This window comes from Rhamphochromis sp. 'chilingali' (genome assembly GCF_963969265.1).
Source record: "Rhamphochromis sp. 'chilingali' genome assembly, chromosome: 16".
In the NCBI taxonomy this organism is placed as follows: domain Eukaryota; kingdom Metazoa; phylum Chordata; class Actinopteri; order Cichliformes; family Cichlidae; genus Rhamphochromis; species Rhamphochromis sp. 'chilingali'.
The window spans coordinates 19,246,706-19,318,794 of record NC_137943.1 but is presented as its reverse complement, the minus strand read 5'-3'; the positions used below and the strand labels follow the sequence as shown (position 1 = coordinate 19,318,794).

Genomic DNA, 72,089 nt, shown 5'->3' with positions numbered 1-72,089 from the left:
GTAATCTGATCCACAGAGTTAATATGGATAAGTAAAGACATGTTTACACCACAAATGAGGTCTGAATATTCTCAAGTGGACTTTGGTGAATTAGAGTTTCAGTGGTATAATGAGATGTATATACTTTTAAAATTTACACAAATCTCAAGCATGTGAAGCATGTGCCTAAATAGAAATATGATCTTAGTAATACTGAGACCAACAAACCGACTATAGCCTGTTGCCAAACTTTGGACCAGATACAATGAGTGGACAACAGTGATGACAGTGGGCATAGTTACAGGGGTGGTAGGGGTGATGTTGGTGATGACAACAGCAATGTAGATGATGAAGATGGTGATGACAATGATAATAATGTAGTGGTGTATGTCAGGGATTTTAAATTTTTTTTCTCATCAGTCATTTTGTCAGTGATCGATCAGATTTTGACGTTTCTTCACATTCCAGTTAGTGACTGTTTACAAATGTAAAATCATAAACTCCCATTTAGTTAGCTTGCTGATCTTAGGTCTGCCAGCTTTCTATGTTCACACAATAGACAGTGTAAAAGACATAACTACTGTGATTTCATCCATTGGTTAGTGAAGTCCCATTTTAGAGAAGGCATTGAGCATTTTGTCATCATGAACATGGTCGGTGGCTAACGAGCATACGCCAGCTAATCCTTCTTTATATAGTATGACGATGTATGATGAAGATTTACAAAATGGACCAAATATTTTATTCAACATGGACCAAAAAAGCGAGTGACCGAGACCATATACTCAGCAGGAAAGTGTTTGTGAGGTCAAATCTTCTATACTCTGTAAGTCAAAACTATCGCCCCCAGGTGGCGATTACAAATAATGCAGGTTTAAGGCATTTCTACATTGGCTTTACTTTTCAGACCCGAAAGCTACTGTATGTTCATGTTTTATACTGTCAGGGATTCACAGTAATTGTGAAGTCATACAAGTCTTTGATTTTACACACTGCAATAAAAAGCAGACTTCTTATATAATTTTGCTGTTTAAAAAACATGTTCTGAAGGTAATTTATCCGCAGCTAGCATATACTGAGCGCAAAGGAAAAGACTCAACCTCTGAGTTCTTTATGTTGTATAAAATAGGAGTGCTTTGCATGCTATGCAATGTTATGATCTTAAATGTGTAGAAGATGGTTACATATATGACATAATGCTAACAGACATTCTAAACAGTGTAAGCAATGGGTCAGATTATAATTAGTAGGAGCGGAAATAAATAATGCAGTATGACTTCCTGGGTGATGTACTGACCATGGTATATGATGGTGTATAATGTACACACAAACATTTTTAGTCACTAGAAGGACACACAGGGTGTTTCAATCGCAAAGCTAATGCTAGCTAACAGCATCAGACCAGGTAGTGAAATTGAAGAGCTCGTGTGTTGTGTGGTGCTCATGGATGTTGACTTTTCTCTTCATTGGAGAAAAAATTTAAACAAACTTAACTTTTTCTGTATTAAGAGGGTGAACAGATAGAAAATATTTGCAAAGCTAGCTAGAAGGATGTTTTTGGTCACATTTGATTATCCTTTCTAGTGAGTACACAACTTGGAGTGTGAATTTGAAACAACACAAGCAGAAGATTTCAGTTATTTAATTTCTGCTCATGCTTATTATAATATGATTTGTCCCTTCCACTGTTAGCATCGTGTCATTTGATTCATTCTGTACACTTTGTGTATTATAGCTTTTACTTATGTTCTGCAATAAAACGGCACCACCATACAAACCTAGTGTTTCGCAGGAATTCCTCATATTACAGAAACACAAATACATCCCTTAAATATGCAGAGAAATTCAAAGGCCCGCTATGACCGGATAGTCACAGGGGTTTACTGAACATTCGGTTTTATAAATAATGGACTAATGGTTTTTCAGAGCAAGTAGTCTCACAAAAATTAAAAACAGATAAGGTGTCAAGCTACATTTTAATGAGTGTCTTTAAAATAGATCCCTAAAAAAGGCCCCCAAAGTATCAGTGTGCTGCCCACTTCCATTGTACCCCAACGTTAACAGTGCAAACCACCACAATCCAAACAATACTTAAGAAACAGAATAAACAGAAAAAAACAAATAATTAAAAAAAAAGTTTTCTATTTTAAAAGCACATTTCTTGTAATATTAGCAATTATATGGCTATGAAAAAAGATCTTGCTTAAAATATGTTCTTAGGGGTTGCCAAGCTGAATTCCTCATTCCCCATGGGTGCACTGAAAGTGGCCGTCTCTGGCCTCTGTGAAGGAAAGGATAGGGAGGCAGATATGAGTCTGCGGTACTCAAACGCCCCAGCCTCGACCTCACAAACAGACCAGCCTCATTGGAGTCTTGGCAAAAGCTTAAAACTATTTTTTTCTGGCTACTGGGAAGTGTTTAAAGACTTATGACAGCATGAATACTTCTGGCTACTACACAAAGTTTATCACGAAACAATTCAGGTTGTGGTCACTGAGTCATACTTCATCTTTTAATTGTGATCTCCTTAGATTCTCGGGTTGTATTCTCAACCAGTCAAGCATTATCACTTTATCTTAGCAATGCTGCAGAAGCTGAAAGATGTAAGCAGTGACATGCTTGTTCTCTCTAGTGAGGGTATTTCCTGTTTCCCATAAATCCTTAGTTCATTCACCAACTAATGTCTGGCCAGCATGAAAGAAAAAGGGATTAAATTTGACATTTCTTTTCTTGCAAAAATAGGTCAGTTTTAAGTTTACAAAAAACCCAACAACTTTTGAATAAAAATAAAATACAGAACTTACCCCAAAGTACCCCAAAAGTAAAATACTTACAGTACTATTTTCTTTATTGTTGATTATTTTTTCTTTCTTTTAAAGCTGCCAGTTGCTCTGACTACTACTATTAATTTTTATCTACTAAAAACTTACATCATAAATTAATAAATATATTATAAATGAGTGTGTAATAACTAATAATCAAAGTAATAATAGCTGTTATCTTGAATCTCATTAACCAACTGAACAGCCACTATCAGCTATGATCAGTCACACATTTGTCATTGTAATCAGTTATAATCAGAACAACATGGATTATGTAGACGGCATTTAGCAGTCCTGTAGTTGATCACTTAAAAGTGCAGATCAACTCTTTAAGCAAATATCACAGTAAATTAGCAAATGTAAAGGACACATTTTAGCTAAAGTCATGATCATTTCCCAATCATTAGCTTCTAGTTTGTTTGTTTAATAATATAATAAATAACATATGATAGTATTAATACCATGAACATTAACTCAAAAACATGAGTCTTTCCCTCATTTGTCAGACTTTAGATGTGTGGTGTAATGAGGATGATAACATTCGATTACTGGCCTAAAAAGTGATGCCGACAATTGAATCACCGAGTTTCAATGCAAGTCGTGCTATAAAAAACACCACCTCTTCAGTTCCAACTAACTCTTCAGATACAGTGAATAAGCTTTCCTCTTTAGTCAAAGAAGGGCAAATGCAAATGTTAGAATGAGCAGGCATGCGTGTGGGGGTGGAGCCCTGTACAAACAATGATGTGTCGAGGTATTTTAAGAATTGATGTCTAGACGATATTGCTAAAAAGGCCTATTAACTACAGCCGACTGCAGAACTCCAAAGCCATTTACTGGTAGTAGTCAGGAGATGGTCAGTGGCAGTAACTGATTCAAGAAAATAATCTTTTACGATGGAAGATTCAGGTTTTTTTTTTTCAAAGCCAGCGTCACAATGAACGAGCATTTAATACCACACTGATGAAAATTTTAATTTTCATTTGTTTTTACATGACAAAAGGTTCAGTGGGATTTTTAATTTAATGCTTTAAAATCCAATAATCTTTACAAATAAACAACAGGAATATACGCACATGCACGCACTCACATGCACGCATGCACACACACATCTAAGCAAGAACTTCCAAGTTCTCAACAGTCTGATGGTGTAAAGGTTGACTGTAATAAAGTTCTTATCAGAAGGAAGCATGTTGATGCACACAGCAACAGGGGCTCATAAAAACCCAGCCACACTAAGGTATCTTCCCCACATGTCATGAGAGCGGCTCAGTCCATGCTATAAGCTCAGTCACACAGGCAAACACAAACACACAGCGATCAAATTCCACAACACTGCTGCTCACTTGTGGCTAATTGATGCATGTGTTAGATAATAAAAAGAACATCCTTTTTACATACTCCTAATGCTGTCCAGCAAAGAGGCCAGGGGGAAGAGAGCAAGGGGGGAGGGATGTGCTTTCCTGTGTTTTGCTGAGTTCAGATGACTGTCATGATTAAGTCAGATGAGCAGGGGAAGATTTACAGTCCCCCTCTGTGAGGAGATAAGGCAAGAGGAGTCACTCTGACTGACAGCACATGCCTGGGAGGGAACATAACCCACCTGATGGAGAGAGGTTTTCAACTTTCTTAATCTCTCCCTCTTCCTTCATTACATTCATCATCCCTCTCTCTCTCTCTCTCTCTCTCCTTTTTGAGTGCTTGACAGCTCACTAACGGTAAAAACGCCCAAAGGCAACCCTCGAGTCGAAAACGCATCACACTGCCTCTGCCTAACCAGTCTTTACTCACCTTTGCACACCTTTTTTGCTCAATTTCAAAGTCAGTGTCTCTCCCTTCTCAGTGTAACAGTGCTGTTTCTGTGTCCGCCCCCACCAGTCCCCTTAAACACATCCCCTCAGCTCTCCCCTTTCCTCAGTCTGAAATAAATCAATGCTGGTTGGAGCTCAGTTGTAATAAATCAGGTCTTGTCCTGGACTGGAGCCTGCCCAGTCAGCCTGTCACTGCCTGGCCTTCACTCAGGATTAATTAAAGGCCTGATATAAAGCCCAGATGTGCTGGAGCAAGAGAGCCCTGAACCCCTTAGACCAGTTAAGGGCTCGTTCTCTGCCTGCACACACACATGCCTACAAGCATGCAGTGTATATCAACATCTGTACACACATGGCAACACGCATGCATCTTTTTAGACACACTGCTATTTGCAAATTCATAGAGGCATGAACAAAGGTCTGCACATGTCTGTGGCCTTCTTGTAATTGTGATATAATGACAGTGAGCTCATCATTACTTTCTGTCCCTCCCATGTTCCCAGTAATACTCCAAGTAGAGGCAGGAATAGAGGTGGAGCCACAGTGATGTATTTGTAGTGTGTTTCGGTCCACTTACAGTAGGTATATCTGTGCAAAGCATTTTTACTGACAGATGTTGAGGCAGTAAAAGTCCTCTGCAGGGGGCTCCATGTGCTCATGGTTCAATTGAAAATAAAACAAAGCACAAGAGTAGGTACAGTAGTAATATAGGATGGTTATTTTTCAGCATCTTGTCTGTTTAGTCTGTATAAACAATGTGAAATGATGAGCAGCTGGAGCCATTTTGTGGTTTTATTGGGCAAAAAAAAAAATCCTCCAAGTAGAAATAAATTTGTGTCAATACACAATTGCTAACGATAAGTATAAAGATGTTAAATATGCACTTAGTAAAAAATATCTTCATTAAACTAAATTTCTTGAAGAATATGCTGTGTCGCTGTGGAAATCTGCATCCTGGTAATACACACAGGAGTTTAGACCAGCTGACTGTCAGCAGTTTTTTGTTCCTACTACAGTAAACTGACAAAAAACCAATAGAGCATAAAACATAGCATAACTATAGAACTACAGAACGTAGAAAGTACAGTAGTCTAGTATTTTTCCAATATGTTTAAATGACTGAACTAAACTTTCCTTAACTGAGAGAAAACCCTGAAATGGTAACTTTGTTTACTTCATTTTTTTTTGTCGAATTTTAAACTTATTCTATCTTGGCAATGACAACACATCTATATATCTGACTTTTTATCTTTACTACATGTCTCATGGTGGTTGACAGGGTGGTGTTGCTAGCGGGTGGGGTTATTCTGCCTTGTAAGGTCAAGGGTTGCAAGGCATACTTTATTGCATGATGACTGAGAGGGGGATTAGATGAGTAAGATATCACTCTGTTTTCTGGTCACGGCTGAGCAAGGTTAACTCACAGTGGCCCTGGGGCTTGCGCTGAGAGGAAAGGAGGGGGGTGAGCGAGGGTATCGTGAGGGCAAGGGTGGCTTGAGGGACTATTGGGCTGATTCCCGATAGCCGCAGTGCGGTTTGGCCTTCCCGCTCCATGGCAAATGCTCACACAGGAAATTAGAAGTCTGTGCTTCCCTTTTTCACACGAGCTCTTCTTGCACACAGCCGCTTTCTTTTATTTTTGCAGATTATTTTGACACGGACAATGCTCAAAAGGTCATTTTGACAAAATTAGCATATGCTGTTTCATTTTAACCCCCCCCCCCCCCCAAAAAAAAAAAAAAAATTATATATATATATATATATATCCATGGTGTTTTATTGAAAGTCCCCACTGTGGAGTTATTTTCCAGCATTTATTTATTTATGCAGTCACATGAATGCCAGCAAAATCTTTGTCCTGCTCGACAGTTCAAACAACAGCACAGCTAATTTATTTGTCTCGGCTGTGGGATGTCTGCACCCGTAACACATTTACAGTTTAAAGTTCAGAACATATAAATGACGATCCTCTTCATATCACTGCTTTCAGAGGCCAGTCTGAAGATGTGGGGCCCACGCAGTCAGAGATCATGGCTTAAACAGATTGAGGCCATTTTCGTGTGTCAGATATGATATAGCCGCTTGGTGCCTAATGGGGCTGGAAAAAGAGGTAAACATGTCCTCGACCCTGTGAATTCCATTACATAAAGACGTTGATTTGCACCGCTGGGTACACCAACTGCAACGATGGAACTAAACTTCCCAGATAATCTCTAAAACTTGAAACACAGAGGCCACAGAACTCAATGAAAAAAAACTCAGCTTTGACAAATAAACAAACTACACAGTCTTTAAATGGGTGCTATAACACAACATTAACATGTTGCAGTGTATTATCAGACAATCAACAAATGATTCTCCAAAGTGCTCTCACTTAGACCTCAAGATACAATCAACACCCAGGATGAATGCAACTTAGTATTCAGGCGTTAAAGCAGGAAGAAAAATAAACCCAGAGAGTAATTGCTGATATGTTCCTAATGTGCCCCCTCACCCTTGCCTCCCCCTTTCTCTGTACCTCCTGCTGATAGGCCACCCCTGATGGCTGTCACACCTGGTGTTGAAGACAGTAGGGTGTATTTTATCTGCTCAGGGCCCTTTGGGGGGCTATTCGTCTTCCTCCAGACTGGTGTTGGGAGGTCAGGGACAATCCCTCTGTTTATCCCGCTGTCCGTCAAGGCAGCTCGCATCCCTGGGGTTTCTTTTGCATCTCCCCCATGAAAGTGAGGCACACTCGCACCGCTGAGCTGGAATGTTCAAGTAGGGCAATCAAGCCGCTTGACACTAAATTCGCCCATACAGGAATGATGTTTTGAAATCTACTAAATATCTAGACATGCAGCGCACTGCAATTTCCATCAATGTGTTTTATGACTCAAGCAAAACCTTTAAGAAATATACAACCTGACACAGTGTCCGGGTGAGCGCCATTTTTTTTCTTCAAAAATCATTTTCTTGAGGTACACTAACATGACTATATTTGTGTTTGCCTTTTCTATACACTCCTGCAAAATAGTTAACTTGGCATTGTTTAGATGTGGAGTGTGCCCAGTGGCCAGCAAAAGCACTGTTTATCTACTCTGCGTTGCACTACTGCTTCTGCCTGCACACGTGTGTCTGGGATTCTGGGATAGGTCCCCTGGGCAGATGGACCACACATGTGGAGAATGTGAACACGGCACTCAAACTAGTTTCTCCAAAAGGGGGGGGGGGAAGTAGAAATTGTAGTGACTGGTATAAGGTGACAAAAATGCTTGAAATGAGTGAGTGTGACACAAAATGCAATTAGAAATATGCTAATATTTATGTGCACAGACTTACATTTGTGGTGGTACAATAAGTAATTCTTCTGCATTTCAAATTACATCACACACAGATGAGGTAATGTCTTGCTTTGGCAGTTTTCAGCTGCATATCGGGCTATCTCGAGCCACATATTTCTCTCCCAGTGAACCATTTTCAGCCGCACAAAATAAATCTAGCAACTACAGGCTTAACTACACATTAATTAAACAATGTTTTATCTTCTATTGCTTTTGCTATCAAGTTGAACGACACACATTTTGAAATGTTCAAAGTTAGAAAGAGGGTGAGAAAAAAAAGAAGCAGGAGGGAGGGAAGGAGAAAATGAGTGAAATAGTGAGGGGAGCGGTGTGTGAATGTGGAAGGTGAAATTTGACTCACAAGCTTGCACTCTTGCCTCTCTCTCTGGGACTTCTCTACTTGGCTTTGACTTAATTGCGTCCCCGATATAAACAAGGGGGTTAGTGTGAGAGCAGACCAGCAGCTGAGGGGCTCTCACAGAGGGCCAGACTGGGGATTGAGTTCAGAAGGAAGGAAGGACTTAACGCAGAAACTGATATAAAATATGCAAGGGAGTGAAAAGGAGAGAGACATGGACAGAGGATTAAAGATGCGGGGAAGAAATGATAGCTCCTTAACGCAGCAGAGATGACAAAATTAGAACGTGACAGAAATGTGCCAGCTTTCATATCTCACCATATTTTGCATCAAAGCTTGACTGGCGTATCAAGTGGTAATGCTGCCCTGTAATGCCAGAACCGGAGCATCAGACAGTAGCCCTTCTGGCTCCAGCACAGTTAAGGCTGCCCTTCTGAACATCTCTTTCACAGATACTCTCTACTGATCGATTAGTTCCAGCCCTTTCAAGCAGACAGCTAAGGATTGTATTCCATTTTAAGTGATCCCTACTCAGAGTCTTAAGCCCACCAGACCCAGGCAGATGCTGCTGAGGTGCACCTCTGGATTAAGCCCCTAAACTAACAAAATAACTGAGGTAACAACCACATACAGTATACTTTACAGTAGTAGCTCCAAATACATTAGGTCCATATAAATGGTGGCTCTGGATGGATAAATCCCATTAGAACTCGGCTATAGGAGAATATTGTCTTTTGGAAAATATGCTTTAATAGCAAAATCGTTGCCTTGCACACTTGAATTTGGAACAGTAGTTAAACATTTTGGGAAGCATGCTTAATTGCTTGCTTTCCAGAATTCTGCTGAGAATATCACTACAGCTTGAATATATTTATTATAAATACAATGAAGATGGGTAAGAGGTAGAACAGATTTGAACAAATCTATTCAAATGCATCAACGCTGGGGCACCAGGAAATCTAAAACCTATATTCCATATATTGGTAGTTAGAGAAAGAAAAGAATAGGTCCTCAGTGTGTATCTGCTACTTATGGACATTTGGGCAAGAACCTTGAGTTAAAACACTGAATAAAGCCTGCTAAAGTAGCTGTGAAGTTAGTGCAGGATCCACACTGTAGTTCTGGTGGCTTAACAGCAAGTTGATAACATAATTAATAAAAGCCAAATTAAACAAACTAAATGAGAAAAGAAGGGAGAGTTCCTAGACAAGGCATGAACCACAATACCTTGGCTGTTTTGTGTTTTACACCACTGCAATATGTGAACTTTGTCAGTCTTTTAAACAGTAGAGGGGTTTTATTAGGGTTAAGCTTAGCCAACAAAAGTGCCATGGTGTTGTACAGCCAGTGTTGGGAAGGTTACTTTTAAAATGTATTCCATTACAGAATACAGAATACATGCCCCAAAATGTATTCTGTAATGTATTCCGTTACGTTACTCAATGACAGTAACGTATTCTGAATACTTTGGATTACTTAATATATTGTAACGTTCACAAGAACCAGACGGTTGGGGTCTCAGTTTGTCCGTTTATTCGGCACATAAGCCAGCGGGTTGTTAACTCAGGGGGAAGCGCTCTCGAACTACACCTCTCTTCAGCCTGGCACACACACAGAACAACCAGGTCCCCCCACCCCTTCCTGTACACCACCCTCACTACTTCCTGCAGCCCAACCAAACATGAATCTTAAAGGAACAACAACAGTGTGCAGAGAAAACCAACATGTCACTGTCCAGTAACACTTAACCATCGTTACACTGCCCCCCCAGCAATAAGTTCCTCGTCCCCGAGGGAACGACACAGTCTCTGAGGCGGGGCGGTAGCCTACGTTCCCTCCTTGACCTCCTGAGCCCCTGAGGAGGACGCGGAGCTTCGGGGCTTTGGGGTGAAGAGTCCGAGGGGGGGGAACGCAGCCCCGGTCGGGGGCCCCTCTGAGCAGGGTCATGGACGCTCTGTACACGTCCCTCTGGAAAGGAGGGGAGGGACTGTCCTCTGTAGGGGGCCATCCGGTCTCTGTGCAGCGCTACTATCCTCCCCCTAGGAGGCAACTGCACCCTGTAAACAACCTCCCCCACTCGCTCTAGGACGCTGCAAGGCCCCACCCAGCTGCTATCCAGTTTAGGACACCGTCCCTTCTTTCTCTTTGGGCTGTAGACCCACACCAGCTCCCCAGCACGGAAGTGCCTCCCTTTAGTGGTGATGTCGTAATTCCTCTTTTGGCGCAGGCCTGCCTTCGCCAGCTGCTCTCGGGCGTAGGAATGTGCAGAATCCAGCCGGTCCTGCAGCTTCCTTGCGTAGTCCCGGCCCGGTGGTGCCTCTGGCGCGTCCGGGGGTTTCCCAAAAGCCAACTCTGCAGGAGTTCTCAGCTCTCTCCCTAACATGAGCAGGGCAGGCGTACATTGGGTGGAGTCCTGCACTGCCGACCTGTAGGCCATGAGGGTAAGGGGAAGATGGTAATCCCAGTCCCGTTGGTGTTCTGAGGTAAGGATGGCTAGCTGCTGGGCCAGCGTCCTGTTAAACCTTTCCACCAGCCCATCGCTTTGGGGGTGAAGTGGGGTGGTGCGGGTTTTCTTAGTCCCAAGGCGTTCACACATGGCAGCAAATACCTTGGACTCAAAGTTACGCCCCTGGTCACTGTGGAGGGTCTCTGCTGTTCCAAAGCGGCTGAACATCCCCTCCACTAATACATCAGCGACCGTCTCAGCCTCCTGATCTGGGATGGCGTATGCTTCCGGCCACTTGGTAAAATAGTCCATGGCCACAAGAACATAGCGGTTTCCTCTGTCTGTGCGAGGAAATGGGCCCATGACGTCCACAGCTACTCGCTCCATTGGGGCTCCTGCTGGTTGCTGCTGAAGCTGAGCCCGGGACTGGTCTTGTGGCCCTTTGTGTGAGGAACATGCATCACAGCTGCGGCAAAAGTCCTCCACATCCCTCCGCTGTTGACCCCAGTAATAGCCCTGGCGGAGGCGGCGAAGAGTCTTGGAGACCCCAAAGTGGCCAGAGCCAGTGCTCCCATGGCAGGCTCCCAGCACAGCTGACCTCAGCGACCTTGGCACCACAACCTGCCACCTCTCCTCCCCCGTGGCAGGATCCTTCCAGGCACGCTCCAACACCCCCTCCTTCAGCCTGAGAGCTGCAAACTTGGCCCACAGCCCCCTGGTACAGATGGAAAACCCAGTGACCTCATCCCAAAGGGGTTGCTCCCCCTTCTCCAGCCACTGCAGGACCGGCAGCAGGTCTGTGTCTTGTTCCTGCCGTGCCCTCCACTCCGCTGCATCCACCACCAGAAGAACCCTGCAGGCGAGCTGTGCTGCTCCGTCTATTGTCGTGAGTTCCCGCTCTATTTCCTCTCGCTTCTCACAGTAACGGCAGCCAGCTGCAGCACATGGGCGGCGAGAGAGGGCGTCTGCGTTAGAATGGTGCGTCCCTGCTCTGTGCTCCACGGTGAAATTGAAGGCTTGGAGCTCCTCCAGCCAGCGAGCCACCTGTCCCTCTGGCTCCCTGAAAGACATCAGCCACTGAAGGGCAGCATGATCAGTTCTGACAACAAATGCTGTGCCGCACAGGTAGTATTTAAAGTGTCTCACCCCCGCCACCACAGCCAACAGCTCTCGTCGTGTGACACAGTAGCGCCGCTCGCTCCTGTTCAGGACCCGGCTGAAGTACGCCACCACCTTCTCCCCTTCCGGTCCAACCTGCGACAACACCGCTCCCAGCCCCACATTACTTGCGTCAGTGTCCAGGACAAAAGGCAGGGCGGGGTCAGGGGGGGCAAGGACTGGGGACTCTGTCAGCGATCTGCGGAGGGTGTCGAACGCCTGCTGACAGTCCTGGGTCCAGATGAAGTCACGGTCCTTCTGCAGCAGGTGGAAGAGTGGTGCGGCTATGGAGGAAAAGCCCTTCACAAACCTCCTGTAATAAGACGCCAGTCCTAGGAAGCTTTTGAGCTGTTTCTGGTCTGCTGGTGTGGGCCACTCGGTAATGGTGTGAATTTTTTCCTCCAAAGTGCTGATGCCCTCACGACCCAGCTTGTGGCCCAGAAACTCCACCTCCCTCCTCATGAAGTGGCACTTGTCGGGATGCAGCTTCAGGCCTGCAGCCGCCACCCTCTCCAACACTTGTCTCAGGGCATCCAGGGCAGCATCAAAGGAGCTCCCGTGCACTAGAAGATCATCCAGGTAAACCAGACACCGTTGCCGTGGGACGCCAGCCAGCACACTGTCCATGAGCCTCTCGAAGGTCGCAGGAGCGTTGCAAAGGCCAAAACTCAGGACTTTGAACTGCCATAGTCCCCTGTTAGTGCAGAAGGCTGTCTTCGGTCTGGATTCCGGGGACAGTGGCACCTGCCAGTAGCCACTCCGCAGGTCCAGGGTGGAAAACCAGGAGGACCCGGCTACTAAGTCGAGGGACTCATCAATCCTGGGAAGGGGGTAAGAGTCTTTCTTCGTCACTTTGTTGAGTGGTCTGTAGTCCACACAGAAACGCATCCTAGGACTTTTTTTCTTAGGCACCATCACCACCGCGGAGGCCCACGGGCTATCAGATGGTTCTATGATGCCCGCCTTCATCATTTCACACAGCTCCCTGTCTGCAGCCTCCTGATGAGCCAGGGGCAGGCGGCGGGGGCGCACTTTAATAGGCTGGGCATCCCCGGTCTCAATGACGTGCTCTACCAAGTGTGTCAAGCCAACATCACTTTCTTTCAGGGCAAAAATGTCACTAAACTCTTTTAGTACCTGCCATAGACTCTCTTGCTGCTGTGGAGTCAGCCCCTCACAGTTCTTTGACCAGATACTCCTCACTGCTGAGAGCCTCTCCTCCTCCTCCTCCTCTGCTCGCTGTTCTGCTGGCGGGTCTGCAGGGGTCTCTGCGGTGGAGGTGGACGCCGCGGCAGATGCTGTGCAGACCGGGGGAGGAATAAGCGGCACCTTCTTCCCATCAGGGAGTACGAGGAGGCCTTTGCCTAAGTCCAGTACACCACCAATGGCTCGTAAAAAATCCAGCCCAAGGATGCAGGCGTCCTGCACGTCAGCCACCCAGGCAGCATAAGACACACCGAGGTCCCCCACCTTGAACTGGAACACTCCCTTCCCTCTCATTGGGGCCAGATCACCGGTCACAGTCTTAAGTTGCACGTTAGTCGGTTGTACAGCAGCTCCGGTTGGGACAATATCGGGTCGGACCAGCGTTGCATTGGATCCCGTGTCCAGCAGGGCCGTACAGGACACCCCCGCAATCGTCACTGGAACATGGCAAAAGCCGCCAACCTGGGTCCAGCCCACAGTGATGGCCGCACCGGGTGGAGGTGGCGGTGGTGTGGGGATGTCGTTCTCCCAGGCCCGTGTACTCCCGCCTACACGGGCCCGTGGGCGTTTCCCTGAACCGCTGCAAGCTTGGGGCACTGCCTGATGAGGTGTCCGACTTGTCCACATCCCCAGCAGCTCTGAGGTCGGCGGTGTGGGCCAGCCCGAGGGGAAGGCGACTGCAGCGAAGCTGTCTGCACCAAACTGCACAGGCCCGCTGGCGTCTCCATCTGTTCCACAGGTGCTGACACAGCCCTCACCACGTGTGCGTCGTCAGCGCCCCCAGAGGATCCTGCAAGCATCTCCCTCTCCAACGCTAGCTCCAGGGCTGCACTGAGTGTGGCCGGCCGAGCAAGCTGAGTTTGCATGCGGAGCTCTTTAGGGCTCAGGGCCTGCAGGAACTGGTCCCGAGCTAACTCCGCCTGCACTGATGGTGGCATGCTGTCATACGCCCTCCGGCAAAGGCACTCGACTTCATGGGCCAAAATGCGGAGGGGCTCACCTGGCAATCTGCGTCTGTTGTGGAACTCCGACCTCAGCAGCACTGGTTGGTTATACTGCCCGAAGCGCCTCTGAAGTGCTCCGACCAGAGCATCATAATCTCCCCTCTGCTCCTCGGTCAGCAGCAGCAGGCATGCAGCTGCATCCTCACACAGGCACAAAGCCAATTGGAGAGCTTTATGTTCCTCAGACCAGCCAGCTGCAACAGCTAACAGCTCGAACTGTGCGATAAACACTTCCCATGGCGTCTTGCCGCTGAACTTAGGCGTTTTTATATTCGCTGCAGCTTGCTGGGCGCCGCCATGTTTGTTTACATCACGTGACGGCGCGCCAAGCGAGGTCGACTCCTTCCCGCCGGAATCGCGGCCGCTGTGCGAACAGTTCCCGAGCCTAGTCAAACCTGGAGAAAATCCAGCCTCTGCAGACAGCCGCAGCGCCGTTTCCCTCACTCCATGGGCGGGCGAGCGCGGACGAACCTCCCTCTCCTCCGTCTCCTTCTTAATCCTGCCCGGCAACATCCTCGTCTCGTAACGGCAAGCGTCGCCGGCAACAGGGTCTTGGGCGTTCTGGGGTTCTTTTTTCTTTCTTCACTTCTGACACCAATGTAACGTTCACAAGAACCAGATGGTTGGGGTCTCAGTTTGTCCGTTTATTCGGCACATAAGCCAGCGGGTTGTTAACTCAGGGGGAAGCGCTCTCGAACTACACCTCTCTTCAGCCTGGCACACACACAGAACAACCAGGTCCCCCCACCCCTTCCTGTACACCACCCTCACTACTTCCTGCAGCCCAACCAAACATGAATCTTAAAGGAACAACAACAGTGTGCAGAGAAAACCAACATGTCACTGTCCAGTAACACTTAACCATCGTTACAATATTATCATGCTTTTTACAACAACGTGAATGTACTATTGCTGTGTGATTTATTACTATTACTGAAGGTCCGCGACTCCGAACTGTAGTAAAGGGACCTCTGACTAATACGGCGGGGTCCCTGTCGGCTCGTAGCCGAAAACTAGCTTTACTTTGTTGTGTGGGTCAACTTTTCTTGCGACAGACAGAGAGAGGCGTTGAAAGACTGCTCCAACGGAACTTATTGTTTTCGGAGGAAAACACGAACACGGTATACAGTCGAGTCTTAATAGCTTACTTACAACTGGGCTCGTCAGGCACTCTTCTTGGCTGAAGTGGTTATTATTATATTTACATGCTTCCAGCTCCCGTTTTTCCTCGATGACAACTCGTACCTTTCCACTCCCCTTTTTCTCTCTCCCTCCTCGCGCTCACAGACCCATAACGTGTATGGCAGTCCATTCTCCCTGCAGCACGGACTACACTGCCCATGATGCTACATTCTTTAGAGCTATGCTTGTAGCATTCTGCCTGTTAGCTTAGCACAACAACAACAACAACAACGAAAAGGCGCTCTCTCACCCAGGAAACACACAGTCGCAGAGAGAGAGAGAGCGTCGCCCTGTAACCATGGCAACCGTAACGCTGCCGCCTGGATCAACAGAACGTAGCTGTCAAACAAAACCCAAACAGTCCTGACCCGCGACAAAATGAAACAGGAAAGTACCGCAGTGTAATCCATTTATTTCAACAAAGTAACTGTATTCTGAATACCACCCTTTTAAACGGTAACTGTAACGGAATACAGTTACTCATATTTTGTATTTTAAATACGTAATGGCGGTACATGTATTCCGTTACTCCCCAACACTGTGTACAGCAATGCTAACGGATGCAGTCTGCATATGTCATGCACACCAGTGTCTTTGATAAAAGGGTGGTGTAAAGGTGAGGTAGCTTCATACTTCCTTCCTAGCCTTCAGCATGAACACCAATGCATATGTTTCCAGAATTTTAGATATATCGTTTATATATTTTTTATATTACATTGTTACCAACAGCAACAGAAAGATAAGCAGCACCTTTGAACTTTGTCTTGTGGATCGTTAATCTGCGCCACAACCAATGACTGCAGCACAGTCAGAGCTGTTGTCGTTGGGTGAAATATAAGGGTGAAATAAGGGTGAAATATTCTATTCACTCATTTTTGCTGGAAAGATAATAGGCTTTCAAAAATGCTGCACTAGAAGTGGGTATTGTTAATACAAAAATACAGGAATTAATAAGTACTGTGTGCTGTGTTTTTAGTCATAGAAACAAAAAACCCTCAAAAACAGTACAACCTTTATAAAACTCAGTACCATGTGTCAGTCAGAGTGATTAATTGCTACTGATTGGTATAATTTTCTGATGAATACTGTATTTTCCCATTTATTGCTCTGTAAGAAGTGGGCTATGAGAGTTCCCAGGAAATTGGTGTTTGACATGGTGTGCTATGAGAGCCATGTTGTCCTTTAAACTGGGACAAATTGTGTCTTGGGCAGCTGCCAGGGTGTAAAATGCCCAATTTCGGCCCCAGCTATTTAGAGGCAATCATCCACGAGGTCAGGCCAGTCTCAGCACTTCATTTCTCATCTATTTTGCTTCCACCCATGACAACTAAATGACGGCTGACACCGACTCACACGATTTTGTACTCACACGAATTTGTACTGGCTAAAAATTTGTGTGTGTCCCACAGCCATGACCCCTCGGCTCATGTCCTGCAGGGGATAAAGGACTGGGTCAAACATATGACATCATTCTGAAGTCATGGAGTTTAGCAGTGACCGAGCTGTGATTTTTATGTGTGTGTGTGTGTGTGTGTGTGTGTGTGTGTGTGTGTGTGTGTGTGTGTGTGAGAGAGAGAGAGAGAGAGAGAGAGAGAGAGAGAGAATGTTTATTTTTAAAATGTAAAAAATTAGGAGTTTTGCCAAGACATCTTTTTGTTAATCAGATTTAGCATCTGGATGCCATACTGTTTCAAATTAGATTGTCTCTCTAATCAGAACATTTACAAAATTCGCCAGTGGGACTGTTTCTAAAAGAATATTTACATGCATTTACATGCAAAATAAAGTTAGCAACCCAGAGTTCCTCTGTTGCCGAGAGTACATCCTCTACCAAAGTCAATATCAATGCCTTACCTCAAAATTTAAAAACAGAATTCAAATCCAAATTTTAATGGATTCTGCTCCACCCGTCCTCCTGGTTTCATGAATTTCAGCTTAATGAATAAGCAATCAGTAATGATCCTTCACACAGGAGTTCTAGTAGGACTGAAAACTGAACTAGGGGAACTGCTGCTGTGTAAAGACAAATAGAAAAAGGAGTTGGGATCTGTCACATACATACTGATAAATGCACATACTCACCACGAACTGCAAGGTTAAGGAGCTTAGAACATGTCGAGTCAGTTTTATTCATTGCCCAATATCAGAAATCGTAAGTATGTCTCGAGTGGCTTTCTAATCTGCACTGCGTACACTGCCCTGTTACCTTAAAGACTCTGTCCTAAGTGCTCCCTGCTGAGAGTAAGGTAAAAACAGATGTTGGTTTCTCATAGATTTTGAGCAACCGGTACCTTTTACATCAACCCTGCCTGGGCAGTCATGCATTTACAGTAGGTAGTTGTAACAGTTCAACATAAATGCTCAGTGGCTTTAAAATGTCCTCATGTTCGTGATTGTGAGTTTCATATGCAATAAACTAATGTCTTTAATTTCCTTTCAAGGTCACACTGGTGAAAAGTATTTTTTACTATTGATTATAAAGGAGTTGATTGTATTATAAAAGACAGGTTTTTTTTACATTTGTTTCATTTATTTTCTGATTGAGGTCATTAGAAACCTCAAAATTAGTAACAGCGGGGGGAAGGGTTACCATCACCTACACACCACCCTTCTGTTTGAATTACTGCTAATGTCTAAAGGCATTGTGTCTTACAAATGCTTTATTTGACACTAAATGAAAAAAAAAATCATTGAAAGACTGGAATTGGAGTCACCTTTTAAATGGAAATTCCAGCAAGTTTAATGGTAGGCCCTTGGTGGAGGTGAAGTAGATTATTATCCATCTTTATTCGCTGTTCTCTTCTTTTGTCTTTGGAGTCTTTGGGAATTCCAAGAACTCTGTATTAGAAGGTTGGGAAATCTGGCATATGATTGGAGACTGACTCTTTCTTTTTACACATGAACCTCAGCCCTGAAACTTTCTTGACATTACCCAACAGAGTGGTATGCAAGGCAAATGTTATCTTACTTGTCCCTTGCAACAAAGCTGTGTGATTGCCAATTGCAAATGATGTAGGCGAATTCACAGCAACTAGGCATCATATCTCCTGACTCTTGCATGCTCTACCTCGGCAGGTCCACTGCCTAAACCAAGCACAGTATTTCCAGTTGTAAGAATATGTCTGAATCTCTGTCATTATCGGCTTTATGAACTCCTGACTGCAATGGTTTACCCAGAGTTTTACTCAGGTACTGTCAGTGTGATACTGAATGGCCAGCTACTCATTGGCCATTACGGTCAGACAGTAGCATAAAATCACCTCATTAAAAGAAAGCTAAATATTGACAAAAGGTTTAGGCTTGGCTGACTGAAAGTCAAAATTTAACACGTGTGGGCTGCATTAAAACATTCAGAAGCTATTTGCAATTTTTGTGATTTTTCAATCAGGCTATAAAATCACCATTGCTTTTTTTTTTATCCGCTTTTTCTGTCTCTTTAGTATCACAGATGACTGGAAAACAGTTGACCCCCATCTCATGTTGATTATTTAGCTATGCCTTCCTTCAACTCTGCACTTCACTCCCCTCACTGACCACCTCCGTTCCCCCAAAGACCGCTATCCCCCAGTCAGATTTACTGCAAAATATGTGTGTTCCACCATATTTGTGAAATTCCCCATGTGTCAACCTCCAGCTCCCCTAAGCAGGGCTTTGAACCTGCCCACGAGCTTGAGAGCGCACATAAATTCACCACACTTGATGCAGAGGAGTAGACTGTCTTTACATAGGAGTCTAATTGCTGAACTTTGCCACAGCTGAGTTTGCGGAGCTGAATGATTTGTCAAAATTCCTCTCTCTTAGTAATAAATTAGCCTGCCAACTTGGTCAGCCAGTTAACATTTTAAATAAATAATGACTCTTATTTGGATTGTCTTGGTTCTCTCTCCCTTTTTAAAGGAATAACTACAGAAAGGTTACTTGGCAACTGAGCAATGTTTTGACATTTTCAACCCTCGCTATTAATATCATAATAAACGTGCAGGGAAGAACTGTCATGAAACACAAAGCAAAACTCTAAATCTATCGTAGTGATTCTGCAAAAATATATAACCTGCATCACATATATGCCTGGAAAAGCGAACACTTTCATGAAAAATAATGACATCTGGAACATAATGTTGTGATGAGTTTCATGACCACCTAGTTTGTGCGACTATGAATTAGCCTGTTCTGGAAAATTGTGGGAAAAAGTGAGTGTGCTGTCCTATCAGAAGCCAAAATGAGTGTTTACTTTGACTTGGAGTTCACCTTGCACTTGGATTGACCCTCCACCAAACTGACTTCATTGGCTCACACTTGCTCTTCTTTTTTTGCTCATTTCCATCTTGTCTGTCCCCACTTAGTCAGCTTTTCAAGCTTCTCTGTGAATTTTCATAATTCTCTCATTTACTGCACTGGTAAAGCCCAAGCTATAAATCTGCAGTGAAGCATGTTACCTGACAGCAAAGTAATATTTACTCAACTACTGTACTTAAGTATTAAAGTTTGCCGCTTGCCCTTTAACACATTCTTCATGGATTTATTGTAGCTTTAACTCATCTACATTTATTTAGTGGCTTTAGTAACAATATTTCAAAATGCTATATAACATGTATTAGTATTTTCTAGGATTTTAGTATAATTACAAAAGTAGGACATTTACTCATAATTAACTATATTTCTAAGAATAACTCCTGGCATCCTGGGACGCAAGTAAAAGATCCAAATCCCATATGCAAGACTGCAAATAATATTTTCCTCGGTTTTTAAAAGTTTATTAAGACTTAATCAGTAACAAAGGGGGCCATGGTTAAGACATTCTTTAATTAAGTACAGATACTGGAGTTAAAAAATACTCCAGTAAAAGTGAAAAAGTGCAGGCTTTTCTTATTCAGAGTAAGAAAGTAAAAGTCACACTTTGGAGGATGTTTCTACCACCTATTTTTGGATAAAGCTAACTGACACTTGTTTCTATATTATTGTAATAATGAAATAATATTAATAAAATGGGAATACAAACTTTAGTCTAATTTTCACTTCTAGCTGTATCAGCTTTAATCAGAAAAAAAATAGCTCTGTTTTCTGTTGCCTACATTGTAGAGGGTGACTTTGCCTCTAAACAGGAAAATTAGTACAGATTAAAGTGGGATTCAGCAGGAGGGGGAACCTAAAATCTATTGTAGTGGCTCAGTGTGGGGAAAAGAATCACAACTCATAATTTCTATTGAGAGCTTAGGTAGATTTTCACGAGTTGTTCTGGCTGATTTCCATCCTCTACACTGACACTACACTGCTTATGCTGTTGTTATAGCCTACAGTATACAGTTGGTATGAAGGTGGAATTCACTGTCAGCATAATCAGCTAAAATTCCTAATAATCTGTGCTACACTTTATGTAACCATGAGCCCCACAGCTACTGTGCACCAGTCCAACACACTGTTGTTTACTTTAAATGCATCACAGTACAGAAAACTAACCAGCTTATCCTGTGCTAACCTGCATAGGATTGCAATCCTTACCTTTAAGTCTAACCTCTCTACCTTTTCTCCAGTCTATCTCCATCTCTGAGTGAAGTTAGCTCTTTTTCTTTTCTCTCCCTGTAAAATACAGCAGCTGGACCTTTAGCTAGCAGCACACTAAACGGCAAACTGCGCACAAACAGTTTGTGTGTTTGCTGATGTTTGTTGAGCTGATGAAAAACCTGCATTAGAAATGACCTGCCACAACATGTTACTCCCCTTAAGCTTGCTCGTCTTTTGTAGACTTGGTAGATGCTGCATTACCGCAACTGTAACTTATGACACCTGCATTCGTTCCAGTGCTGTGCCAAAAAATGGTTTTGCATCTTTCATCTCTTTTTATGCAACATCCCCTCATGATGAATTCACAAACAGGATTGCCTCTCATGGGTTACTGATTAGACTCAAATTGGGTTGATGTGTGAAGGCCAGTGTTGGGTAAGTTACTTTAAAATAGTAACTTAGTTACATTACTAGTTACTTTTCTCAAAAGTAACTCAGTTACTTCAAGTTACTCGTTACTTTCAAAGTAACTAGTTACTAGGGAAAGTAACTTTGGTTTTACTCAGAATTCTCTTGTTAATGTGTTTCTTCCATAACTTTGCCAATCTTCTAGCTTGCTTACTTGCCACAAGTGCACTGTGCCACCTACCAATAGAAAGGAAAAGATAATGTGCATATTTCCACGAGAGAAATCCCACGCCTGGACCGTCATTGACTGCTGCCATGATTCTAGCCTACGTCACAGCGTCATGTGCGCCTTTTACATCCAACACAAAAACTGCAGTCGTGGTGCTTTCGATTGTACTCAGAACTCGGAAATTCTGCCTTCTGAATAGGAAGATGTAGGCAACACCAGACTGCAGATGAGCTGCATACAGAGCTGGACTGGGACAGAAAATTGGCCCGGACATTTTGACTAGAGACTGGCCCACCATTATAGGAAAAATCATAAACCTTTGAATGAAAATAAACACTGTTGTGACAGTGATGTACACTGTCTGATGGTATATATGCATCAATCTATCAATCGTTTGTTGTAAGATTCAGATAATTTTTTTTTAAAAGCTAGACATTTTAAATGAGAATAAGAAAGAAAAGTATTTCTTTGTGCCCCCCATTCCCAGTTAATGCCCTACATGCCCCCCTGGCAACACTTTGCTAGATCCGCACCTGCACAGTTACCAGCTGTCAGCTACCTAAAAAAGGATCCTGGTGTTATTTGTCTCTCAGAAACAGTTCATAACTTCCCTTCAACTCATTCATGTCACCTAAAAGGTAAACCTGTTTCTCCATCACCTGTTCAGCTCTGATGATCCAGTAAGGACATCCTGGTTTCATCTTCATGTTTCCCTCTCACCAGATAACCAAACCATATCATGACCAGCAGCTTTTTTGCAGCTGTGGCTCCAGCAAACATCAGCTGATACTAGAAATTAATATTAAATCAATTCTAACAACAGCTGATCAAGCTTAAACGTGCTGCTGTTGTTTAGCGCGACATCCGCTGGTTTCCTCTTTCGGCGCAAAGTGAGCAATAAACAAACAAGAGAGCCGATCAGCTGATCATTGATCAGTTTTCATGACTGAAGTAGAAACGGGAGAGGGAGGGGGGAGAATGAGAGGAGAAGAGGCAGCTGTGCAGCAAAGACACAGAATAACTCCAGCTTTGTGCCTTTTTCATTGTAGCTGAATTACGGGACAAACTGTTCCTTTTCACCTCAATAAGAAACGCGTAATATTTTCTCTGAATACCAGACGGGACGGTTGGCAACTCTAATAACTTATGAACAAAATAAAGTTTAACATCGTTAACATCATAGCACCACCCAGCTGTATAGAAACTCCGTCATGCTAGCTAGCACGCAGTACGGAAAAAGTCAAAATAAACTCTACCTAAACTTGGTTTATATCTTACCCAGAGAGACTGCAGGTCATAACTTCTTACCTGAAGTTCAGTTCACACTTGGACCGGCGGCCGCCTCGGGTCTCTTTTCCTGCTGGCCTCACCACTTGCTAATGTTACTGAATCTGTGGAAGCTCCGCGATAGCCACCACACGAAGTAACGAGTAACGACCCTATTTAAATCCCAGTAACGACTAACGCGTTCCTGATTTTGGCATAATAACTAGTTACCGTGCTCGTTACCACAATAATAACGTAGTTACTGTAACGCGTTACTTAATAACGCGTTAGTCCCAACACTGGTGAAGGCCTGCAGTGATGTGAAATTATAACTCCCCTCAAATGTATCAGACCAAAAGTAACGAGCCTGGTTTGAAAATGTAAGGAGTAGAAAGTACACATATTTGTTTAAAAATGTAGGGAGTAAAAGTAAAAATTTGTCGGAAAAATACATGCTGAAGCAGAGAACAGATACCTGAAAGTTCTACGTAAGTGCAGTTGAAAATAAATGTATGCACATTTTGAACTTTCCCGGCTGTGTAGGTTCTCATTCATCTAGGTCATGGTAGTAAGCTTAAAAAAAACAGCTTAAAAAGTAGACACATGGAGTTTTAAGTTTGTTTTCATCCTAGAGGCTTCATTAGTTCTCAAACCAAAAGGTGGAGAGTGGTACTCTGCATTAGGTATTGGATGAAAGATGAAATGTCTCAACAAACCTTAAGAAGTCCAGTTACCGACTTTTTAATCTCCTTAGATTGACTTTTCCTTTCTTTTAATGTTGTTGCATTACTATAAAATGTACAATAAAAAAAACCCTAAAATAATACTGTGAAAGAGGTTAATAATGTCACATTATTGCCACAAATGCAGCAGATGTTTCATTTCACTTCTCCGTGTCTCTCAATTTCATACGTTCTTGAGTGTATGTGCACCCTGCTGGGCTAATCCGCAGACCTTTAGGTTTTCCGCCCACATCAAACTGGGAGCCAAGATTCTTCACCCCAAGTTCCTTATGAGTGAGGCACTTTGTACCTCAGGCTCAAAATAGCATGCGGCTCTCAATTATTGGGTAAGGAGCAAACACAGGTGTGGAAATCAACCACCACCACTGGTGCCGCTGCCACAGAATAAAGGCACTCTTGTCTCAAAGAGTCTGACTAGGAAGACCAGGCCATGCCAGGCTTTGAACTACAGAGACCCTCTTGGTTTGTTTGGCGCTGGAGCTAAAAGAAACCTTTTAAAGGTGTGGAAATGAATCGTCCCACATCAGTCATGCATTTCCACTACTGAATTATTCAGCAGCCTCTGCTGCCTGCTGACCCTCTAATCCTGTGTCTGTGAGAGTGTTAGATTCTTAATATTTTTCAAAGTTTTGTCATCGTGTTATTTATGAGGTTTGATGACTCAGGAACATGCAAAAAGATAAATAAATAAAGGTGCATACTTCTAAAACTTAAAGCTAGCCTTTAAACTTCAGTTTAATGGTATTATTTTTACCTTTATTGGAATAATCACTGAAGTCAAAGATAAAATTGACATTTCCGCAAAAGTGACTTGGGTCTAGCCCAGATTACATCCTAAAGAATAAATAGCTTGGAGATTAAATTTCTCCCCAGCGCTGGCAAAATGAATTATGAGTAATTTTTCAACTAGTGGTAGTGAAGGACAGTGTGTTTGGAGCTGGGTGGGGGGCGACAAAGAGCAGAACTTAGTGGTGTCTGCCACGGACAATGAGCGCTCTGTTTGTCTGGCTGTAATTCTGCTGGTGTGGATCAGGTGGCCCCGTTTACCTCCAGGTTCTTGGCCCCTCTCCTGCTGCTCTGCTTTTCTCTTCTCAGCACGTTCTTTAAATTTATTGGCGAAGCCAGTGGTTCCTGTGAGGGCTGACCAGGCTTGTGCACTGATGAATTGCTGACTAATTTAGCCACATCAGAAAATGGGAACCTCACAACAGAACCAGACAGATTAAGATACAGTAACTGTTCAACTGGTCACTCGCTCATTCGTTTTATTTACAAGGATTTAGAAGCCGTTTCAGATAAGGAACTAATCAGTCAGGAGGGCTGCGCTGACATGTCTTTCTAATTAAATGTTGAAAAATGACAGTGGCAGTGACTGTTGAATGAGTCAAGACTCAAAAGAATGTTCAAGAACTATTGGATGCTGATATTTATTTACTCTAACATTACATTTTTGCCCAAGTTGTATTTTTTTTTAAAAATATAAATATGATTTTGGATTTTCATGCGCATAAAATGAGAAGAAAAGCCAGTATTCATGAAAAGACTGTTGGTTACGGAGGAGAAAGTGAATACATGAATTATTTTTGTAGCTTTTCACAAGTGGGAGACAAAGCCCCCTCGCTGAAATCTACTTTCACAGTAAAAACAATGACAGCGGATTTTGCATCTTAGTTTCAGAGTGCAGTCTGTATCCTGAAGATCTGTGAGGTTGTGTGTGGCCCACACAGGAAATTAAGAAACCTCTGCAGCTTTAAGCATATTTATATCTGAATTATCCGGGAACAGCGGATTTAAACAAAAGTGAAACAAGGTTCAACATGTGCTTATTCTGGTTATGTGTGGTCAAGTAGCAGCTTTCCATTCATTTGAAGCTCTTGGGATTAAAAGTTCATATGTAAATATGTATTTTTTAAATTGTATGTATATTACTTTTTAATTGTGATAATATATATATATATTTTTTTTCTGTGGCCCAAATTAGATACGATAAAAGTTAAAAACTTTAAATCTTCATGTTAAGAGTTTTTGTTTAATAGATACAAATTCATTCTTGAGATGTTATTAATGTACCATCAACTCCAGGGGCAGCTTACAGTGTAAATGATTCATATTTACACAATCAGGATTAACCATGCTCCCGTCACTTAAAAATTTGAGAGCAGCCCCGTTACGTCAGCGAGTGTGTGTGGGCGACGAGGGACCCAACAAAAACAGGAGCTATTTATTTTAGGGAGGGATATAAGAAGCAGGAAAATGATGAGAGAGATCCCCCTTTGAAAGCCCCGAGCCAGTCGCCGCGAGTTCATCACAGCCTTCTCACTGCTGTGCACAGCAGATACAGTACACTGCAGCCAGCAAGTGTCCAGCCTCTGTGGGCATAAATTTACACAGATGGTTCTTGTATCAATGGATTAAGGAGCGTATTTCCTCAATAAGCGAAAAAACAAAGGCTATACTGAATTTATTATGTCTTAATTGAGGAGACCTACACCGATGTATATTTGTGTGTGAACAACCTGGACTTTTTTTCTTTTGCTTTTATGATCTCATTTAGGGATCTTTGTCAGTGCAGTTTACATAGTTTCACTTTTTCAGACAAAGAGGTCCTCAGGTATGTTCTGTCCAAATACAAGGGCGTTAAAATCACAGTCAGTTTGCTTTTTAAGTTGTTTTTTTAAGTTAACTACATTTAAATTCCTTGGACGTAAACGTGAAAAAAAGGTGACAAGAAATGTCACTTAGAAGTTTATAGAAAGACTTGTTACAGTAGTAGACATACTATTGTTATACCTGATGATGGTGTAAACTCATGTTTGATTTAAAACACAGTAGAATAATATAAAGGAAATTCCCAACTTGTGGAAAATGTTCATTTCAAAGAATCGTTTTCTACATCTACATATTTGCACTGCTTTAATATTTATTAAAGCCAGTTTTACTGAGTGCTACATTATTATTATTTTTTAAATATCTGTGGATTTTTTTATGTATTTTTCACACTGTGAAAGAAATTAAAAAACAATAAATAAATGTGCACTGCAGTAGAGAATATGTTCTTACTTGACATGTCCAATGAGCTCTGGCTTTACTTTAAATGGATCGGAATGGAAAAAAGCTATAGCCTATAAGAAGGTAGTTCACATATAATCATAATACAAAATATACTTTAAATTTAAACTGCTGTATATTAATATATTTCTTTCAAACGTGGATATATGTGTAAAAACATGACGAAGAAGATTGAAAAGTGAAATATTTTTAAAAAACATGTAAAAATGTTAGAGAGGGACTCGGTAAGGTGTATATGAGACTTTCCCAAGTATGACAGAAGGGCCTGCAGTGGCGGTGTATAGCAGTCAGGACTCGTGGTGCCCTCCAAGGTGAGCTCTGTCTCCACCAGGCTAAGGAGACCATGGGAAAGCTCACATGCCAATTAATCACAGCTAATGAGCTGGAACAGTGTAGCTCGAGCTGCCTTCCATGACCATCTAACCTCACACACACACACACACACACACACACACACACACACACACACACACACACACACACACACACACACACACACACACACACAATCTCTCTCTCACACACACACGTCTGTGTGGAGAGACGTGTGAAGGACAGAATAACAGACACTTTTTAATGTTAATCTCCCGTTATATTTAAAAATGGTCTCATGCTTCTTACGCTTCTTTTCACGTTTAAACGCATCATTTAAAATGTTAAAATATTATCTAATCAAATATATATTGAAATGCATATCCCTATATATTCTCATAAAACGTAGGAGCCATATGGCAAATATGAATATTTCAGATTTTTGAACTCGCAGCAAGAAGGAAACCGTAGTCTGCCAAATTTCTTTCTTCATTAATGTTAACAAAAATGCAAACTTACCATTGTGTATTCACACTTCTTGGCATCAAAGTGACCCCTGCAACCAGTGGGTTGTAATGAACAGAGTTTAAACAAACATGAAAGCAGAGCGATGAATGAGAGGAGGAGGAAAACAGAAATAAGTGAAGTCATGTAGAAATGACGAATGACAGGCTTGATGTTGATGAATATACTTCAAGCATCTTTTGCTGCTGAAAGGCACACCACGCTAAAACTTGTGGATGACTCCATTATATACTGTGTGTGGGCAAAAGCCAAATGCTTCCAAATAATCCACTCTTTAAATGTATTTTTAAAAAATGTATACTTTTTGCTTCATACCCAGCTATCGCATAAAAAGGTGAACCGCAGTCCTGAAGCGCAATAATAATAATAATAAAACCATCATCCATCGTAAGATCCTACATGGCGCAGCTGTTATTATTTTATGTTACACATGGCAAACCATACATAATGCGGTTTCTCGACCCCTCTCCAGCTACTGAGGAAGCTACAGCTGTTTGCCTCTTACTGTAACACTGATCCTTGTGGCACATATATCTTAACTGACCCGTGTGAGTGTACATTTCAGTTATCATTCCTTGAGGCACATATATCTTTAGACGAGCTTCTGTTGCAGCGTCCCCTGTCCTTGTACCCTGGCAGGTGATGCAACGGAGAAATCGTACAGGGTGATTGTCATTTAAATTCTTGCTGCACTGCCAACAGACCCGTTTGTTATATGATTGCATTTTTTGTAAGGGTGTGGCCGTCTTTTTATTTTAAGAACAATTCTATAGGTTGTAAATCATCATGGGTAATGTTTTGACAGTGGGAGAAGTACCAGAGCCAAGGAGATGACCTTGTGCAACAAAATTATTTTATTACAAATTGCCTCAGTCTGAGACTGCATGTTTACATTGCAGCCAAATGCCATCAAATTAAATAAGGAATCTGAGCATTAAAACTGTGCTGTGGAATGTATACCTGAAGTTATAGCTACACACACACACAGTCTCCTGCAGATGTTCACTTTTACAGACACACACCTGTCTGTAGTTTAAGAAGTGCAGAATAGAAACTTGAGCTAGTACTCCCTGCCAGAAATTTGTGGTATTTGGGTGTTCATGTACGTATGTCATCCAAATAAAAGAAGGCTTAGCCAAATCCCCCAACTGCTTATGGCATATCCCACCTTGAGGCATCCAAGCCACAGGAAACCTCCCGCCATAACATTCTACAGTTAAAATGGTATTCTGAGTGTTTAGTACTTTCACAGTTTTCTCGGTTTTAGTTTGGTTTAGGAAGTCATTCATTAATTTGAGGCCAGATGTAAAGGGTTTTGCCTACCAAATAACCATAAACATACTCAATTCAAGGAAACATTTTCTTGAAGTTGCTATTGTGGATACATGAACTTTATCACCAGCAATTCTTAAAGACTAATTTTGGTTAGTAATTCTCATATTAGCTTATATAACAACATCAGTCTGGAAAGACCGGAGGGTGGGGCCAACTCCTCGGTGTGTTTCTTATATCTCCCTAAATATCCCTGCGGGTAGGATCATCTTGGGTGTTCCAGGGAGGACTCTGATGTTGTTATGTGTAACGGGTTCACAGCACAGAACGCATGGCCAGGAGGAAAAGAGACAGCAAAAGAGAGCTACGTGATGAGAAGCTGAACAGAGGGTATCAGCTTGACCCGAAGGAAAAAGCACCCTCTGTGCATGGCTTGGGGTAAGATCTAAGTTGCCCTTTAACTTCCCCTCTCACACTCCTTTTTCTCGTTCTTGGTGGGGAGGGTGGGGGGGAGGGGGGTTGTAGGTAATGAAGCTTAAGTGAGCCTGGTGTCTGGTAATGTAATATACACAAAGCCCTTGTCAGGTCTGGATCCAATAATGTGTCATTTACCACGTCTGGAACAGATTGGCCCAGATGATCGGAATGAACCTTTGCCCGGGTGAAGAGTACTCAGCATCCCTTGGCCTCGAGGCCTTGCGAGTGAGCCCTAGCCGCACCCATTCTCCCTTGCACCTTTCATTTCTCTATCCCACTGCATGGCAGCATTGTGAGTTTAAGAGGAACTCATATATGTACATGATGTGTGGTGTTCAGTGCACCCCGAGCATCTTTAAAACATGTAAAAAAGAAAACTGATCAATGTCCGCAGCTCATTCTTTGAGCGCTCAATGTGCAAAACTTGAATTTGTTTCGACATCACTCTCACTAAACCTTACCAAAGTCCCTCTCAAAGTAAGTTTTCACTCAGCAGCCATTTTGGTAACATATTAGTGCAGTGACTTTGTCCTAACATCAGGTTAGACTAAGCATGTAAATTTTCACTACATTTTGTTTAATTTCTGAGTTTGGACTTAAAATTCCGACGCTGTTGAACAAATGACTTGTTAATTCCCTTTATGATTACAGAGAGCCTTTACAGTGTCTCTGTATTTTTCCTACAGATTTGGTGACACAGACTTCTGGTTACATGTCTTTGACTCCATAATGATCATTCTCATAAATATTGCTAAAAAATGCAATGAAAATGATTGCAACCCCCGATGATCTTGCAGTCTCATCTCCTTTGAAATGGTTGGTTTAAAATCTGGGATCAGGTCTGCAACCACTCACAATCACAGTTTTCAAAGTGACTTTGGTGTATCAAGATGCTGACAACATGACAGTAAGATGGAGCTGTTTGCAACAAGTGTGCTATTGTGTGCAATTGAATGGAAAATCTGTTGCATCTTGCAAATCTGTTGCTGTTTGTTATAAATCTGTTATCATCTACATAGACAGAAATTGCAGCAAGCATACTCCCACAGAGCTGCAATCTAACTGGCTGTGTCTCCAAGCCTTGCTGTTAGTAGTGCAGAGTCTGCCTTAGTTAGCTATCTGCTAACTGGTTTGCTAGGCAGATATGTAATGGCTAGTCAGAGCTGCACTAACCCACTTCTTTCTTACCTTAGTTTTTTGGCCGTGGTCATCAGATGTGTTATCTGCGGCGTCCCTCACAAGTTTCCCAGTTGATGCCAGGCACAACCAACCACACATCCTGCCATCTTTGTCCTTTCCCACCTGTTTCAGCTTTCCCCTTCCTCCTTCAGTTGACCTCTCCCTTCAAAATAAAAGCACCATAACAAATAAATTTTACCCCAACTAACACAGAGAAAGTGTAAACTATTTATACCTAATTGTACATTGGAAAAAAAATTAAGCTTCAGTGTCTCCAGTCTACACTATTTGTATCCTAGTGTGACACTAACTTGTTTCCTCTCAAGTCTTAGACAACCTTCTCTTTATGGTTCTTGTGTGTTGTTTGCAAAGTGTCACAGACACACAACATTAATACATAGACAACCTCCACTCTGAGTCACTGATTGAGTTTTTAAGAGGTTTAGTGTTGATGCTGATTGGTCAGAGTTCAGAGGTCATGCTTTTAAGGTAAACCAACTTCATAAATTGTGTTTAGAAGTGATCAACTTATTGGCTAGGTTGAGAGAATTGGCCCATAGTAAAGCCAGTCTGTTCATGACATTTTTTTTGTAAATTTGATTTTATTATCAGATCAAAAATAAACACTGTCAAATATAGCTGACAATCATTTGCACATTCAGAATTGTTAAAACATTAAGGTAACCATTATTAAGTCTCAGTTGTGTTTTCAAAGGCACTAGGCTGGCCATAAAACATGGGATTATGCTACTAATGAGTGGCAGCAGTCAACTGTGTTTTAGAAAAGCGTCTTATCAGCAATTTGTACCTGAGGGAGAGTGCATTTGTCCGTGGTTACAATTACAAACACAGGGGCCAGTGAAGTTGTAGGGGAGCAGGAAGCATGAGACTAGAGGGTGCATGTGTGTGAATTTACCACTTTGTCCGTGGTTACATGGGTGCTGGACCCAGCGCGAGGCCCACACAAATAGTTGAGGCCCCAAGAGTTCACTGATGCAGGGTGAGAGAGGAGAGAAAGACAGATAGCATGGATGTGCAAGGCTTAAAGAATGTTTTAGTCCTCTGACTCAGTGCAAAGCTTTCATAAAGTGAAAATGAAAAAAACTGTCCCAGACTTTGGGAAAGGGAACAACAGCCACACAGACTGAGTGAGAAAAACACGTTGGTTATTAAAAGCATTCCACCATCCTCGATCTTGGAGGAAATTCCTAAAATTCCCTTTTTTTTCTTTTCAATGTGCAAGAAAAAGGAGGAGAATAAAATAAAGCATATCAGAAGGGAATACAAAAAAAATCTGTCTTTATAATTCCCAATCCTCCTGCTACATACTCCAACTATGCAATGGCGTCCTCACCCAGGCGGACTCATTCTGAAGGATCCTCAGGAGTATTGCAGCTCCCCTCCACGGCAAAGACTGATTTAGTACTGTTAATAAACATGATGTAGTGCTTACAGTGATTGCTCAGACAGGAATGTTTCTCTTTTAACTTCTCTTTTTTTCAAGCACACAGTTTCATATATTTGTATGTAGCACTGAGAGAGTAGTAAGTAAATGCGGTCCCTCATGGTTTATTTCATGCTCTTTGTGCTACAATTATTTAAGTGGAGGATACAGACAAATTCCTTTGGAGCAGGTTTAGCACTCTGAAATGCCACCAGGTTTTCCAGAATTATTTCTGGGGCTGTGATCATGACCTGCTGTTTCTGAAGCAAAGGCAATGCAAATTGTTGTATTATTAGCTCATCCAGGATATTTCAGCTGCATTTTTGTTGGCTGTGAAAGGTAAACGTCAGATACTCTGAAAGACCTGGGTAACTCACAACATGGTATAAGAGCATTAGGGTAAGGAGACTTTTTAGTCTCTTATACATTGATTGGCTCAGAAGCCCAGCTCAGAAAGGGTTTCTCACAAATTAATGCACAGTTTGGTTATTCCAATCCTCTTCAAGAAAGCAACTGTCTACAGCAAGCTGGGTTTATGATGTGCCTGCCAGTTTCTTCTTGGTGCAAATCTTTCAGCAACTTGCTCCCGGAGTGGAGCCCACGTGGTCATCCACAGCTGGCTCTTATTATAAACCCATACAGTAGCCATTCTTTTCACTTACCCCCTCCCAGTTAGGTGATGCTTATTAGAAATGTAACATACTAGTCTGGGAGTGGGGTTTTTTTGTTTGTTTTTTACAGATTTATGTATCATATGTACTTCTTTAAAAATGATTACGTGTGATCTATACTAAAATACAGTAATTAATCTGGAAGAAGTGAAATAGCAATACTAACACCTGATTAGGGATGAACTCACTAAGAATTATACATTTAAATTTCAAAAAGATCTGTGAATTTTTCCATAATATGAGTCTAAATGTTCACTCAATCATTATGCATAGGCCATCATTTTTAATCTTCGGTTCCACCCCATCCAAAATGGGGAGACCGTTTGAATACATGGTCAATAACAATCTTTTAAACAATGTTAAGTTGGTACTAAGGGGCCCAAAAAAGCCAAAAAAAACCCCCTTCATCCCCCACACCATTACCCCACTGCCATCAGCCCAAACCATTTATACAAGGCCAGATTGATACATGCTTTAATGTTGTTCATGACCAATTCTGATCCTACCATCTAGGCCGTTGACTCAGCGGGTCAATGGCCTATGAGACTGAATGACTCATAGGACCAGGCAACAATTTCATTTCTTCTATTGTTCAAAGTCGTCTCATTTTTCTTCTTTTAGCTGACAGGAGTGACACCCACTTTAGTCTTTGCTGCTGTAGCCCATCTGCTTCGAGGTTGGCCATGTTGTGCAATAAGAGATGCTCTTATGCCTACTTTAATTGTAAAGAGGAAATTTAAGTTACCTTCGACTTCAGGTCAAAGTAGTCTGTTCACTGGTTATTTTCTCTTCTTTGGACTGTTCTCTGTAAACCCTAGAACAGTCAGGCACACAGTAATATGAATGTTCCTGCTCAGTGTTGGAGGAGGATTGTCTGTATCTGAATGAATTTCCACAATGTCATCCTGATGGACTTTGACTGGTACCTGGTGTGTCTGTTGTCTGTCTGTCAACACCACCCTCAGTATGAGGTTGTGCGCAGGCACACCACTTCACTGAGAGTCTGTAACTACTGCCAACATGTAGGAGTGGATCACTCTGTGGTTCAGAACGCTAGAGCCTGTCCTCCTGAAGCTCTTGACTGACTCCTGGCTTTAAGCAAGCACAGACACATTTAGCATAAAAAGCATTCTTCTTCAAGCTACATGAAAACCAAAGGTGATGAGTTCAAGGACGCTCTATCGCGATAGCGCATGTTGATGACATGATCAAGCTGCGCCTGTTTTGCTCGAAAGCATCGCAGCGGCTACAACCATTATCATCTGCAAATTATGGCGGGCGACAGTCATAGCAAAGAGATGAAGCACTGTTGAAATATGGGGAAAGCCAAAAACTCGCTTCCTCCACTTCCGTAACATTGATTCATTAATGTTGAATTCTCTCGCAGCTGTTCTATTCCCATGTTGTTGCAGTATATTAATAACCAACCTCGTATTGTGGATTAATAATTTCAGTTGTTCTCCTGACTGAAGTTTGGCCCGTGTATAACATCCTGCTATGCGATTGCATTTGTCTCTAACCACCAGAATCCCTCACGTTAACTTTCATCAAGTGGAAAAAAAGTTGGCGTTCATCCTCCAGCTTCACTGTGCTAATGTTATGCTAACATAGCTGTGTCGCTAGCAATCAGGTAGCACAACATTATATACCAGGTAGTCCAACTTCAGTAACCCTGCAAACGTCACTGCTGTTTAGTTTTCTGTCTTCGTTTTTGTTGGAAGTGGTAGCAGAGCTGTACGTTTTAATTAGTTTCAAAAATCTCTCAGTCAGAACATGGTATGTCATGTTTAGGTGGAAACTAGCGAGCTAACTTCCTGTTAACTTCTAACTCCGTTAAATTTAAGAAATTCTGTTTTCATGGATGCATGGATGTTAAACTTAATTGTTACACCTGGTAAAGCAGCATCGCTGATCATTTTATTAAAGATGAAAGAATTTAGACCGTTTTTAACTCTCAGTGTTCGTTTGACTTTGGGACCTGAAGTGGATGGAGTTTTGGACCCAGATTACTCCGCGAAGCTCCTCACTACGGCAGCTGTAATGCTCTGACAATCCATCAAGCAGTGCGGCTTACCAAAGTTGTACTAAAACATTTTTTAACAGATTTCTGCACGCCAAAATCGGTTTGAGGTCAGTAAGCACAACCAGAATTCATACATAAGGCACACTCTCGATTTTTGAGAAAATTAAAGGATTTTAAGTGTGCCTTCTAGTTTGGAAAATACGTTATACAGAAGAAAAGAATATATTGCAATATATATTGTTATTGCACGTGCTTCAAATTATACCACGATATGGATTTTAGGCCATATCGCCCAGCCCTATAATGTTTGTAATATGGCTTAATTCATATTACATATCCACAACAGAAATCCTCTCCTCCATCTGACCTGGTCCAGCTGTCCTCCTGAGACGCATATTAAAATGTCATTACTGAAAGCTTTTTGCGCAGCCATTGTCGTCATCTTTCACTAAACAGAACCTCAGCAGAAACAGTGCTGCATAAACAAGGAGAACCATATGAAAAATAATCAACAATCTAGCAATAAAAAAGCCAATTTGGGAACGTGTGAAGAAACTGGTGAAAGCCCAACGCACTCATGACTTCCATGTTTTAACACACTAGGTCTCTGAGCACAGATGCTATCGCACAGTTTCGGCGCACATATGCTGCAATTTCTATGAGATGGACATTATTGCTTTAACAAGGCATGATGTGACTTTTAATGAAAGTACGTGAGTTCCTTATGTCCAGACTGTGTGGTTAATTCCCAATATGGCAGTTAAAAGGGAATTTATTGTACTCGTTTACATTTCAATGCATGTTCCAGGGAAATCAGGGAAAACCATGGGTCTATTTTTCTCCTCTCTGAGCATGCATAAATGTTAAGAAAAATTTAGCTGGTATTTTACATGACCCCTTTTGCTCTGACTGCACCCTATGGACACTGACAAGAGGGTACTCTACATCGCCACATTGCTGTAAAAAAGTAAAGTAAACCCTACACGAATACACTTATGACGCATGACAATCATTTAAGCTGCAAAATTGCATTACCTCGTCTTCTGCTTAATCAAACCATGTGAAATTATTAGAATTTGTGGGACAAACAGTGTAATTACGATATATTGTACAGCCAGTATATTCAAAGTGGATTTATGTGCACACGTGTGCACATATATGCCTCCAGAAACACTCACATGTGTATACAGGGTCAACGTGGAAGGAGGCAGAGTTTTGGATAAATAATGATAATGTGTAGGAATCACATTTTAAGTCAGCCACACTATGCAAAAACACATTAGTCAAACCACATATAGACAATTTTCTCTGCAAAGTATATATCAAACTCCTACCATGGTCAAGCCATGTTTGTTGGTTCTGTTGGTCAAACCTCCCACTAGCTGTGGTTGACCAGTGAGTCAGCCACACACAAGGTGACCAGTTTCCAACAACATCAGCTTTGCACATTTGAAGCTTTAAATTGCAATAAAGAGTAACTGTGTGAACTTGAGCTTGAACTCTAGATCCCAGAAATTGTGTAACACGATGTGAGTAAATTGCAACCAGCTTTCTCCTGTTTACAAAATTTGTAAGTTTACTGTATAAAGGGTGTGCAGAGGTCATATGATACATATTGACAATTTCACAACTGTTGCAGATATGCGTGCAACAGTTAAAACTACAAATTCAAATCAAATTAAATTAAAAAAGAACAACAAAGTGTGTTTAAAGTCACACTCTGGGAATAAATCTTTAATTTTCGGACTCTTAAAGATCCAAATTTGAGCATGCAGATGTGGTTTAAGGTATTGGCAAAGTTGGCTTGAGATGAGTAGTAAGATAATAACATAAGAGTTGAGCTTAGACCACTGTGTAACAGTTGAACATGTGGAAGCTAAGGTTTTATTCACCAGAAGCTTTGTTTGTAGTATGCTTGTAGTCTAGGCTTGTATGTCTCCAAGTAAACAATTATTCTGGAGAACCGTAGGTTCATAGTGCATTTGCAAAAGTTATGGTAATTACCTACTTGAAGATCTAAAAATTGTGATAGTTTCTAGCTTAATTTTGAAGTTGCTAGCTATATTGTTGTGGTACATTCGATAGTACAGTCTACATGTGTTTTGTGGACTTGGAGAAGGCATTCGACCGTGTCCCTCGTGGTGTCCTGTGGGAGGTGTTGCGGGAGTATGGGGTGTCTGGCCCATTGCTACGGGCCATTCGATCCCTATACAACCGTTGCAAGAGCTTGGTTCGCATTGCCGGCAATAAGTCGGACTCGTTCCAGGTGGGTGATGGGCTCCGCCAGGGCTGCCCTTTGTCTCCGGTTCTGTTCATAATTTTTATGGACAGGATTTCTAGGCGCAGCCAAGTGGCGGAGGGCTTTCGCTTTGGTGGCCTCAGAATCTCATCTCTGATTTTTGCGGATGATGTGGTTCTGTTGGCTTCATCGGGTGAGGGCCTCCAGCTCGCACTGGAACGGTTCGCAGCCGAGTGTGAAGCAGCGGGAATGAGGATCAGCACCTCCAAATCTGAGGCCATGGTTCTCAGCCGGAAAAGGGTGGAGTGCCCACTCCGGGTCGGGGATGAGTTCCTGCCCCAAGTGGAGGAGTTCAAGTATCTCGGGGTCTTGTTCGCGAGTGATGGGAGAAGGGAGCCGGAGATCGACAGACGGATTGGGGCTGCAGCTGCAGTAATGCAGACACTGCACCGGTCCGTCGTGGTGAAGAGGGAGCTGAGTGTAAAAGCGAAGCTCTCAATTTACCGGTCGATCTACATCCCTACCCTCACCTATCGCCATGAGCTGTGGGTAGTGACCGAAAGAACGAGATCGCGGATATAAGCGGCAGAAATGAGCTTCCTCCGAAGGGTGGCTGGCCTCTCCCTTAGAGATAGGGTGAGAAGTTCGGCCATCTGGGAGGGGCTCAGAGTAGAGCCGCTGCTGCTCCACATCGAAAGGAGCCAGCTGAGGTGGTTCGGGCATCTGACAAGGATGCCCCCTGGGCGCCTCCTGGGTGAGGTGTTCCAGGCATGTCCCACTGGGAGGAAGCCCCGGGGCAGACCCAGGACACGCTGGAGAGATTATATCTCTCGGGAACGCCTTGGTATTCCCCCGGATAAGCTGGAGGAGGTGGCTGGGGAGAGGGAGGTCTGGGCCTCTTTGCTTAGGCTGCTGCCCCCGCGACCCGGCCTCGGATAAAGCGGATGAAGATGGATGGATGGACATTTGATAGTGTCTTATAATTCCACCATACAAAATCGTGGACTGTGTTTTTTAATGTATTGACCAGGCCAACTCGGCATGCGGGAAGTGTGTTAAGCAAACAACCTTTAATAAACAGTATGGATCAAAATAAAGGAAATGATTCATCTCGCTTCTTAACTGGATTACGTGAGAAGAGCAGCTCGCATTATTATTGCTTTTGGAGGACTTGTATTTCCCTGTTGCCTGGGAGAATGGAGCCCGTTGACCTGTTGGAGCTAAATCTGTTGACTGCTTGAGTTTGATTGGCACAGATTTCTCATGATACAGGGATAAAGTGCTTATTTTACTCTGATAGTGATTATTGAATGTTGACTAGTGGAGCCTGGTTGGTCTGATTTAATTTATTTGTAACATTTTTTCACCCCACCTCATTTCCTGGTTAAGTCATAACATCACATGATGATCTCAGCATCATATGACTGAAGAAGACTCAATACCTGGACTAGATTTTGTTAACTGTGTGCGTGTTAATGATTATTACATATCATTGCTCTTGGTTGGTTGTATTTGGTTGGTTGAACCAGACAGAACCATTGTTAAAAATAATCTATGACACAATTATCACTTTGGTATTTACATAGTGTTAATAAATTACTATCTTTTTGCCATTCAAGTGTTACCCCTCAGTTATTCTGCTTATTACTGGGATATATTATAAAGTGCTACGATTTAGCCTTATAACTGTTTTGGCTAAAATATGTTGTATTACTGCATTAATTCAAATGTTTTCTCAAGAAATAAGGTGAGAATTCAACTACTAAATATAATGTAATGTGATGTATCATTATAATGTTGTTCAGCAGCATGCATGGAAATGCTTACATTGTAGCAGTGCAGGTCTTGTTACCACAGAAAGCAGGCAGCCTGACATGGTGGCCAATAAAATCAAAAGTACAACAACCCCTATTGAGTTTCACGGTCACATTTGACATCAATCACTGATGTCCAGGGTCAGCAGTGTGATTTTATCCACATGACTCCTCTGATCACTCCCTGACACTACTCAGCAATGGGCCTCTACATCAGTTCTTTACTGAAAGGGCACTTACTGGACATAAGGTTGTTATTGCCAGAGGTAGTTTGAAAAAACCCCCACAAAGCGGTAATACCACTGGAGATCTCTTAAACAGTGTTCTTCAGTCTATGAGCGACAAAACCTGTAAGTGTGCTTTTTTTTTTTTCGTCAGAAAGAGAGAAAATTGTGTTGACTTTGGAGTCTCTTTTGTTTCTCCTCATCACAGGAGTGAGGGGTCCAGTGAATTTAATAGGCCAAATGGCTGACATTTTGATTTTGGCAGTGGGCTTTTGACTTTGATGTCAACCCCTACAATTTTTCTTGCAAAACAGGTTGTGATACGTCAGAGCGGTATGTGCAATATTTACTGTATTTCCCTCTCTTTCTCCCGTGAGACCACTTTAAAGTGAGGAATCAGAATGGAAATGATCAATCACAAAATCTCCTAAAATCACATATTTACTGTTCAAATACTGCACGTTGTGTTCACGTATTGGCTTGTCTTCCACTCTCTTACTTAATCTGTTTAGTTATCTGGCTTATGAGCAACTTTTTGAGTCCCCTCACAGTTCTAACACACATTTAAGTTGTTTTTCCTGCCTTCAGTCTCTGTCCACCAAGTTACATGGAAATTCCCACCATGCAACGTGATAGTACAGCAACAAGTCGAAAAGGACGCATGAATTCTGCTTACGAACATTAAAATCAAAGGTCACGCTGCAAAATGTTCACTACTGGACATATTGTACTCACGTGTGGTATATTCATAAAAGCAGCTAGTTACTCATTTCTATGCAAAATTAATTCTGATTTGACATGTCATGCTCTGCTGCCAGAATTCTGAAGCCAGATTGTGCCATGTGTTTTTGTTTTTCTTTTCTTGCGCATGTGAAAGACCATTTGGAAGCAATTTTTCTCTGTTAATATGAGTATTATTTTAATTGTGGTAATTATAGGTTAAACTGTTCAACCACTCTTAGGTGCTCAGCAACTTTTGACAACAGGTCAACTCTTTTTAGTCTATTTCATCTTTTGCATTACTTCTTTTTCCCTAAAATATGAGCACACACAATAAAAATCGTAAGACTGGTAATTTTTGATCAGTCTCTAAATACAATTAAAATAGTGGCATTTTTAACATTCCCATAAGAAATCTGTGCTCTGTACTTTTCAGTAATCGTGAACATACATAAAATAACATCTAAAGAATAGGGCTTGTTTTTCAAATAAATAACCTGTCTTTGACACAGATTACCACTGTGACAAATCAGCACAATAAGCAGCGAGAAACTGAGGAGAACGTTTTTAGCAGTTCGGGTGTTTGCTGACTAACTTCTTTGCGGTTTCCTGTTTCCGTGACCCCTAAATCACAAGAAAGATATAGTAGTCTAGCTTAAAGTCTGGCAAAATTTAACCTTGAGCAGACCTTAGTGGTGGGTGGTACAACATATTTCACCTAAATGAAGCCTACTTACAACTGAATTCTGCCAGCGCCTACAGTCTGAAATGTGACAACATCGTCATCGTTGTTTGTCCTTGCTAGTAGAGTAATGTCTGAATTGCAGAGCAGATTCTCTGTTTGTTTGAGCTGGCCCTAGAGCCCGATATAGCTCTTTAAAGTAGAATTTTCAAGAGAATAGTTTATGTAAACTGTATTAAGGTTTTTGTGAGAAAGTGAAAGTGGTAATTGTCCACATTCCAACAGTTTCAATCCATAAACTTTGGGACCATCAGCCGTGAACAATCCAGCTACTAGCAATTTGTGTAGCAGATAATAATCAGGCTACATGCAAAGCAGCGTTCCTTTGACAGGCATTAAGGCTGTGGCCCATGCTGTAAGGGATTTGAGACATTTAAAGGAATGGTTGGTTTAGTTTAAATAACCTTGGACAAGAGGAAAAACTAGACCTCCTCTGGCCACATTAACAATTTCCCTCCAAGAGAAATCCAGATCATTTATCAGGATAAACCAAAGTGTGGATACATTCATACTTTAGTCTACACAAAGAAGATATGTGGCACTCAGCTTGCATTTCATTTATTACCTCTTCTGCACTTCCAATTTTCAGAGGCTACAAGAGACAGCTTACAGAACCCAAGTGTAATCAGAATAATAACACAAACACATCTAACGACAACTTCTCCGAAGCAGCTATGGCAACAATCTAATGTCTTCACCACATGCAGACACATGCAACAACTGCAGCGTCCTCAGTTGTGATTTATGCCCCTTCTCGCAAGTCTCTCAGGGTCCTCTTCAGCACATGGTCACCTCGTGAACAGCTGGGTGAGATAATTTGACTGGTACTGGTAGACTGGATTGCATGTCCTTTCAATGGGTGCTCTATTCTTAAATGAATGATCTGGTTTCATTTGAGTCAGATGGCTCACTCAGCAATGCTCTTACAGCATCAGGTAAGAGTGTTGCCCTAATCAGGCTGCTCTAATGTTTCCAGAAAAACTACGGGTATTTAGAAATGTGCACCAAATTGCTATAAAATAAAGCTGATGGTGTGTCTATAGATGGAGTAAACATGGTTAAGATGGGATAAACTTAAATTATAGACTGTGTCATTCTAACTTAAATTTTGCAAGCACAAATTTAGTACAAGTGATGTGAATTATATCTATATCTACATATGTCTACATAAAGTTTTAATGGAGTCCATCAGTCATCCTGATGGACCTGACGACTGGTTTTCAAGTAGCTGCCAGCTGATACATCGGGGGAAGTGTATCGGGTCAACAAAGAGCTGCCACTGATCTTGGTATTTTCTTCCTCATCCAGCGCTGCGCCAACAGGTGCTACTTCATTCAAAGAGATTAGGTGATCTCTGTCCTCAGATTCCTGCCCACTTGGAATGTCCCACATGCAGAGGGAGACAGACTTCTCTCTGCTAAGGTGGGAGGAGAAAGCATGAAAAGATCAGCCTTTCGTGCTATAATGCTAGAGCAAAAGCAAAACTTGCTATTCACTGAATCATTTAATTTTAAGGTAAAATAAATATTTCAGCTCATAGCTTAGCTTTTACTGGTTTTCTTTGTCTAACTTGTGATTGCTTTGGATTGCTAGTCAGATAAAACTGTCAATCCGGATCAAGATGTTAGATGTTGAAGAAGTTGTCTACTTGCATTTATTTTTCCTGTTGATGGTTTTATTTGTCTTCATGATAATATCCTCGAAATAAAACAAACGAGAAGAACTCAAGCAGATGAACAAATCTGATGGAAAAGAGGTGGCATTAAATAGGAGGTGAAAAGTCAGCAATAAACTTAGACTTACAAGGCAAGGCACAATGTACATTCCAATTCCTTTAATTTTAAATATGTTTATATTGTCTATCCTGTAAAATAGTCAGATATCTATTCATATTAATGTACAGAATTCACCTGCTTGCTGCTACTACTGCACATTCACCCAGTGTATATACTATATGTGTGTGTGTGTGTGTATATATATATATATATATATATATATATATATATATATATATATATATATATAAAACACCCAGCACGCCCCTGCGGGCGGTTTATCCTTCAAGCTCGGGTCCTCTACCAGAGGCCTGGGAGCTTGAGGGTCCTGCGCAGTATCTTAGCTGTTCCCAGGACTGCGCTCTTCTGGACAGAGATCTCCGATGTTGTTCCTGGGATCTGCTGGAGCCACTCGCCTAGCTTGGGAGTCACCGCACCTAGTGCTCCGATTACCACGGGGACCACCGTTACCTTCACCCTCCACATCCTCTCGAGCTCTTCTCTGAGCCCTTGGTATTTCTCCAGCTTCTCGTGTTCCTTCTTCCTGATATTGCTGTCATTCGGAACCGCTACATCGATCACTACGGCCATCTTCTTCTGTTTGTCTACCACCACTATGTCCGGTTGGTTAGCCACCACCATTTTGTCCGTCTGTATCTGGAAGTCCCACAGGATCTTAGCTCGGTCATTCTCCACCACCCTTGGGGGCATCTCCCATTTATATATATATATATATATATATATATATATATATATATATATATATATATATATATATATATATATATATATATATATATATATATATATATAATGTTCTTCCTCTACACCCCCCCCAATTTTTGCACATGTCGAGGAGCGTGTCAGGCTACATTTCACTGTGTGTTATACTTGTATAACTATGCATGTGACAAATAATAAAGAACCTTGAACCTTGAAAGAACCTTGAACCTTGAACCTTGAACATGCCGGAGATGGAACATTTTTCCTGTTTCCATCCCGTAGCTTCTGTCTATTATTCTTTTTCTTTCTTTCTTTTTTAGCACAACTGCAATTGTCCCCCATCATTATTATTATTATTATTATTATTAGTAGTAGTAGTAGTATTAATATTATTATTATTATTATTAGATATGTAACATGGGGGCCTGTCTTGGGGTCTTGGAGCAGGCTGTAACCTCAACTATACTCTACTTTAAAAAAAAATCTGCCTTGTCTGATTAATGGCTAACATAAACCTTTTCAAGTTGTTTTTGCCTATTTTTGATTGAAACACTGAAGAGAAGGGTACAAAATAAAGAGGGAGAGATTATGAAATTTTGGTACATGACTATGCAGTTGACTGCCAGACAATAGCTGGTGAGACAATGTGGCAAGCTCCTTAATTATATTTAATTACAGTGTTTTGATGCTTTCAGTGCTGTTGAGGTGAGAATAGGTGAGTTGTTCTGTGTTACATGTTCACTTCATGCTCTTACTTCCCATATTGCTTCATAAAAGAACCACAGTCCCATGCAAACGTCAGGTAGAGACATAATCACAAGATATACTGGACTTATATGAATTAAATGCTTCATGAAGTTTTATTTTATGTCCACTTTTCCACTTCAGCCAGGCTTAAAAAAATGCATTTAATAACAACACTGTTCAAATTTCCTCTGATATTTCTCTTATTTTTTTTGGCAAAATCTCAAACTGCAGAAATTACCTGTAATAATCAAAATAAAGTTATCTATTTATTCACGGGCATATTTGGATGTAAAATTAAATGGTATATCTTGATAAATGTTGAAGTATGTCACTACAAATTAAGAATGGGACCATGGTGATACAGTGAGAGTAGTTTGTAGATGGGGTGCAGCCTGGGTAAAAGGAGGTCACACATGCTTTGTGTCCCCCAGGGAGTCTTACTGGGCGAGACATGAGTGCAGTCTGCATTTTAGGTGCAGCTCCTGGGCGCCACACAGATGAGCTCATGAAACGCTATGCTGTCCCCCTAACAGGGGTTGGGGCGGGGAGGGTGAGAGGAGAGGGTATTCTTGCCATCAATCACCCAGGGTGGATCTGAGATCTACTGTTCCTGGATGAGTCCAACAGGCAGGAGGAACATGGGGCCAAGGCCACATTAAAGGCATTGCGTGTCACGCCTCAGCATGAAAGGGTTGGGATGGAGTCAAAGGAGAGAGACCATCAGGATAACAACCAGGAGGTGTGGTGCCACGCAACTGGAGAGGTGTAGCAAAGCAAGGAGACAAAGTGAAGAGTGGAGACTGGGGTAGGGGAGGGACACATCTGAAGGAGAAACTTGTGAAAATTGAAGACTGAGGCAAATGAAAAGGGACAAACACTGTCAGAACACCAGCTTACAGCATAAAGCGGTATAGTCAAAATCTCTATCGTTGGCCAAATTTATATAGTTTCTATCGTATATCGTTTATATCGCTCACCCCTAAAACATTATTTGTGAAAGAATGTGTCATTTTAAATCGCTCACTGAATTTGAGGGTGTTACCAATGCGGAAAGTTTCTTACCTCTTACCATCGACTGTAAGTGGTAATTTTGCAAAGTGGAAGCATTTAGAAGCCACAGCAACTCAGAATGGGCCACCAAGTGCAGACTGCTAGTGTGTAAAAGTCACCAGTGCTGTCCTGGTTCAGTTCCTCTTGCATTCATATCAGCACAAAAACTGTGCAACAAGAGCTTGATGTTATGATTTTCCATGTAGCTCCTGTAGGTGTACTGTGTAGGCGGCCAACTACTTTTTTCCATATAACTTATCTTCTTTTGTTGCACCAGACTATGGCCATCCTGATTTTTGCCTTAAAGTGGGGAATTCTAACATGTCTAACATTCATGTAGCTTCCATAAAATTACCCACTAGATAGTGATGTTCTACTAAAATGCCTAAAGCTCAGTGTTTTCACTGCTGCTATCCTGGTGTTTTGGAACCACGAAGGTGAAAAAAAAAAGAAAACAACAATTGCTCAGTAAAGAATAACCTGCTCATTTTTCTCAGACATTAGAGAAGCATCTTCTCAACTAACGTTCAGCAAGAAAATGATTGCGTTTCCAAAAATGTCCATGTATTCTTTCAAATCCTCAAGGTATTTTAAAGAGTGCCGTTTATTTGTCTTTATCATCTGTTCTCTGAACCTTACAGGTCATCAAACAGCTGCCTACCCAGTTAGCGTATTGCCGTCCTTCCAGGAAAACATGGCAGCTGCAGCCAACAGTGATAGAGAGAGCGGGAGAGAGAGGAGGAAGACAGCAGGAGAGAGCATAGCTATGTGCAAGGGAACTGGGGAGGCACTGGGGCATAATTTAAACAGGAGACGGCTGTTTCACAGACAGGAAATGAGAGGAAGGCTAGTTCCTGGGATGGGACTGAATTGGATGGTTCAGACCCAGACCGGTATCAGAAGGAGACTTATGTGGTGTTCATAAGGATAACAGTAAGGTCATTGAGAGCAGCATTTCCTTTTCTGATCATTTGGCGAGCTTGTCAGCACCAGTATCTCAGTTCCCACATCCCTCTAGAATCATTTCTATGGGCTGGATTCAAACTCTGAAATTCAGGCCGGAGCTGAATAAGACCTCCTGTTGCTGTGCCTGTTTATAAGTTCAGCTCCAGTTCTTATATGCTGACTACTTTGATTTGAAGTTTCGGGCAGCTTCCATCCGATGGAAGGAAGTCAAGTTGAAAAGGCACAATATTACATAAAAAAACAGTATAAAAATATGCTTACAGCTGAGAATGCCCAATGCGACCTGATCTCTTTGAGACCGCAGTTTTGATTTAAAACAGACACAGTACACCATAGTCAGAACCCCACTCTACCTAACGGTTCTCATGTCAGTGTTCTGGAGGAGCAGGCAGTCCTAAGCTGCTCTGGACTGTGTAACATCCAGCCATCTTGTGAGTTCTCACTGATCAGACTCATGAAGAGCAGAGTCCTGTGCCAGCCCAGCAGATTACTGCCCCTAATCAATCTGATTAGATTGAGAGGGTGGACACCTTGGCTCACATCTGGGCTACATGCTCTAACTCCCCACAGTTTAGTCTGACAGCTAACAGAGCCAAAGCATCCAGCTATGCAGGAAGCTGATCATTCAGTGATACTGGTGGCAGCAAACTTTTTATGCTTATGTGCAGTTCTGCAAGATACAGAGCGTGTGTGCCACTCCGTGGTATTAAGAGACCACCGAGCCGGGCTTTGATAAATGAAGCAGAGTAAATACAGTAATGGAGGAAATTCTCACATGTATTAAATCTTACTTTAGGTTAATATAATGCTTTGTTCTGGTAGATGACAATTTCAGGAACGTGTAGGAAGTGAGGCATCTGAACATATTAACTGCTGTCCCAATCTAGCTGTTCAAACACATCAATTTCTATAGTAACATTTCATAACACTCCCTTGTGAGGTCATTTCAACCACGCTTTAATGATATATGCGCGTAGGCCGAGTTCCTCTCACTTTTCTCTGCTCACAGGCAAGAATAACAGTCACATAAATCATCCCAGGCCTCCTATTTTAAACAGGTGTCACTTTGATGATAAAAAATGACATCTTAATTCAGAGGCGCAATGCTGTGTCAGAACGGATTAACACATCAGAAGCAATTTTTATTTTTTTTGGTTCCAGCATCATTTGGGTGGCGGTTGAGCGTGTCAGTAAATATTGGCCTCCGCTTCTCCTGGGAGGGCGCAGTGGAGTGACACGGTCAGCCTTGATGTCTCTGGAAGAGGAGTCATCTGTCAGGTGATCGCTGTTGGAGGGTCACCTCGAGGAACAGATGAGAACATTTTAAGATGTGTTTTAAATTATGTTGCTTAAGGTTCAATTTAAACAGTCATGCCTGTGCTTAGACTGCAGGACAGTTTGAGCTGCGTATCGTTATTGTCTGCCAGACAAAACTTTATAGTACCACTGTAATTTCAATTGAATGTCATAGAAGAGGTAAAGCTGACAGTATCAGGTTAAAATTACAAATGCGTGTTTGCTGTTCCAAGCTGGCACCAGCTGTGTGAATAGATTGCTAATATATATATATATATATATATATATATATATATATATATATATATATATATATATATATATATATATATATATATATATATATATAATATTGCTAATAGGTATCAGCGAAGTGACTGCTAATACAGGCCAAGGCAGTAAGAAAGGCCCATTTTGAGTAACATTGCCTGCTAAATCTAAAAGACTTCCTCATATTTAGTAAGAATATCCCATTTCATGTTCTTTAATGATACAGCAAAATAAATGTCTGGTATTTATATACTCTAACTAAACACTCAAAGTATTTAAATACGACAAACCAGAATAACGTTATTATTGTGGTAACGAGCACGGTAACTAGTTATTATGCCAAAATCAGGAACGCGTTACTCGTTACTGGGATTTAGATAGGGTCGTTACTCGTTACTTCGTGTGGTGGCTATCGCGGAGCTTCCACAGATTCAGTAACATTAGCAAGTGGTGAGGCCAGCAGGTGGATGAAGGAAAAGGGACGCAGACGGAAAAGAGACCGAGGCGGCCGCCGGTCCAAGTGTGAACTGAACTTCAGGTAAGAAGTTATGACCTGCAGTCTCTCTGGGTCAGATATAAACCAAGTTTAGGTGGAGTTTATTTTCGTTATTCTGACTTTTTCCGTACTGCGTGCTAGCTAGCATGACGGAGTTTCTATACAGCTGGGTGGTGCTATGATGTTAACGATGTTAAACTTTATTTTGTTCATAAGTTATTAGAGTTGCCAACCGTCCCGTCTGGTATTCAGAGAAAATATTACGCGTTTCTTATTGAGGTGACAGTTTGTCCCGTAATTCAGCTACAATGGAAAAGGCACAAAGCTGGAGTTATTCTGTGTCTTTACGTTGCACAGCTGCCTCTTCTTCTCTCATTCTCCCCCCTCCCTCTCCCGTTTCTACTTCAATCATGAAAACTGATCAGTGATCAGCTGATCGTCTTTTCTCTCTTGTGTGTTTATTGCCCACTTTGCGCCGAAAGAGGAAACCAGCGGATGTCGCGCTAAACAACAGCAGCACGTTTAAGCTTGATCAGCTGTTGTTAGAATTTATTTAATATTAATTTCTAGTATCAGCTGATGTTTGCTGGAGCCACAGCTGCAAAAAAGCTGCTGGTCATGATATGGTTTGGTTATGTGGTGAGAGGGAAACATGAAGATGAAACCAGGAGATGTCCTTACTGGATCATCAGAGCTGAACAGGTGATGGAGAAACAGGTTTACCTTTTAGGTGACATGAATGAGTTGAAGGGAAGTTATGAACTGTTTCTGAGAGACAAATAACACCAGGATCCTTTTCTAAGTAGCTGACAGCTGGTAACTGTGCAGGGGCGGGTCTAGCAAAGTGTTGCCAGGGGGGCAGGTAGGGCATTAACAGGGAAAGGGGGGCACAAAGAAATACTTTTCTTTCTTATTCTCATTTAAAATGTCTAGCTTTTAAAAAAAAATTATCTGAATCTTACAACAAACGATTGATAGATTGATGCATATATACCATCAGACGGTGTACATCACTGTCATAACAGTGTTTATTTTCATTCAAAGGCTTTATGATTTTTCCTATAATGGTGGGCCAGTCTCTAGTCAAAATGCCCGGGATGATTTTTTTGTCCCAGTCCAGCTCTGTATGCAGCTCATCTGCAGTCTGGTGTTGCCTACATCTTCCTATTCGGAAGGCAGGATTTCCGAGTTCTGAGTACAATCGAAAGCACCACGACTGCAGTTTTTGTGTTGGATGTAAAAGGCGCACATGACACTGTGACGTAGGCTAGAATCATGGCAGCAGTCAATGACGGTCCAGGCGTGGGATTTCTCTCGTGGAAATATGCACATTATCTTTTCCTTTCTATTGGTAGGTGGCACAGTGCACTTGTGGCAAGTAAGCAAGCTAGAAGATTGGCAAAGTTATGGAAGCAACACATTAACAAGAGAATTCTGAGTAAAACCAAAGTTACTTTCCCTAGTAACTAGTTACTTTGAAAGTAACGAGTAACTTGAAGTAACTGAGTTACTTTTGAGAGAAGTAACTAGTAATGTAACTAAGTTACTATTTTAAAGTAACTTACCCAACACTGATTACCACATGCCGATAGGTGCTTAGGGGACAGTTTGAAGTTCGGTATCTTGCCCAGGAATAGTCCAGCATGTGGACATGGAGTACTACCTACACGGCCTCTCAAAGTAAAGTTTAGTGATCTGACAAAAAGGTATTAAAGTAGTCAGTCAAATTAACCATGCTTTGTAAAAATGTGTTTATATCCTAAAAATGATCCTAAGAAATTTGAGTAAATTGAATAGTTCTAGTGAGGATAGTATGAGAGAACTGTATAAATTTTAAAGATATATTTCATCAGTATATGGAACTATGGGCTCACACTAAGTTTGACTTTTTTAAATATATGGTTAATGTTTAAGTCTCCATCATAATAAAAGTGTTGGAATAATCCATCCTTCATCAGCTAATAGCACAAGGGAACTGACATGCAGGGGTCTCTGCAGACTTGCGCTTTCAGTGTTTATGGACACACCCGGTAGTTACCGTCTGTTTCTTATAAAGGATATCAAAGAGGGAGCGCTGCCTGAGCCACAAAGCACCTGTTTCCTGACACTTCCATAACACGTGTTTGCCGCCGTCTTCAAAAAGCTTTCAAAGGATGAAGACACCGGCCGTGCTGCCTTAGCTTACTACATTACATGTTAGATCTAAATCACAGAGCTGCGTTCATTTAGTTGCTGACTGAAAAGTTACATTTGTTCTACGCTGTCACCACACTCTGAAATCTCTCTTAATTTTGCTTTATCTTTGCAATTATCTCCTGAGGTATTCACATGTTATACATTTGGAGTTTTTACTCTTCCATCTGATAAAACTACAGTCACAAATGCAGAGATCAAAAGTACAAAAGGACACAGACGGTGTTGTATGCTTTGATACTGATGGTCAATATAGTCAGTATTGTGGCCGTGATAATGCCTGAGGACAAACATTAGCAGGAAGACAGGAGGGTTTTTGGTCTTGCTGTATGAATAGATAGTTCCATTTATAAACACACATGTAAAGTGATAAAGTCAAACCCAAAGGAAGGAGAGGAAGCAGTGTTATCTCCCTTGTTGCTGGTAACAACAGGGTGTCTCAGGTAGGATGTGATTGTTTCTCTCTCCATGTTTGTACATGTGTGGTGTTTTTAGAAGATCTGACGCCTTGCCTGCTTGTATTTGATCTAGTGACTGTAATCATGCCTAAATTAACCTTACTTACTACCAGGGGTTAAAGTCGGATTTGGCAGGTGGGGGGAGCCCTAAGATAGATTTATAGGGGCACACTCTGAAAGAAGAATTGCTTAGGAATAAATGAGAATAATTTGTTTTGCAAGCTCCAGTGAACATTTCTTTTTGTATGGACTGTGATCAGTGCTGCTCCTATTGTATTGTGTATTTAGCCAAATGAATTCAACAAGATATAAGAATATACCAACCACTAGACACTGTAAAGTTAGTATAAATGTCAGTGTTGGGCAAGTTACTTTGAAAAAAGTAATTAATTATAGTTACTAGTTACTTCTTCAAAAAAGTAACTGAGTTAGTAACTGAGTTACAATATTCTAAAAGTAATTAATTACTTGAAAAGTAACTATTGCGTTACTTTAAAAAAAAAAAAAACCTTTAACCCTCTGGGGTCCAGGGTATAATTGGCCATTTTTAACTACTTTTGATTTTCCCTCCACATTTTACCTTTAAAATCGATTTACTTTGCCTTGTTTGGTATCATCCTTTTCAGCACAACCTCACGTGTCTGAATTTACAGTTATGTTTTCATTTTGACATACTGTATTAACACAACTGATCTAAAATCAGATAAAAAACATAAAATCAGAGTAGAAAAAGTTATATTTTTTACTGTAACAACCACAAACATGTTTAACGAATCATATTTCATAACTTTAAATGCAAATATAAATTGTCAATTTTAAAATCCTATGCTCAAGTTTTGCAAACAACAAAGTTATTTGCATCCATTTACCTTTTACCTTAATTTTTTAAATAACCATTTCAAACTATTTACAGAACAATCAGCTGTTCTGCATTCAATATGATGCCACACAAATTATTTGTGCCACTCCAAATATTTCTGTCCACTATAAAGGAGAACATCACAGCCTGATACCTGCAGGTCTGACAGCAGCAGGTGTATCACTCCTTTTTCTACCTGGAGACAGCAGTCGCCTCATTGTTTTGACACACAACACAAAACTATCCACAACACTACATGCTAACTACACAAGACAACACATTAACTACACACTCCAAACACGCTAAACGTCACAAATCTCTCACATCTTAAACCTCGCTCTCTCTGTCAACTTACATTAAAATTGATGTCTGCTGAACTCGATATAACCAAGTAGTAGATGAAACCAGTGCAACATAGTGCATCCCTGTAAGTTTTATCATAGTACTGCAAATTAACCAGTTTAGCCTGCACTAAAATGAATTAGGACACTGTATTACAGTTTAAATTTCAAATTCATAAAGATCCACTGGCTGAGCAGTGCTTACCTTTCAAAATAATATCTTGTCTTCCTCTCCTTTCCTCTCTTTCTTACATCTTTCCCCATCTTTTAGTGTTGCACACTTTCTCTCTGTCCATGTGAAATACTAGCAGGGAAAAACATGCGCACAGTTGGTGAATTTGGTGATATTTGTTGAGCTGCTTGAAAAGTTGTGTTTAAAATTACCTGTGAATTTTAAAAAACGAACAAGATGTTTAAGTACCATGTCCGCAACTTTACAATTGCATAATGAACACATCCCGGGAATGAGAAGGGAAAAGAACATGTTTAAGGTGTAAGCTCACAATGAAATGTCATTTTTTGGTCTTTTTTTACTGAGCAAATATAACTATGCTGTCATTGGAAGCAACATCAGGCTGCACACGAACAACAAAGTCAACTCATTCAGCAGGAACATGCATGAACCTGCCTATTGGATGTAATAACTCATTAACTGAAGGTGCCAGAATGCTGCTCCCCTGCTTTAACCCCTGCTTACTGCCTTGTGGTTGTGTGCCACTAATAATCAGTCAAGGCGCAGTTTAATTCCATGTTGGACTCATAAAATATGTAGTGAAGACTTTAACAGGTGGACACCAATTCAGTATTTTACCAAATATGAGATATGGTCATAATCTTTCCTTCTGTTCCTGAATAATTTATAACATTGCATAATATTTTTTTGCCAAACAATGTAATTTAAGAACAGCACAGTGGTGAATGAGTTTGCATGTTCTCACTGTGTGTGAGTGGGTTCTCTTTGTATAGACCGTCTTCCTACCACAGTCTAAACAAATTCAGGTTAGTTTAACTGGTGTTTTTAAACTGGCCATGAATAGTCATCCGTCTCACTGTGTTGGCCCTGAATTAGACTGGTGACCTGTCCATGATGACCACACAGTTTCACTTCCATTATATACATAAACTGTTAACACTTTGTAATTGATCAGCATTAACCCAGCAATTCCTGGATTATGGTCAAAACACATTTTGTGAGCTCACAGTTAGCTTAAGTATTTAGCGACAAAAAGCAATCAGTTCTGAATGAGTGTGAAGTTAACCCCTAAGGGTGTTGAAGAGCTATCACATTCCCAAAATTAAGATGGACTGAAGCATGCAAGAATGATGCTGGTGTAGAGGCATAAAAAATCAACACTGTGTTTAGGAAGACATTTCATGATGTGGCAATCCAGCTGTCACATCATTAACATCTACTTGTTAGATCTATTCACACACTGCTATAATGCTTTAAATAAATTCTCCTCATTTTAAATACTAAAGATGGATTTCTGCTGCTTATCCACCTGACTTGTAAAGACCTAACCAAATTACCCCGAGAAAATATCAGACCACATACTTTACATGCTGGTCCCACTAGTAAAGCGTTAAGAACCTTATGTAGACTTTAAGTCTGATGTTTTGATGTCACTGTTTTTGAATCTTTTCATTTTTCCACACTTGTGTCCCATCAAATTCCCCAATCTAAAGTCTAATTTAAAGTTCTTGCATTGCAGTTTCCTGATTTGAAAATGTTCCCAAAATCCAGATACATCAAACAACATGTGGCCACAGTCATTCATGCATATCGAGTGTAATATAAACAAAACTCTGGATTATGTTCAAGCTTTAAGTTAGGCACACTCAGACAGTCTGTAAACATGGCAAAAGCATCTACTTTTGCAAGAAAAAAAATTGGCTGAATTTGCTTTTCAGTAATTCTCCACTCTTAGTTGTGGAAATTGATTTACATATGGGATATTTGAGAAATTAGGTTACCTCTGTAGCCCAGTCAGCTATGTGAATGTGTCTGCACTGAGAAACTCACACTTATAGTCACCTGCTCCTTCTTTTCCAGTGAGAGCATGTTTAGCAAAGCAGGGTACTGCATGAAGAGATTTCCCCCCCAGTTTCTGTCTGGCTGTTCAACTGCCAACCCCATCAACAGACATTACCTACCTAACTTTGTAAAAGTCAAAGTATTTCGTCTGAACAACCAACCAAGCCAAGGGAATCAAAGTCAGGCAAACAAAAGGCAACTTGTGGGAGCAAGATCACTTAAAAGTAATTACAAAAAGTAATGAAGCTACATTAAAAGGTGCTATTTGTCTTTGAGCAGTGGTCTTGCTTTAGAAGTGAACTGAAGGGTGTAAGTACATGAACCAGTTCTTTACAAACCAGGTCTGTTGAAAAGTCGGCGGTTCATGAACGAAAGCGGTAAGGTGGTGAGGTCAGGCGAATCAGGAATCAAAGGTTTGTGTACAGTATGTGCATTCTGGTGTGGTTCACAGGCGAATCTTGATTGATGACCACATTATCAGAGTGTTCATACAAAATGCTGCTCTGTAACTGATTCAAACAAGAAGTTGTCCCAGCAGATGGTAAATGGCCTGTATTTGTATAGCGCTTTTCTAGTCCCTAAGGACCCCAAAGCGCTTTACACAACCTGTCATCCACCCATTCACACACACATTCACACACTGGTGATGGCAAGCTACATTGTAGCCACAGCCACCCTGGGGCGCACTGACAGAGGCGAGGCTGCCGGACACTGGCGCCACCGGGCCCTCTGACCACCACCAGTAGGCAACGGGTGAAGTGTCTTGCCCAAGGACACAACGACCGAGACTGTCCAAGCCAGGGCTCGAACCGGCAACCTTCCGATTACAAGGCGAACTCCCAACTCTTGAGCCACGATCGCCCAGCAGAAACAAAACAGGATGCTTAGTAATGTCACATGAGTTAGCCACAGTTCCTTGATGACAGATAGCTCTGCATAAAGGGTGATGTTTTGTCATCTGGATGTCATCAGCTCTGTCTGTCTTTGTCCTCACAGTCTCTGATCCATCTCCCTACAGGGCTAATGGCAGTACTTGTGTTGACCATTACATACAAAACATATTTACTGTTCACATGCACACACACAGACACACGCAAAAAATCAGATAAAACATCCACATTAAACTACTACCTCTACTCCCCTTTCTTTTTTTTCTCTGCCCTCCCCCCACCCCTGCCTCTCCAGTAATGAAAACAAGATGTTCTTAGTCTCCATAGACAGAGAGTAGTAGCAAGTTAGGGCTCCAGTCTCCGCTCCACAATTCTCTTAAACCCTCATCTGACTTTCTTAAATATGTGACAAAAATGCATTAACGGAGACTTTAGGGGCAGCACCTTGACTGCTGTAAATAAAAACGTGCTGCTCAATGCGAACTTTCCCTCGCCTGTTAAAGGTGGGGAAGTGGCTGAGCCTCATGGAAGTGGGTACTCTGAAGGACTGAGATGAAGCTCGTTGAATAGAACATGAGAAAATTGGGAGTTTCTCTGCCGGCAGGCATCTCTCTCTCTGCATATTTGTGTGTGTGTGCATACTGTAAGCATCTGAGTGTGCACTTTCCACTAAAAAGAGGTGAGTATTACTACCAGACTCTGCACCTGACTTTCATTTTTCAATTTGTAAACCAATCTTCTCACAATTGGGCACCAAATTAAAGGATAAACACAGAAGATATTCATCGTGTTTACTTCAAAGCCCTAAACATCACTATACCTTCCTTGCTCTGTCCCCTTCACTTAAGCCCCCATCAGCAGCATTCCCACCCAATCACTGCTTCTTTTCCTGCCATACATTAGTCCTAATCACGGTCAGTCCTTTTTTTTTTAAGCCAGTTATCGCTTGTCACTCTGTAGCAAGCGTGTGATGAAGACATATAGTTGTTGGTGCTTTCATTTTACATGTACTTTCTCATAATCAAAGTGTGTGCTTGTGTCCTCCTTCTTTAAGACTATGTGCAATTTAAAATATGTGTTAATTGTGACTGATGCACACTGTTAATGGTTCCGATCAAATATTCCTATATTCCCTGTGTTGCATGTCACTGTTTTTTTTAACATGTTTTTTATATATGTAGCAATGTTGCTTCTTTCATGTGATTTTATCTTAGCAGAGGTTAAAACAAGAGAATGACTGTTATCATGTAGTTGAGTAACCCTGTGTTAGCAAGTTACAGGTATCCATGTTTATCCAATTTTAATACAGGAAATTCGTTTTACTTTACTTATCATTAGCAGTTATTTAAAAATTCACTAACAGCAAAGTTAGCAATGTAATATCCTCAACCCAATGTTTCACTGTGCTACACACGACACTATTTTTCCTTATTTGACACAGTTTAATATAGGCCTGGCCATTTTAAAATTTGATTACACTACAGAAATTGTAGGAAGATATACTACATAACACAAAAGCAAGTTGTGTTATGTCTAGATTGTTTCTGATTTGTGAATGTCTGCATGTTGTTGTTTCCCTGTTTCAGAGCTTTCAAGCTTGAAAGCGCAAAATGTGCGTATGTTTACTTGGACTGACACTTGTGTTTAGTTAGCTGCCCCTCAACACATTTTGGGCAGACTGTGTGAGTGGGTGTCTCAGGCCGCCAGTTTTTCAGAGCTTTCAGACATTTTAGTCTTAAATTAATTTAGTACTAGTTTACATGGTAAAAGTGTTTGGGAGAGACATTGATCTCAGTCAACAGTTCATTATCTTTAGTGGGCAATTATCCACATTGTCACGTTTGCATTTATCCCTGTGACTCTAAGGTCACAGGGGTCTAGTGTAATTCAAGCTGCATGGATGACTCCATGGCCTTAGTCTTTAGGGTAAAGTACACCCAAGGGAACTGTCTCCACAAGCACACAAAAAGCCAGTTTGGCTCAACCCATTTTGATACCTTTGCATTTTTTTTAGTGTAGGTTATTTATCTTGCTTTTGTATTTGCAAATACAGATGTGTTCAAAGTCACCTTCACTGGTGTTTTCCTGTAACTATAATAACTCACCATACCATAAATGTCCATCTATCAATTTATTTTCTGCTCGTCTAGTTCAGGTTGGTGGGATGGGGCTGAAGTGTACCTCAGCTGTCATAGGGTGAGAGGTATAGCACACCCTGGACACATCGCCACTTTGTTGCAGGGATAACACAGAGAAATAGACAACCATCATGCATATTGTGAAGAAGCTGAAGGAGAGAACCCACACAGACACAGGGAGATCATGCAAACTCCACACAGAAAGGACTGGATTCAAACCTAGGACCTTCTTGTTGCAAGGCAGTGGTTATTCCCGTCACACCACCATGCTATCCCGTGCCATAAATAATTTTGTAACTGTTGTTTTACATACTTATCTACAAGTTTAAATACCCAATCTCTACTTGCTAACACTTGTTTTATTATGTGCAAATCATTTGCCAAAAAGAGAGAGGGAGTTAAAATCATTTGATTAAGAACTCATTTAAAAACTTTTTTTTTTTGGCGTAAATACTGAACAGATATTTGATTGATTTGTATACATGATTATAATTAGGACATTATTTGAGTTGCAAGTGCAACCTTTAAAATGAAAACTGTTGTAGCAATACAACATCATAGGAAAATTTATAATAAGCACTGGACTTGTATTTCTAAATCCACCAGATGAGTTACGGATGTATTTAATATAGAAATGCACTTGAATCACATACTTGTTTCTTTTGGCAAGTTATCGAAGATAATATTCGTATGTTGATGATTATGAGCAACCATGTTGTGGTTTTGCCAGGCTAGATGACTCCCCCACCACCACATGTGGCATTTGGCCTTCAGAAACTCCTTAAACAATTTCTCCCTATGACAATACACAATACTTCATACCATAACTGACCCATATGTGTGCAAGTTCTACAGTTGTGTCTGGTAAACAAGATCAGATTTCGATTTCCCTGATTTTGAAGCCAACCATATGTGTTCAGACAGAACGTGCACATTTTCTGATGTGGTTTGATTGCACATGAAGTCAATGAAAATACAAGAGAGGCATAACCAGTTAAGATCAAAACAAAATTAAAATGTTACAGCTTGCAACTCTGGCAGACGCTGGCATGCTGTCAATGCATTTATCTCTACCTCGATCACTTAGTATGCTGGTTGTTCGAGGTAAATATGCTCAAAGGTCAAGCAGTAGACTGTGAACTGCAAGAGGCAATCCTATATAATCAACAAATCTATACACTGGGCCAGCTTTACTGACTACACAGCAAATTTAAGGATAAACAAGTTACTTTAAGCTACATCATGAACCTGAATGCATAACTAAAACTCTGCACAGTATGTATGTGTGAGTTGTAATAGCACAAAAATAATATCTGTGTGTACAAAGCATTTTCTCTAGGTCCAGAAGCAGATTATCCCCAACATTTCCAGTTGTTTTGCAGGTTTTCAAGTGAGATCATACTAACAGCATAAGCTTATGAATGACTCATTTTTAGTTCCAAAGAGACATGAGGGGTACTTACTAAATCTGACATGCACTGACTCTTCAGCACAAACTTCTCAGTTATGTTACATCAGTTGCTGCTGCTGTTTAGTTTATATGGATCCTTATTAGGTACACCGATGCAGCTGCTATTCTTCATATGGTCCACAAATAGCTTCACACTATGACAATATAATAACTTAACAGAGAACACAGAGACATAAATTCTCTGTGTTAAGCCGTTACAGTGCACTGCTGAAACACTAAACTACTAAACTACTGTTAACTGAATAATTAACTTGAGCAGCAATAACTTAACTATAACTTAATTTGCTTACAGCTGTAAATGTATACCAGCAGAACTGAACTCCCTGCCCTGGTCCCTCCCACCTGTAAGTATACATGCACTGGCACGTAACTATCAATCCAATTATTCATCCATCTATCTATCCATCCATCCATTTTCTGATGTAATGTAATTCAGGTTAGTGTTAGAGTAAGGCTGGGGCCTGTCCCAGCTGCCATAGGAGGAGAGGCTGTGCACAGCCTGGACAGGTTGTCAGCCTGTCACATTCTGACACATAGAAACAGACAAGCATTCACGCTCATATTCACACCTATGGCCAGTTTAGAATAACAAATTAACCTAACGCTCGGGTCTTTGGACTTTGGAAGTAAAGCCAGAAATTTCAAATGTAACTTAGTTCAAGGTTAAAATATAGCAGCTGCACCTGAAGGCAAATACAAAGGTATAATTTGCATGTATAACGTTTAAGGTGTTGAATGATGCTTGGTTATGCAGGATGGAAAGGCATTATGCGGTGCACTCTCAGAAAAATCGCTGTGGCTATATTTCATTAAAAATTTCAGGGGAATATTTAAAATAGAGAAAGGCTATCCAGCACAAATATGAATGGCTGACTTTAAACACCTTAATGGCCCTCAGACCAGAACTTGGCAGTCACTGGAGTTGTGAGTAATATCCGTCTGCAGGCAGCTAGTTCATTTAAGAGACGAGCAATAAATGGCTCAAGTGAGGGGGAAGAAAATACTGTGGTTCATTTTAAACAAGGTATGGGCTTGTCCATTTCCTTTGTTTTTCAGTTCCAGAATGGAAATCATAAATAATAAATAATAGCGACTTTTTTTGGTTTTATATATAGTATGGCACAACAAGGGTGCACTAACAAATAATGGCATCAAATAACTTGTAAAAGATTAACCAAATCCAGATTTTAGGTCACAAGTTCAAATATGCATCACTTATTTGAAGCTTTGCATTCCAGCTTTGACCTTCTAAATGACTTAAAAGTCACAATGAGAGAATGAGTCACAGCGTTAGTACTAAGCACCATCTCCCTGCAGTGACACATTTTTTAAGCAGATCCTCATGTTTTCTTAAGCATTGCCTGTCTTAATCTTGGGAAAAAGGCCTATTTCCTTCTGGTTCCAAGTTCTCCCACTGAGGGACAAAGTGTGTCCCTAAGTTCAAGCGGAACCTCGGGCAATGTAAAGGGGTGAGGAGGACAAGAGGTAGACCCATGTTAGAGCCAGGATATACTGTGGGAGTGTGTGGGAGAAAACTGAGAGGTTACTGACCTTACAGGGAAATAAGTAAAGCTTGAGAAAATACACAATAAACAAGAGACAGATTACAATCATCTTAAGTCATGGAACTGAAGAATATAGCCTCCATGACATAGAAAGGTTGCAGCAGAGAAGAAGCAAAGAAGAATATCCTGCACAGATACAGCACTGCCATCACTACTGCCACCATCCCTGGACTGCGTGTTGTTGTAGATTTAACAACATTAAAACACAATAAAAATTGTATGAGTGAAATGTCTACATAACAAAGCTTAACCAAACATTTAAACATGCTAGCTTAAGTAAAGAACTGTTTGCTGGTGTGACTTTAATGACAACATCTCCCAACAAAGAGACCATGCTTCCAGCAAAAATTGATGCTTTTACAAAATCTATTGAACATTTGATTAATAGTTCATCATTACAAGTGTTCATAAGAAAAGCAGTTATTGACGAGGAGATCTTTGCTCTAGTTCACACAAAAATTGTTTTTGTGTCATTTGGATTCTTACTTGAAACAAGCAAACCACAATTTCAAATAAAATTCTAGATAACAAAACAGCTCAGCGCTGTTTCTGATGTAACAAAACCGAAACAGTTTCCTATTAGAGTTTCCAACAATTATGTGTCACCACTTCCCTATACCTCTTATCAGAGCCCATGTACACAATGGAAGTGACTGACCTGTGCAGCTCCGATGACATACAAAATGCTCCCAGAGGCTTTTGGTCATGTAGCAGCACCAACAACCTTAGTGGACGTACTTGGGAGGTTAGCTGAACTCCGCGCAATTATTCAGTATCTCTGGGCATCTGTAAGACATTTTCTATGATATTACACAACTGTAATATTTTCTGTTAGTCGGAACATGTGATCAGATATAAATTACACAGACTTCTTACATTTCACAAATTCATGTTTAACCTGATACTTTAAATGAAAAATGTATGATTGTGAAATATAAATGGAATCACTGCAGCACACACAAACACATGCCTGGATGCCCATTAGCAGTTTAGCAAAGGAGATAGCCCCAGTGTGCAGAAGGGTAGAAAGAGAAATGTTGTCACAGGCCAAGATTAGAAGGTAGGTTGATAGATCCTCTCCTGCTTCTAATGAAGCCCTGCCTCATATTAGCCCTGGGTGAAGGAAACAAAAAGGGAGGGTAGCGTAAGAGGCTACAATAGGGGCCAGGAGGAGAGAGTTATCTCATGCTAACTTAGTTAGCTGATAGGCTCCAGGGATACAGGAGAAGAAGGGTCAAGACCCCTACCAACATCCCTCTGGGGACCAAAGCACAGAGAAGTCAACATTCCTGAGAAACTCGGAGACTTTCCTTCCCTGGAGAGATGGAAAGATGAGGGAAAGACTGATTGAAGGGGGAGACACAGTGGGCCTAAGAGAGCAAAAGAATGAGAGAACTTTGCATGTTCTTTCCATTTAGCTTCCTCACAGAATGACTGCACACACAGACACTCACTTCACTTTATGCATCACATACGTTTTCCAAGCCATTTACAATCCCAGGCATTGTTAGTGACTCATAAACTCACATTGACCTATGTACACTCATTCCTGTCATTATTTGTGAAATATTTTTAGGCGAACTCCTAAAATAGTCTTTCTCTCTCTTCTCCCCTTGGGTAAGTAATTTCCAGAGCAGTGGTGAATGGCGCCTGCAGAAGTCTGAGGGCCAGGAGGAATTCGTACTCTTTGGCAGAGAGCCTTTGTTAAAGCGATATATCAGGCTTATCGGTTGCATGTGCATGCAAAAACAATTTGCATGATCTGTACCTGTGTTTGTTTACAGACAATATGGGGACGCAGCTAAAGTACCAAATACCATGCGGGGGGCTGATTTTCACTTAATCATCAGCCTTATGTTAGACCTCTCTCAGCTGATGTTCAGCTGAGGCATGAACTGCCAAATATGTGAACATTAAATTTTGGAGTTCTTGAAATCAAAAGATTGAAAAGGTTTAAGTTTGAGACTTTTCCCTCTGTTTCCTTAAGCCTTTTTTGTCGATTCAATGAACAGTGAAAACCATTATAATCAGGGGATTATTTTGACCACAACCTCCCCCCCCCTTTTTTTTTTTTAACAAATTGTAATATTTTAGAGTCTTTGAAGAAACTACTTAGCATGAATGTGGCCCAGACTGTGTAAACTGTGCCGGAGCCAAGACCTCTAAACACAGCAGATTTCAAGGTCTTACAATGATGCATTTTAATGGCACTTTTTCTGACCTCCCAACTAAATCCCCATCACTCCCCCTACTGTACAGATAGCACACAGAGGAATTTGAATCTCAGCTTCGTGTGGGTTTGATCGTGTTGTGAAATCAGGAACACTTAAGGAGAGTACGCACACTGACACAATGGACATTTGTGTGTGTGTGTGTGTGTGTGTGTGTGTGTGTGTGTGTGTACTGTTTTCATGTTCTCAACATTCAGCTGGCAGAGGTGCAGATCAGAAGGCCAGTGCAGAATAACAAAAAACCAATCTTCTGTTTCAGAGTCATTTCCCATTCCAGACTGAGTAAGCACCAAAGAAGGGAACTCCGCCCTGACAGACTGAGTGAGTAAGTCACCGAAAGCAATCATTTGTCTTTGTTCTGCACAGCAGGCATTATTTTGTCCTGTGTGTAAGCATTTGTCTTTCTTCATCATCATCTAATACAGCGAAGCTTTGACAGCCCTCATTCTGCTCTAGAACCCAGCTTGTCGTCTGCATCTCGCTCATGACAGCCCCCACAGCAGAGTCCTATGCAAACATGTAGGAATGTATGAGAAATATACCCTCCTGGAATGCCCCTGGCAATCACTGCTGGCCAGCGAACGAGCAAGAAGGCGGTCACATGTCTTCACAAAGGTCCAGGCAACTTTACAGCATTCTCAATCACTCATCGATGGTCCCTTTTTTTTGCAGTCATCTGTGGGCTCTGTGCAGCGAGAGAAAGTAAATGTAGCATTGCCAGAAACACCGCACAGCGCTGCCGCGCTGCTCCGAATAGGAGCAATGCCCTCCAGGCACCCCTAGTCTGGGCTCAAAGCCTCCAATATCTGGCAGCAGTTGTTAGTGTGCTCAAGGGGTGGAAGGATATTCAAACTTTCATCCCTGGTTAAAAATAGGCTGGCCCTCACAAAAAGAAGGCCCTGCTAATAATCACAGCTCTGTACTGGCTGTCTGAAGCATCTGGTCTGAGAATGTGTCATTTTTTAGGAGGGGCCTGGGAAACTGTAGACACCATGCTTGCTGCCCAGAATAAGAACCATGGGAATGATTGAAGGGGTCTTTTTTTGTGTGTGTGGGCCGCTGAACTAGGACTAGCCTGTCTGCAGGATTGGACAGCCTTCCTTGCTGCCTCCCGGCTGCCAAGTCAGGCATAACTCACTTAATGGCTGGTTTGCCAGAAACAGATGATTTTATGGTAACACATAAATGGCTGGGGACACAATGAGGTCAGGGACTCGTGGACATGGGAGCGATGTCAACTCTTGAAGGTCAAAAAGAAATCTTATATCGACAAGAGAGCGTTTCAGCTGGTTGCGGCACATGTATTCATGTAAATTAAATACTGGGACATTAGATTTGGGCTATTATTCCAGATATTTCCTTTAAACTTGAGGCTCACTTGACTTTTACATGGTGAGAGTTATTTTCTTCTTTTGAATATGTTTAGACAAGAGTTCATTTAGAAGATCCATGCCATTGTCATGTTTATATGTGTGGTAAATGTAGTTGCTAGCCATTTAGGGAATAGAACTGCATTTGATTAAGATTAAAAATATGTATTTTTTGTATGTAAATATGTAGATTTATGTATGTAGATTCTTTCATGTATAAGAAAGATAGCTGTTGCCCTTATTTCCAGTCCTCATATCAATCTAAGCTTTTTGGGGTCTACACAAAATCACATAAAATAATAAAAAGGTTCAATTCACAACGTACCAGCCAACTTAAAAAAGTTTAAAAAAGGAAGACAATTTGTTTTTTCCTGTGTTTTAAAGTGGAATGTACTACTAAATAAATGTGTCACTGTTGCTGACTAATTCCAAATAAACCACTTTGTCTGTTTATATTATATATTACAAAGTGTGGGAATGCTCAAGTATTACCACTATTCTTAATTTACAGGAAATGTGACAGGTGCACTGTGAATTGCCTTTTCTTGAGGAAGCAAACTTGCTGCTGTCATTAACCTGGCTAACAATTAGCTTTTAAAACAGAGAGAGGTGTTCATGGGAGACAAACTGGTTAATGAGTTGTCAGACCAGTACTTGGCTTGAAAAGCTTCCAGAGCTGAACCTGGGAGGGATGAAAACCATCGCAGAGCAAAATGTCACAAATAGTCTGAATAGAAAATCCGTGATCTGCAACTTACATAACCTGTTGTACTTTTATTTATTTATATTTGTGACCCAGTAGTTGTTGCTCTGAAAATAACCATTGCAGAAATGTGTTAAATTTTATAAATAAATGGCATTAATCTGCAACCTAATGCGAACAATGCATGAACAAATCCATTTTATTAAATCCATTTCATCGTGTGAACGAGCCAAAGCTTTTCAGCAGTGCTGCAGTATTAATCAATCCAAATTTCGGTTTAAATGGATATAATACTTGTTTGTTTTTGTAACTGTATATTACTTACCCCATTACTTGTGTTTAAATACTCGAGATCTAAACAGTTTTTGTATTTTTCTCTAACTCTAACATCTTATATTTTAAATGAAACTTTGCACATGTTTGCCAACAGTTGTATCCATTATAAACCTGGCTTGTTGCTATACTAATCAGTTATGATCTGTTATGGATTTTCAATTTTTCTCGCTCATTATGGAGTATGGCCATAATGAGCAAATGACAAACTGTGAATGAAGTACTTGATTTATTTTTGGATTATGGCCCTGCTGAGTATAAAACTGTCATAAACGAACAGAGGATGACCACAAAAGCTTTGTGTCCGTAATTTGTGAAGAATTAACAAAGACACATGCAGTCTCTGTCACGTAGTGAAACTCGTGACCTTTGACACCCGCTGACCCACAAAAGCACAAGCACACTTGGAGCTGCTGGACTTCTGGCTCGGTTCTGGAAAAAGGTGTATAATGATTGGCTGGGTGAAAAGTTTAACATCAATAGCACTTTAAATGAAAAATGACCGAAGTAGGACAAATATAACACGACTTTAAAAAATTGCTTTTGAGAATATTCATTTAAAATCATGCCTGAGGATGGTTTTTTTTTCTAAATCTGTACATTTTGTACTTTCCTGGTAAATAACCTTGCGGTAATGTACACCTTTAAAAATTTATCAGCTTGTTTGTTTGACAGTGAACATGTGTGTCAGTACTGCCTGACCTTTTTTCCAATAAAAATAAATCACATATAAAGTCCAAATCTGTTACTCCATGGTTAGTGTATAACCACAAATGAAGAATTCACAGGAGGTGAATCAACACACAACACCTTTATAAGAACAAAAAGTACATTTCAGATTAAAGAAATACGAATCATTGGTTAATTAATCAATGAAAATTTTTACAGCTTTTGTTGAGTTTGTAAGTCTGTCCTTATTTTGATATTTTTCACTTCTAATAGTTCTGCAGAGGTGAGGAAGATTGTAGTACATTGAAGGAGCTCTGTATGTGTGTTTGTAATGTGTGTGTATCCACTTACTACTAATAAAGCTCCATTACTCTTGCGTTTTAAGGCATTAGAGATGTCAACATTGTTAAGGCATGTGTATTGTTTTCTCAGTCAAGGAAAATTAGAAAATGAATTCCTCTGGGCTGAAGTGGAGTGTGTTCACAAGAGAGGGTAAGTGAGGGTGGTGCTCATGTGTGGGGGTCAGAGGGGAGGTGGTGGTGCTGCTAGGAAAGGGATGCCAAATTGTGCTCAGTCACTGGCAGATCATTTGCACTGAGACAGCTGAATTGTGGGAAAAGAGGAAGCATGGTGGCTCTGCCATTTGTTTTACTTGTTTTAGCCTCTTACCCACACATGCTGAGTACATCCTGGCGTAAACTCACACTTTTCTATTCGATTTAGTAGTAATTTTATTAGATAAAAATATTCCTGGAAACTGACTTCATCAAACTCCAACCCACAGTCTTTTTTATATGATATTGCAGTACATTGTAGTATATGTGTAAGTAGCTTAAAATATTTGTCTTTGCAAAAATGGTGCATTAACTAAACCATATGCTCATTATGTGTTATATTGGTACTGACTGACTGTATACAAAGAAACTCTCTCTCTGCATCCCCTCCTTTCTCCATCCCTGGCAAGGAAAGAGCAGCTCAAGCACAGTTGAGAGCAGTTATGGCATTAGGACAACAGAGGCGTTGCCTGGCTTTAAATGAGGGGACTAATTGTAGCACAAGGAGGGCCAGGAACCAGCAGTGGCACATGGGAGGTGGCCCCTGAGCAGCTCGGCAGGGTCAACCCGGCCTCCCAACCACGTGAACAGGAAAGGTGTGTGAACTTTTGCCTTGCCTCGCTCAGTCCATCATCCAGCAAATGGAGCACATCAGCCACACTGCAGGAGAGAGGCGGGCTGGGGTGGGAGTAGGTGAACACCTCACACAGGCTCCCTTTGTGCTTTGGGCAAGACTTCGCATTACTGTGAGGGGCAGCTGTGGACTTCAGTTAGGGACATGGGCAGGGTATTGTGAAGCAATTCAAGGAGAGGAAAATACTGCTGGAACAATTACCACTTTGGCATTATGATACTCACATGTCTTCTCCATATTTGTTCATTTTGTGTTTAAGATGAAAACTGATCTAATCAGATCTGTGGCTTTAACTACGACCACCTCAACTGACACATACATAACAATTAGACCAAGCAGGAAACGTCTGTGCAAACTCATGTGTTGCTTTCTGTGGCTTTAGATGTTTCTACCTAAAACTCATTCAAATACTTGCCTAAAATAGATCGAACTTTTTTTGCATGTGTACTTAAATCAGGTCCTAAGATGGATTATTAGCCTGTATGTTTATTTTGTATAACTTCTCAGACTTGTTGGTGAGATGTCTCAAACAGCAGCCATCCTAAAATTACTCTGACTTTTCACAGTTTGACTGTCAAACACTGGCATCTTACAATAATATATGAAATCCATTTTTGTCTGTCTGTTTGTGTGTTTCTTTGTCCAGTAACCCCTCCTAGATGGTCAAAAGTTCAGTAACCACTTGGAATTCAGGTACATGTTAGACCTATGAGGGTCTTTATCTATATCAGATGTTATGGATGTAAGGTGCCTAGCAACTACCTAGAAGTGAGCTAGAATTAGCATAGATTTAGCATTTCTACACCTAAAACACCATATAAAAATCATATCATTTTCATTTCACAACAGTCACATCTAATTTATATCCACAAAAGCTGAATGATGCCTGATGTACTATGACATATTGCCTGGTAACCACCTATCGACAGGCTAAAATGAACTGTTTTTTAACCTTTATTCACCTACAGCAACTTATGAAAGTAGGTTGTTGTTTTCATTTCCCTGCAGTAACATCTCATTTACAGCCTCAAAAGAATGATACATGCCTAGCAACCGCATAGCAACAGGCTACAGTAAACCATTTTTTGCCATATCCACAGAACTGACCACTTGTAATATTTTACTTTTCTAAATGCAATTAAGAATATCAGTTTGCTGACAATACCAAAAGCCCAAATAGTACTACAGCATGGGAATGTACAAGTAACAAATAACACAAATTATGGCATTTGCAATGCAGTTGTTCAACAAAAGGAGTATTCTGCAAATGGCTCACAATACATAGTTCACTGGCACACCTTAATAGAACATGGCCATGGTTAATGTTATTAGTCGCTTTCCTTCCACAACTGGTGAGTAAGTCCTGCCACGACTGGTGAGTAAGCCCTCTTTTATGGACTTCTAACTTTTAATTATCTGTAGTGAAAGTACTGGTAAAGTATGCAATACAGCCAGTTTATTTTACAATGCCAATTCCTCCTCCACTCAAACCAGAGACGAAATTTGTTAGTTGTGCACCTGTGAGCAGATTTTCAGACTGTGAGACATCAAAATTAGATTAGAAGTGAATCTTGAGCCAGTCTGATGTGGAAACTATAATTTTTCATCATATGTACACTAAAGCCATTTTGACACATCACCTCTGGAAAGTATCTGGAGAATCGGTTCAGGGCTTTGTCCAAAGTTAATTTTCTTACCACACAATGGGCGCTTGCCTGAATCAGACATGTTCTCACCACTGGAAAAGCATTCTTTAGTTTACGGCGTGTACCTCAGTAGAGCGTCCAGAGCATTAAGAACACATAACTCTGAATTTATGAAACAACAGGATCCTGTGCTATTACACTGGCTCAGTGTGACCTTATATGGCCTTTGTATTAGGGAGCTGGCATGGTAAAATCGATCTACTGTAATATTCTACTGATTTGGACATTAACATTCTCACATAGATCTCTGCCAGGTAGATATTTTGGGCATGTCATTATATTTATAATTTCATGCCTGGGACTGGGGGGTACAATGCTAGCATTGTACCACGTTTGCATTCCTATTTGGTGCTTATATGTTGTATTAAAGTTGGTAGATTTTGTAAGGAGCAAAGTAATAAACTTGTAAAAATGACTCAAATGATTCTTCTGTTCTATGTAGATCAACTGCTGATAATCTATTTATCACATTGCCTCCTACAGCCCTGTGCTTTAATAAAATCAGGGATAACTAAGCTTTTAATATGGTCTTTATAAGTCTCTGATTTAAAAAGGAAAGGAAACAACAACTGATTGTGAAATTTATTTGTGTAATCTAATTAAGATGTCACTGAACAGACGGAATATTGGAGGGGGAAAAGCCACAGATTTTGTCAATCTTTACAATTGATTTAATTAACTGCAAATCTCTTGCTGTGACCCCTATAATCCTGTTTTTTTGCCTTTTTTCACCCGCTAAAAATTAAAGTTTAACTATAAATAGAGGTGGATAATGCAGTTGACCCGAGGGGTTAATTCTCAGGCTTTTGGATGCTTTCATCCCCTAGAGGCCCCCGGTCTATGCTCTCCTCATGTTACATTACCATGAACTCGAGAACCACCACAAGGAAATTAGTTCATATGAAGAAATCAAGCCAGGATTTGGTCTGCTTGGGTACCTTTGCAGGCGCTCCTAAGACAAGAGGCCCGAATGGGCTGTGCCTAAGTCCCGGTTAATGCTCTGACTTTGTGCAGCGTCATGAGGTCAAAGGGAATTCAGACAAAAAGAGAAGCTGGGGAATAAAAGAGGCGAATCGCTGATGAGACTACAGCACACAGGATTGGTGTGTTAGAATGTGGAGTAGCTTTCTTCTCTCAACGCCTGTCAGAAAGACAGACAAACACACGTGTGAGATGGAGAAAACTTAAATGAAATATCTCAATTAATACCAGATGAAAGTTCTTGGTGAGTTCAGCCAGTGTGAGCAGCCTCTGTGAATACTGCACAGCCAGCAGCATTGCTGACTAATTGCTCCTTTACATAATCTTAAAATGTTTTTACATAATCTCCAATAGTGTTTACACGTGAAAACTTCTTAGGATTAGCGTTATAAAGGACTTCCCAGTGCCAGGATAAATATACATCTTGTGCAAGCGAGCCAACCGTTTTAGCATTTATCTTTCTCAATTTGTTCACCTAATCAAAATAGAGTTGGATAAATAGCTATATATGGCCTGAGTATACATACAGAAGTCAAACAGCAGATGACATGTCAGTCAGTCCACACCTTTATTTGCAGTATTTATTTGACCGTGTTAGTGACACAGAACCTGAGGCCATTGGATTTATGTCACACCAATATGATAAATGCATCACGCTACAACACATTCGCACACCACAAGCTACACAGAGTCACAGTGTACAAACAAACACACGTGTGTGCGCAGCTACAGTCAACCCAAATTTAAGAAACCAAAGTGATTGCCTGAGCAGCTGAGGTCTGGAAGCTCAATTCAAAGTGCTACTGTTGGACCTCCTGGAGTGCTGAAGTCTGGGAAAAATGGCCACTGAAGATTTGTTACTGAGGGCATCGAGTGACACAAGACATTGGAACTTAATGGCACGTGCACTTTTTTATTGAGTACATAATTTTACAACAAGCTGGAAAAAACCCCTGTTATTTCCCTTGTATTTTAAATGCAAATCCAAACCATGTGTTTTACACATATATACTAGATAGTCGATCAGAACGGAGAAAGGAAAAGAAATTTTAACTCCCAAAAAACTTGAAAAAATATAAAGAGAGGTCAAATAAAGTATGCATTAATTCCATTAATACAATACGTCCATGCTTTCTTGATTACCTTTAAAAAAAGAAAAGCTTTTTCATTTCTTGTTTTTGTTAATGTTTGTAATGCTGTTGGTCATTTTTTCAACACCAACTTGCAGATTTCCCTGTTACTTTGAAGGCTTCAATTCATTTTTGGGGGGAAACGTGTTATAGACAAGTTTTCTTCTAAATCTAAACATAATGTGAAGAGTTTAGATTCATAATCTGATTAGAAGATATTCTTAGTAAATGATTGCCTGTTTTATGTTCCAGCCCTGTGATTAACCTGTTCTCATATCAGCTGGGAAATTTCCTTTCCCTGCCACTACTATCTAAAAGATAAGCAGGTATATTTGATAGATGGATAGATAAAACATTTTCGTTATACTCCTTACAGTTGCATCCCTGTACTACAGCAAGGGGGAATAAAAGAAGGTGTAAGATTTCTTCATCCCTGGGTTGTGTACATGTGTGGGTGTGAAAGCAGTGTTGTGATGCCCAACTGAGTCAGTCCAGCCCTTGCTGTTTATCCATAGCTAACTGCATTATAAATGGTCTCAACTGCTTGTGCACTCAGTTACAATGACTTATCACGCTTCAGACACCTTATGGACAAAGCCTGCAAATTCTTCTGCCATTGCAGGACATCCTATATGAGCAGCTCACAGTGTGCAGAACTGTCTTGAATCATTCTTGGTCCAACTGCACATGCCCCCCAAAGTTCCCCCCAGTGTCTCAGAACCCTGAAACCCCCAGTGCATGCATTAATCTTGTACACCCGGGAGGGAAAAATCCAGCAGCTGCCAATGTAGTCCCACCCAGCAAGCTGTATCCCAGGAGTTCTACTAATTTCAAGGTCATGTGGACACCGCCGCCCCTTTCGCCTTACTTTGCCTGCTTACCTCAGCTGTGAGGATAGGAGAGGAAGTGAGAGAGCAAACAGCAGAAGAGCATGGAGAATGCAAGGCCTTCAAAAGTAGCACTGCCACACGGAGCTCGTTGGCTGTCAAGTGAGAAGTTCCCTCATGCAACAAATCCGAGAGCACAGATTACTGGGGTGTGACAGGGCATGTATTTCTGGAAGAGGGAGGACAGGGGAGGCCCGATGCTGTCTTCAGAGTTCTCGCCATATTCAGTGATTGAATATTTCATTACTGGCGCCCAGACCAGTACCAGACATTCCTAAACCTCCCTCCTCCTCAGTGACCCCTCTCAGGTGGCAAAGGCAATAGATGTGGCTTCTATTAACCCTTGTGTGGTGTTTAATGTTTTTGCTACTCATTATATTTTTGGGTTTACAGCTATAAAAATATATGTAAAAATACTTCACAGATGTTTGCTTTATTTCACCTCCAAGCAGAGAACATATAAGAGTCTACTTATAAATAAAAGTGCATTTTTTACGTGATATGTTATTATAAAATAAAAAAAATGATCATAATGGTGGTATAAGTGAATGAAAAGCTAAAAATGAGATTTTATGTCCTGTACATCAGATGTTTGTGTTGGTCCTTGTTGTAAGACTAATTCCTTGGGCAATGAGACCATTAAACCTGACAACTTTTTGACATTCATATTTCTCCACTTTGTGACTGCTGAGACTAGTTTTGGAGCTGACTTCTGGTCAGGCTCATCCTTGTCTTCAAAGTCACTGTAAGACTCGAACTGATGGTGCTGAATTGATAGGTCGAGGCTGAGTACTGAAGGTTTCAGTCCTGGGGTTCTGGGTTGCCCCAGACCATTTCCTGTGTTTCATTCCCCTTCACTATCTCCCCACCTTCTTGTTTAAGTTTCCTGTCTAATAACAGAAAAAATAAAAATTTTGGCATCTCGGTGAATAAGTGGCTGCATAGGCAAAGGTGTTTATTTATTGTGTCCCATCTCCGATATGCAGCCGGTAGGTAGTGTGAGAAAAAAATCGAATGGTTCCCACAAGACAGGATAAAATGTGTGGGAAGAAGCAGGTGTAGGTGCCTAAAATGTAACAATGTTGGAATTTGTGCGGCAAGAGCAGGGACGCACACACATAGACACACAAACTCACACATAATATTAATGCGGAAAAAAGCATTCTAAATGTGTTATTTTATATGTTCTTCACAGAAAATAAGTCAAAGGTAAAGACTCTGGGGTTGAAAGACTAATAAATCATATTTTTTTCTTTTGGTAAATGTTGAAACGGGTCCCAAAAGACACACAAGAATTAGTCTGAGTCCACGGTGGAGACACAGAGGCCTGACCAAAATCTGCCTTGCTTTTGCAGATGTCTGAGAAAAAGCAGAAAACAAACGTGCTATATTGGTTAAATATCAACTGTGTTTTGTAGTAGTTTCCAGTGTTCTTTCGAACAGCTGTGTTAGATGCTACCCAGTCAGGAT

The 72,089-nt window shown here is 41.2% G+C and overlaps 1 long non-coding RNA gene across 3 annotated transcripts; it reads left to right on the top strand.

Moving 5' to 3' along the window:
* The first annotated feature begins 28,943 nt into the window (after window positions 1–28,943).
* Window positions 28,944–64,580, top strand: LOC308383362. 3 transcript variants are annotated; one of them, XR_013969122.1, is made up of 3 exons: window positions 28,944–29,053; window positions 58,149–58,200; window positions 61,912–64,580. It is a non-coding gene; the product is annotated as an uncharacterized lncRNA (long non-coding RNA). The 3 variants fall into 3 exon arrangements; XR_013969123.1 differs by lacking the exon at window positions 28,944–29,053 and adding an exon at window positions 38,678–38,812; XR_013969124.1 differs by lacking the exon at window positions 28,944–29,053 and adding an exon at window positions 47,282–47,513.
* The last annotated feature ends 7,509 nt before the right edge of the window (window positions 64,581–72,089 follow it).